The sequence below is a fragment of the Oncorhynchus kisutch genome, linkage group LG13 (assembly GCF_002021735.2).
Source record: "Oncorhynchus kisutch isolate 150728-3 linkage group LG13, Okis_V2, whole genome shotgun sequence".
Taxonomy (NCBI): Eukaryota; Metazoa; Chordata; class Actinopteri; order Salmoniformes; family Salmonidae; genus Oncorhynchus; species Oncorhynchus kisutch.
In genome coordinates this window covers 44,797,154-44,869,242 of record NC_034186.2, presented here as the reverse complement: position 1 = coordinate 44,869,242, position 72,089 = coordinate 44,797,154, and the positions used below count along the sequence as shown (strand labels likewise).

Here is a 72,089-nt window from a genome sequence, read left to right as displayed (position 1 = left end):
GCCATACTGCTCGTACTGTGTGTGATTTCCTGCAAGACAGGATTGTCAGTGTTCTGCCATGGCCAGCGAAGAGCCCGGATCTCAATCACATTGAGCACGTCTGGGACCTGTTAGATCGGAGGGTGAGGGCTTGGGCCATTCCACCCAGAAATGTCCGGGAACTTGCAGGTGCCTTGGTGGAAGAGTGGGGTAACATCTCACAGCAAGAACTGGCAAATCTGGTGCAGTCCATGAGGAGGAGATTTCAGCTGGTGGCCACACCAGATACTGACTGTTACTTTTGAATTTGACTCCCCCCCCAAACACACACTTTGTTCAGGGACACATTATTCCATTTCTGTTAGTCACATGTCTGTGGAACTTGTTCAGTTTATGTCTCAGTTGTTGAATCTTATTTTCATACAAATATTTACACATGTTAAGTTTGCTGAAAAAAAACGCAATTGACAGTGAGAGGACATTTCTTTTTTGCTGAGTTTATGTCATTCTACTGTTTTCTGTCTTTAGTTATACTTATGTATGATGGAAAACATCATTTTTGGCTTTTATTTTTTTTATTTGACCCCCTTTTCTCCCCAATTTTGTGGTATCCAATTGTTAGTAGTTACTATCTTGTCTCATCGCTACAACTCTCATACGGGATCGGGAGAGACGAAGGTCAAAAGCCATGCGTCCTCCGAAACACAACCCAACCAAGCCGTACTGCTTCTTAACACAGCGCACATCCAATCCAGATGCCAGCCGCACCAATGTGTTGGAGGAAACACAGTGCACCTGGCGACCTTGTTAGCACCCAGCCTGCCACAGGAGTCACTAGTGTGTGATGAGACAAGGATATCCCTACCGGCCAAACCCTCCCTAACCCGGACAACGCTAGGCCAATTGTGCGTCGCCCCATGGACCTCCCGGTCGCGGGCTGGCTGCGTCAGAGCCTGGGCTCAAACCCAGAGTCTCTGGTGGCACAGCTAGCACTGCGATGCAGTGCCCTAGACCCCTGCACCACCCGGGAGGCCACTTTTGGCTTTTCAGCGAGCTGTCCGAACACTAATAGTCTATGCAGAAATATAACAATTGTTTTGCAGATACAGAGCCTTCAGAAAGTATTCAACCACTTGGATTTTTTTGTTGTGAAACAGCCTGAATTGAAAATTACATTGATATTTTGTATCACTGGACTACACACAATACCCCATAATGTCAAAGTGGAATCATATTTTTAAATATTTTAACAAATTAATGAAAAATGAAAAAATGAAATGTCAATAGGTATTCAACTCTTTTGTTATGGCAAATGTATTTTTGTTATTGACTACCTCATCTCTGTATGCAACACATACACTTATCTTTAAGGTCCCTCAGTCTAGCAGTAAATGTCAAACACAGATTCAACCAGAAAGACCAGGGAGGATTTCCAATGCCTCACAAATTAGGGCACCTATTTGCAGATTTAAAAAAAAAAACAGACATTGAATACCCCTTTGAGCATGGTGAACTTATTAATTACACATTCGAATGTATCAATACACCCAGTCAATACAAAGATACAGGCGTCCTTCCTAACTAGTTGCCGGAGAGGAAGCAATCAGCTCAAGGATTTCACCATGAGGGAATTGGTGACTTTAAAACAGTTACAAAGTTTAATGGCTGTGGATGGATCAACAATGTTGCAGTTACTCCAAAATACTAACCTAAATCGCAGAGTGAAAAGAAGGAAGCATGTACAGAATAAATATATTCCAAAACATGCTTTCTGTTTGCAATAATCCATTAAAGTAAAACTGCAAAAAATGTGGCAAAGAAGGAACTTTCCAACACAGCACATCACTGAGTACCACTCTTATATCATATTTTCAGGCATGGTGGTGGCTCCATCATGTTATGGTTATGCTTGTCATCAGCAAGGACTAGGGAGTTAAGGATAAGAAGAAACAGAATAGAGCTAAACACAGGCAAAATCCGAGAGGAAAACCTGGTTCAGTCCGCTTTCCAACAGACACTGCGAGTCAAATTCACCTTTCAGCAGGACTATAATCTAAAACACAAGGACAAATATACACTGGGGTGCCTTACCAAGACAATGTTTCATGTTTTTGGGTGACCTAGTTACAGTTTTGACTTAAATCTGCTTAAAAATCTATGGCAAGACTTGAAAATGGCTGTCTAACAATGATCAACAATGAACTTGACAATACTTTTTTAAAGAATAATGTGCAAATATTGCACAATCCAGGTGTGCAAAGCTCTTAGAGACTTATCCAGAAAGACTCACAGCTGTAATCGCTGCCAAAGGTGATTGAACCATCTATTGACTCAGGGGGGTTGAGTACTTATCAATATATACATTGTTTTTTTATTTTTTACAAATGTTAGAATTTTTCTTCCATTTTGACATTACAGGGTATTTCGTCTAGATTGTTGTCAGACAATTTTATTCCCACTTTGTAAAATGTGGAAAAAGTAAAGGGGTGTGAATACTTTCTGAAGGCACTGTAACTGCCACCTCACTCAACATTCATGGCACTGCAACACACATAAAATTTGAGGCCTGGCGTTCATACAGTAGGAAATTCTTACTAAAGATACAGTAAGAAGGCCAGCACCATTCTTGGCCTGGAGAGCACCACCAATATCCTTCTGGGTTTACAGACATGATCTGTGTTTATGAGTAAGAGAATGATACTGTACCTTTGCCATCTACCTCTCCTGGACGTGGGTCCCTTGTTGTATCTGTAAGGACACATTTAGTGAGCATAAATGTAACACCCATCTTATTCTGTGAGCATACATGTCATAAATGATACAGAATGATATCAATAACCTCAACCAATGATGAGCATTCAAAGATATGCCAGACAACCCTAACTGTATGCCGTTTCTTTTGTGCTCAGTGGTCTTCCTCATGATCCAGTCGATAGCCATCAAGAAGTGAAATGGTGACAGTGGATATCCCTGTCTCGCACCAATCAGTACAGCCATAACTAAACTGTTAAAAATTGTTTGAATATGAGTGGTCTACAGAAATATCACACTCCAAGTACTATGACAAACGGCCTGTAGTTAGATAAGGCTGAGACAGTGGGATAGATCCTGCTCCGCTACCACTGGAAACTACATGTTGGGTGACACTATACGTACGTGATACGCTGAAGCCGAAAACTCCCTTGTAGTCCTTCAGCAGCTTCTTCAGCAGAGTGCTCTTCCCTGCCCCTGAGGGGCCACTTATTACAACAGGCCTGGGTCCTGACATAATACTGACGCAAAGGGAGAGAGGGATTGAATACAATGAAAGATTTTGTTATAGGACATGTGTGGCTATGATATGCATAATAACAAAATTCTTCTTCTTACGAATTGCATCTTTCTTTCTTGGTTGACTGAACTTTAGTAATTTCCTGTAGAGACAAACATGTGAGAAAATTGTGTGAGACCACTACCGACTGACTCAAATTTAGAGAATTCTACTTTGTCCCTATTCTAAATGAAGACAGTCATCCTCTCTTCAGACTTACCTCAATAAGAACACTTTGCAACTTCTCATAAGCCTCCTCTAAGTCATCATTGACAATAAGCATGTCAAACACTCCAGGCTCGTTGCCTAAAATAGGAAAGTGATAAGTCATAGCACGGATTATTAGTGGTTCCATCCATATTTTCCAAAGATTTGCAGTACAACTATGTCTATATGGGACAGTAAGGGGGTCCTACTGAGCTCCATGTCAACCCGTGCTGCCTCCAGACGCTTCTGCAGACTCTCCTCTGTCTCCGTATTTCTGTCCCTCAGACGCTTTTCCTGTACACATCAATTGTCCCTAAAGCTATTACAATATCTACATTTCCAGAGTACATTCATACATTTCAAGAGACTCATGTCACTAGCTCAAGGATGACATTTCCAAGGGCTAGCATATGTGATCCGTTTCATGATGTCACACGTCACTACTTTGCAGAAGAGGCATTTCAATGTTGTTGTTTTTTTCCATCAAAAGGCTGAACAGACATACAGAGGCAGAAATACCTTCTTGAACATGTGAACTTTCATGTGCTTTAATAACAAACTTGTATGCCATCTGTAAATACTAATAAACATTTTCAATTACAAGCCTAGTTGGTTTAGCCACTGAAAAAGGAAGGAACCTTCCCACTTGCCATGATTGGTTCAGATAATGGATGGGTTGGACATGCTGAGAGAGGAGTTCGGATTGGTTTGCCATGTAGCCCACTTCTGTCTATAACATGAGCTGCTCAGTATGTGTAGTAGATCATCCTGGCTTTTTTGAAAGACAATGTTAGCCATAGAGAACTGCAAAAGTGTGGCTACTCCTCAACAACATTGTTGCCCCGAATTTAGCAGACGCTATCGACAAAGATCAGTGGGAAAAGGTTGTGAAGGACTGACGTTACTTTCTGCACACAATTGACTGGAGTGACTTTATTTTACCTTTATTTAACTAGGCAAGTCAGTTAAGAACAAATTCTTATTTTCAATGACTGCCTACGAACAGTGGGTTAACTGCCTGTTCAGGGGCAGAATGACAGATTTGTACCTTGTCAGCTCGGGGGTTTGAACTTGCAACCTTCCGGTTACTAGTCCAACGCTCTAACAACTAGGCTACCCTGCCGACTTGACACAATAACGGGCCAAACAAGCTATAGCTAGCTACAAACCAAATGGAAAATACACGCTTCTGTGAAGCATTCATCCATATATACGGGTAAGAGTCTAGCTACATTTTCAGAATTTATACATTTCTACGTTCTTTATACGTTTTTGGTCAGAAAGTCGTTTTCATTGCAAGTTAAAGCGTACTAGCGAATGTTAGCTTGCTGACTCGTGTATGATATGTGTAGTAATATTATTCGTATCTCAGAAATTTATTTGCATTGCTAGTTATAGCCTAATGTTAGCTAGCTAGCTAACATTGAACCTAGTTGGTTAGCCTTAGCTACCTGCAAATTCATACTCAAGCATTTCATGGGTGGTAGCTAGCTATGCCAATTGTTTTACTGTAGCTATGGGTTGGGAATATAGTTCATTTATTAGCTAGCTAGCTAGCTACATGTCTGAACAAAAGACTTCACTTTCGCAAGTGAATGATTACATGACCCATCAAGTTAGCCAGGTGTATCTGGGGGAGATTACAGCCATTGATTATATTTCATGAATATGTGTACATATGTGTAGACAATAATGACCCATCCACTTAGCTAGATGTGGCTGGGGGATGATTATAGCATTTCATTCACATGACCCATCAATTTAGACAAGTTTCTGGGTAAGCATAATCTAATAATACAAAAATATTTATATTATATTTTTATCTGGACACTTTGAAAATCAGATTAGGATATAGGCCAAGGACTAGATAAAGTGTATTTTTACCTGGAGTTTTACCTTATTGTAGGCTACTACTTTCACCACCACCAAATCTTTGGTAATTTTCCTTAAAGAGATGGTTGGGGATAAGGTTTAAGAGGGTGTGAACGATGCTGAATAGGTGTAGACAAAGAAGAGCTCGCCGCTATTGTAGGTGTACCAAATCATTCAAGGGACATTTTCTAAAAAGTGGAGTTGAAAGTTTATCAAATTTCAAAGCAGAATAACGTTCCCATTCTTCCTCATCTGCAGTGTATACCATTTAGCTCTGAGTCTCTACTTTTATCCAAAAATAGCAGTCCAAGCACAGAACATTGAGGAATGCCAAAATAGACAGTAGTACCCGTTGCGTTGTGTGATTGTGGACTTGTTGCAGAGTTTACAGTCGCTCAGCCATGATAGTCTGCGTTCCATTGTGACATTTAAGAGCCTCATTTGATATACTCCATGAGGCTCTTAAATGTTTCATAATGGGCCATGCTGACTATTGCGGCTCTGAACTCTGAATTGGGCATTACCAGGATCTCTATAGAGGGGGGCTGGATAGAGACATAGATAGGGTCCAGGTCAGTTTGCTTGATGTTCCTCACTCCCTGGATGTCCACATCCAGAATGCAGATGAGACCATTGGCCCGCACTTCATCTACAGAAGACTTGCTATGTAGAAAACAGGAAATACAAGTTATGTTCATTCGTTGTTTCACAATTCCATTGAACAGCAGAAACAAGAACATATGCATCTTTCCACCTGGTTTTGCACAGTAGGTTTACAACATGGGGGCTTTTAAACAATAAATATGGACAGCGTAAGAGTGACACCTCACACCAGTGACTATTCCTCACATGCTCCAGTATGACTAGGCTAGAGGATAGATTTCTGGAAAACCTGAGAAGTCACCGGAATTTTGCAACTCATTTTGATGTCAACAGAAAGTTATCAAAATGTACTCTACCTTGTTCCATACAGGTTCCCGGAAAACTCTGCATTCTCAATGTACATCCCATCGTCAATATCCTCCTGCATAGCCTCCCTGTTAGAGAAGTGGTAATCTTCAAATAGAGCGGAGAGGAAATGATGTCGTTAATTGCTGAAGCCAGCATTTAAGTTACAAAATCAGAAGTGAAAACCAGAAGTTACAAAACCAAACTTGATTAAAAGCCTGGAGAGCATCACTGATATCCATCTGGGATTACTAACATGACTGAGATGGGTTCACAGACATGATCTGTGTTTATGAGTGAGAGAATGCTACTGTACCTTTGCCATCTACCTCTCCTGGACGTGGGCTCCTTGTTGTATCTGTAAGGACACATTCAATGAGCATTAATGATCAACATCCGTCATCAACATCCAGTCATACGGAATGCCATCCACAACCTAAACCTCATGTGCATTCAAAGACATGCCAGACAACCCTAACTGTATGCCAGTTCTTTTGTTTTCATTGGTCTTCCTTGCAGCCAGCAAGAAGAGGAATGGAGATAGAGGACATCCCTGTGTCACACAGATCCGCACAACCATAACTAAACTGGACATGGATGGTATACGGGAATATCCCACCCCAAGTCCAATGACAAACAGCCTATGCTTGGATACAAATTGGGATACAATAACCCAGACCAAAGTCCTATGACAAACGTGGCCTAGAGGTAGAGAAGGCTGAGACAGTAAGGACAGATAGGGCCTACTGCTGTCCCACTTCCTCCCAAACAGGATATTGGGATAGGAGTCAAATGGCGGGTGAAGCACAAACGTACGTGAAACGCTGAAGCCAAAGACTCCATCGTAATCCCTCAGCAGCATCTTCATAAGAGTGCTCTTCCCTGCCCCCGAGGGGCCGCTCAGAACAACAGGCCTGGGCCCTTCCATAACACTGGAGAGGGAGAGAGGAAATACAATGAAAGATACAGTGAAAAAACAGTTTGTACTGTAAAATGATGTACATTTAGATTTTTTTTTTTTACAAAACCAATGCATTTGCTACACAAATAATCTTAAACTAATTTAATTGAGCCACACAATCCGTTTTAGACACTTTGGGATAATTTGGGCATGAAATTAAAACATACTAACTTTTGGACAAAAATGCTTCAGTTAGTATTTGGTGGCACCAGCCAGGTAAACCAAAACCAAAGCATGGATTGTTGTCTCTCTTTGTACAAAGACTGCTTATAGGGTAGTCGAAGTCTGTGCACGGTTGTGACAATAGTGAACTTCTATGCAAAGTAGCGATGACTGGCGTAGCCTTTCACTATTCAGCAGCCCACCACTGTCTAGCCTGCCACTACCATGACCAGGAACAGATATACACAAACAATAATGGAATGAAGCACACTCGAGATTTATTCTGTAACCTTCAAAATGATTAAGTCAGGCCCTGACTAACTCCACTCATAGGAGCCAATCTGCATAAAGTGCTTGGAAGCTAACCAGCTAGCGAGCCTATAGCTAAGCAGTTCTTCCTCTGGCCTTCGGCTCAGATGCTAACGTCTAATCCACTGATCCAGTGAATAAGCCACTATGATTTAATGGCTACGCCACAATCAGACATGGGGGGGTGGGGGGGGGGGGGGGAGCCATGTGACTGCACATTAGGACCACACGACGAGTGTCAAGAGGTTTTAAAAGGTTAAACACAAAACCCCACAAAAACCTTAAGAGAAAATTGCATTTTCTACCCCTGAGTGTTTAATCTAGCTAGGTGGTCATAATCACTACTTTCATTTAGATCATAGATGTGCAGCTATTCCAAGTAACACAATTCTTCCACGAAACCAACATTTAGGTTCCACAACAAATTCATCACGTCAACGATAGCCCAACTCAACATTATACAAATTGGGTAGACATGTGATTTGATGGAGCAGGCTGGATGATAGGACCTTGTAAGCGGGATTTGGCCAAGGCCCATATTCCACGGTCCACACCAAAACAGATGCCATGCTCTGAAGGTGCGTTTAAAAAGGCCTTTTCGTTAAGTCAATCCAGGTCAATGAGGAAGATTGCATGGGAACGGGTCCAAATGGAACATCAGGTACAGAGCTGGGTCAACACCCTTACAGTGTATCTGCCAGAAGAAAGGCATATTGGCTTGTCTACTGTGACTCGGACAATAAGGATATTCCCAGATATACACCGTGTTCAAATAGGTGCGTTTCAAGTCAGTCAGTAGTGGTGGCAAAACACTGGAGGTAATGTCAGAAGCTCTTCATCCTATTGGTGAAAGGATGTTCTTGCTGACTTTAGACTCAGTGGCTAATCAGCCCATCTGACCTATTTCGAGTCCTGTTTGACTCCCTATATCAATGAGGTCGTGACCCTTCAAGGATGTTTCCTGGGAAAACACACTCCAGGCTGTCAAACTCTTTACTTATTTAATTGGAGTGTGTACCAGACTTAACTCGAAGAGAGCCGTAGATCATTGAACCATCACAACCCAGATCCCTGTCTGCTGACCTTAGTTGGGCATTTCATGAAAACAACAGACCAGACTGGCCATAATTTAATAAATGAGTTAAGGGTCTATTGCCTAACCCCTTAAGATGACTCAACTTCACAAAGACAACATACCGTAGCTGTTACTGTTATTATATCTAATCATTGTATAACCTTTTCAAATATACATTGTCAATAATTCAGGGGAATCCTACTAACGCGTACAGCTGAGATCTCCAAGCACGGCAACAAAAGAACATTCAAGGACTACACACTTGTGAATGATTTCCAAATGTCGATGTGGAGTCCATAAAAAGCAATTAGTTATACAGTATGTAATTGCCAAGTTACATTGATTACTGAAGACAGACCTCAGTTTCAACTTGATGTACTGTATATTAGCTCTGTCCTACTGTATATTAGCTCTGTCCTACTGTATATTAGCTCTGTCCTACTGTATATTAGCTCTGTCCTACTGTATATTAGCTCTGTCCTACTGTATATTAGCTCTGACTTTCTTACATCTTTAAAGTTGCATGTTTGTCTTACCTTATCTCAGTGGCTGTACTGTGTGGCTGTAGAGAAGATGTCTCAGAGCGATTGAGATGGAGGAGAGAGCTTTACCTGGGTGTGTGTTTGTGAGTTGTTGGTAGGTGTGTGTCAGACTGATTGACATAGACAGCTTGCTGACAGCCTCAATTACCACCTCCTCCCTTCAGCTCATCAGCCAATCGCATGCTGGCATGCTGGCCTTGTTTATCTGAGCCATCCAAACAGGTAGCGCCTTAATTACTTCAAGTCATGTGACAGGACTGGCCCTGTTGGCTTCTCGGCTCCGTTTTTTTTCTGATTTGTCACAATGTATCACTGGTCAATCAGGTTGTCGTCCTCAGCTCTTGGCTAACAAACCCTGTTTTAATGATAAACTTCTTAATGAAGGAGGAAATGTGATTAAGGTGAACAAAAGGCCACACCATCATTCACTTTAGTATACACAGACACAGTCGAGGGAGATAGAGCTTGTTTGATCTAGTAGATTTACACTCTCAGTGTAAGTGAGAGGTGGCTGCCCTGGCATGGTTGGTGTTACATGCAACACTGGTCTCACATAGAGGATGGGTCCAGATTAGGGTTGTGGCGGTCTTGACATTTTGTCAGTCGGGTGATTGTCAAGCAAATAACTGCCGGTACATTTTGAAAAAGTATAATAAATCCATGTAATATAGCCTACACCTTCACAATAAATCCATGTAATATAGCCTACACCTTCACAATACATCCATGTAATATAGCCTACACCTTCACAATAAATCCATTTAATATAGCCTACACCTTCACAATTAATCCATGTAATATAGCCTACACCTTCACAATAAATCCATGTAATATAGCCTACACCTTCACAATAAATCCATGTAATATAGCCTACACCTTCACAATACATCCATGTAATATAGCCTACACCTTCACAATAAATCCATGTAATATAGCCTACACCTTCACAATAAATCCATGTAATATAGCCTACACCTTCACAATAAATCCATGTAATATAGCCTACACCTTCACAATAAATCCATGTAATATAGCCTACACCTTCACAATAAATCCATGTAATATAGCCTACACCTTCACAATAAATCCATGTAATATAGCCTACACCTTCACAATAAATCCATTTAATATAGCCTACACCTTCACAATTAATCCATGTAATATAGCCTACACCTTCACAATAAATCCATGTAATATAGCCTACACCTTCACAATAAATCCATGTAATATAGCCTACACCTTCACAATAAATCCATGTAATATAGCCTACACCTTCACAATAAATCCATGTAATATAGCCTACACCTTCACAATAAATCCATGATAAAGAAACATGACATGAAGAAAATGTAGTCTATTTCAGAAGAACAGAATTGCACACTCTTGGGATGTCTTTATGTTAGCCCTGGTCTGGCTATGCCATATTATCACAGCTCAGGCTAAGACCCAGACGCAGACACAGGAGGCGGATAGTACGAGTCTCAGAGTTTATTACAGTACAAGGCAGGCAATCAGTAGGTCAAGGCAGGCAAAGGGTCGTAATCCAAATCAGAGTTAGGCAGGTACAGGACGGCAGGCAGGGTCAGGACAGGCAGAAAGGTCAGAACAGGGAAGACAAGAAGAAGCAAAAACTAGAGCACAGGAAACACAGGAACACGCTGGTAGGGATGGACGGGACAAGGCGAACTGGCAACAGGCAAGCAGAAAATAAAGGTATAATACACAATGGGAGACACCTGTTGGGGGTTGGAGACAATCACAAGGCAGGTGAAACAGATCAAGAAGTGACTGTACCCCCCTGAGGGCGCAACTTGGCATCTTACCCTGGGACATGGTTGACTGGGGTTTAGACAGCGGAATGTCCGCGATGAGGGCTGGGTCCAGGATATTCCTGACGGGGACCCAACACCTCTCCTCCGGGCCATAACCCTCCCAGTCAACCAGGTACTGGAATCCCCTGCTTCGAGGTAGAACACTCAGGAGGCGCCTCACTGTGCATGCCGGATGGCCGTCGATGAGACGGGGGGAGAGGGGTGGGCCCGGAAACAGGAGACAAAGGGCTGTGAGACAGGGGTTTAATACTAGATACATGGAAAGTGGGATGTATACGAAGGGTGCGGGGCAACAGAAGGCGAACAGCAGAGGGGCGAAGGACCTTAGAAATGGGGAAAGGGCCGATAAAACGGGGGGAAAGGTTGCGGGACTCCACCCGGAGGGACAGATCCAGAGTGGAAAGCCATACCCTCTGCCCAAGACGGTAGCGGGGAGCAGGGGTCCAGTGGCGGTCCACCTGTCGTTGATACCTGGAGATGTTCTTGAGAAGAGCGGCCTGGGCTATCTTCCAGGTACGGCGACGGGACGAACATCTGGGCAGAAGGTATGCTGATCTCTTCCTCTTGCTCCTGGAAGAGTGGGGGCTGATATCACAGGGAACACTCAAAAGGTGAGACCAGTAGCAGAACAGAGAAGGGTGTTGCGGGAATATTCCATCCACATGAGTTGCTGGCTCGAGGCAGTGGGATTGGTGGAGACGAGGCAACAAAGAGTCATTACCAGGTCCGGATTGGCTCGATCTGACTGGCCGTTAGACTGGAGATCAAAACCAGAGGACAGGCTGGCTGACGACCCAATAAGGGCGCAGAATGCCTTCCAGATCCAGGATGTGAACTGAGGGCCGCGATCGGAGACCATGTCATCCAGAAGTCCATGGATCCGGTAGACACACTCCAACATGAGTTGGGCCGTCTCCTTAGCTGAGGGCAAGGTAGGAAGGGGGATCAAATGCGGGGCTTTAGAAAACCTATCCACCAAGGATGGTGGTTTTGCCATCTGACGGAGGGAGACCTGTGACGAAGTCCAAGGATATATGGGACCAGGGGAGGTGAGGAACAGGCTAAGACCCAGATGCAGACACAGGAGGCGGATAGTACGTGTCTCAGAGTTTATTACAAGGGGCAGGCAATAGTTAGGTCAAGGCAGACAAAGAGTCGTAATCCAAATCAGAGTCAGGCAGGTACAGGACGGCAGGCAGGGTCAGGACAGGCAGAAAGGTCAGAACAGGGAAGACTAGAAAAAAGCAAAAACTAGAGCACAGGAAACAAGGGATCACGCTGGTAGGCGAACTGGCAACAGGCAAACAGAAAACGCAGGTATAAGTACATGGGAGACAACTGTTGGGGGTTAGTCACAAGACAGGTGAAACAGTTCAGGGTGTGACACATACAGTATGGCTGTGGGCTACACTACTTCTTTTAGCAGAAAAGATTTGCTTCGAATTCCGTGGCATTATTTTATAGTATGAAGAATACAATTGAACATAGCCCGAATGAAACACAAAGGACATTTTCTCCAAACGAGTCGAGGGAGTGTAAACATGCAACTGTTCAGTGTTGAGCAGCTAACAAAGAAACAGGTCCTCCTATATACTTGATTTAGAGTTATGTCTGCAACTTTAGCTGTGATACAAACGTTGGGCTATATGTTTAGATTTTTAATACATTCTAAGGCTGCATGGATGCGACTCTAATGATCATTTGAAAAAAAAATGTATGAAAGCCTTGAACACTGCTTTGCTTGCACCCACTTCATCAGTCTCTCATTCACAATTTGACAAGCACTTGATCATTCCTAGAATTTCCCGGCGGCATCCCCTTTGTGTGGCTGTAATGCCCGCAAAAAAACAATCCATGCCTTTTCCTGCCGGTGGGTGAATATAATCATTAGAATTCCCTTCTCCCGACTGCATGCTCCTCTCACCTCTCACTCGCATGGCTCTCTCAGATATCTCAATTCCTATTAGCCAATGCCCGTCACGTGATCAGGTTCTTCTCACAGTCTACAAAATGAAGACAAACATTGGGGGAAGCAACTGCAAATTCCGGGGTGCATATTGAAGATGTTGGAAGGTGTTGATGAGGTGTTAGAGCTATTTCGTCACATTACTAACGCAGCAATGTGCACAAGGCAGAAGGCTATCAGTGCGAATGTTCCAAAATGCTATCAACTAGCGGGAGAACACCATTCTCAAAAGGGACCTCAAATGCGGTTATGCATGTAATGCTTTATTATAAAGGTGCATTTTTTTGTGGTGAAAATGATCACCCCCAAACTCACCACCTATGTATGCCAGTTAGGCTCTACACTGGTTGTAAAGCGGATTAATGTGCTTCATTTTAAGATGTTATTTGGTCACTTTAATTGTGATACAAACCTTATTCAAAACATACAGGCCTAGGCTACATGAGATGTGCAACTATGATTTGAAAAAGTCCCTCAAAAAAAGGCATGAGCTGTTTCTTGCCTTACTGCACACAAGCAGGGCATCGTTCCCAAGTGATACTACATCATTCACAAGTGATAGGTTAATATTGTCACCCATCCGACTGATCTTGATTTAATGTTTTCTTTACATATACTAAATAATATATGTGTGAAATTGGTTTTGATTTACAATGGACCATTATCATGCACCGTCTTGAAACGGAGCGGGGGAAAAAATATGTCATCTATGCACTTACACAGCGAATGGAGGACGCTTTTCCCGTGGTTCATTTTTTCATGCCAGCCAGGAAGGCTATACTCCTGTTGTAAATGAGAAGCAATGTGCTTAATATTAGGAAAGTTAAGAAATAAACATGAAGTGTTTGTTTAGATTTTTGATTACATTTGCATTGATGTCGGAGTGATTAGCGGGACAATAGAGTGCTGAGTACCAGGCAGTTAGCAAGTTTGGTAGGCTACTAATGACCATCAGCAGCATCAGAGCTTGGAGAAGCCTAGTTACCGTGAATAAACGGTCACGTGGAATTTGACTGCGCTCGCGAGTCGTGACCGCTGGTAAATGGTCACCGTAACAGTCCCAGTCCAGATGCTCCTTCCCCTCGGGTCCCGCACCCGTCTTAGGTGAGCTGATGGTAATGACATGTGTTATTACATGTGACACTGGCATCTAACTCAATTCCTGGAGGGCAGAGAGTCTGCGGGTTTTGTTTTCGCTCCTCCCTTGTAGTTCATTAATTAATTAAGGAATTGATAAGTTAGGAACTCACCTCACCTGGTTATCTAGGTCTAGGTGATAACAAGTAGACAAATAGCTTTTCCCGGGAATTGAGTTGGACACCCCTGGCATTCAGAGGATGGGTCCTGACGCTACTGATGCGTCATTGTGAAGACTCCCCTTTTACTCTTTGCTCAGCCCATGGAAATAGTCCCCCCTCCCTCTGGCTTCATTCTCTCTCTGTCCATCCCACCCTACTGCCCTACCAGGTCACACTCCTTAGCTCATATCCTTCGTCTTGGCAGGAACAGTGGGCGGTCAGAACCTGAAAAAAAGCTCAAGAATAGTAGGATTGAATGGCTTAGTCTTGACCTGACCTGGCCTGGGCTGGACTAATCCTGAAGTAACCCATTTGTTTCTTAAAGGAGAATTGCATAGACATACAGTATATCAAGGCTCCGGACTGGACAGATCAACATGCAAGGAGCTGCTTGGCTTTTTTATGATGGAACAAATCACACCATAGATAAAAGGGCAACAGGTCAGGACTAATTCGTCGAACTGTGAACATCATTTAGATCAAGAGACTTGGGTAAAACTTTCTAAAAACCTTTCACGAATAAGAATTAAGGAACTATTTATGAACTAAATAAGTATTTCATTTTTGTTGTTGTTGTAAAAGTACAATTCATAAGCGTAACAATAATAATTTACAAAGCATTTAAGCATGTAATAAGCATTTATAATTGTTTACCGGTATTTCATGACAGTTATTATAAAGTGTAAGCAAGATTACGGTTTTGATCTATAATGTTGTACACACATTGACTCTAAGGCCGGGATTCAATCCGATCGTGGGTTATAGGCATCGCAGCTTTGAAAAGTCCATTTCCAATTTGAGCCGACACATGCAGCCTTACCGTGAATGGGATCTATGTGAACACGTTGCCTTTAAACGTCACAGTGCCTATAACCCTCGATCAGATTCAATCTGGGCCTAAATCAAAAATCATTTTCAATGATATCGTTGTAGTGTAGATATTTATTTATGCAATAACCATCTTTTTTAAAGACACATTGTTTTTTTTGTAACATTGATTAATTATACTTTGTACTCCTGTACAAAGAAACACAACCTAAACGACAAAAACACAAAATAATGAATCTCAAAATATGACAATTGTTATGTTCACACTTTCCTCCCACCCGAACTAACCAAAAAACATGACTTTATAGGAACAGGACCGTTAACACAACATAACACAATTGAAAACATACACAAAACTATTTGCATGTGCTTTATCTTGATAAAAACAGACAATTATTATTTCTAAAAAGAGTATACAGTATATAATAATAGTCCAGAGTGATCTACATCCACCTGAAAGCTTTCTTTCAGTGCCTGAGCGCTGAGAATACTTCCGTTCTTGTCATTTATTTCATCTATATACCTTACGGGGGATTAACGGATTGAGCACAGAGTCCTCCTCTTAGAACTGTCCTGGCTCACTAAAGGTGGAGGCGAGCAGGGTACAAACGAACACCATCCAGCTGGGCGAACCAAAGGTGAAATGTCAAACCTAAAACGTCAAAAGGACATGAGGACTGATCGTTGTGCAATACCCAGTCATGGGTACGATCTATTCATGAGGTGCGCCCCTACTCAGTTCGGAAGGTGTGTGTGTGTGTGTGTGGGTGGGGGGGGTTAAGGTGCAAAGACAAGGGTGATCTCTGACAGGCCAGCTGCCCTTTATGTCCCCCTCAAAGGTCTGTGCTTCCCCGGCCCCGCCGGGCTACAGATACACCCGTCTCAGGTCCCCGGGTGAAGTTATGGTGTTACACTGTGGACAAAGCTTCTTAGCCCCCTAGAAGACAAAACACAGCCATGCGTGACTGCTTGACAGAAATACCATTTGTTGTAGGTAATATCTCTTATATCATGCTCCTTAGCTTTAGTGTTATCTGACAGGATTTCTTCCCGTTTTTCTTTACTCTTACCAGTGTGCGGAGCCAGCACTCCTCACAGTGGACGTGCCAGCACTGGATGGAGGTGAGGGGCGTAGAATATGTGTCCTATAGGGACAGACAGACAGACAGACAGACAGACAGACAGACAGACAGACAGACAGACAGACAGACAGACAGACAGACAGACAGACAGACAGACAGACAGACAGACAGACAGACAGACAGACAGACAGACAGACAGACAGACAGACAGACAGACAGACAGACAGACAGACAGACAGACAGACAGACAGACAGACAGACAGACAGACAGACAGACAGTCAGTCAGTATTGGATTACAGTGCTACACATTCCACATTCTGTCCTGTTCCCGCTCTGATTAAATGGGAGACAGCTGTCACTAGATGGCGCTAAGTGTCTGTATCTGCTGTATTAGTGCTGCTTGAGAGGATGGATGAGTGGATGGATGAGTTAAGTGGCTAGGATGGATGAAACAGCTACCCCTTGACTTTTTGCACATATTGTTACGTTACAGCCTTATTCTAAAATGAAAATGAATTAAATCGTTTTCCCTCCCGTCATCAATCTACACACAATACCTCATAACGACAAAGCAAAAACTGGGTTTTAGATTTGTTTAAAATGTATAAAAAATGAAACACTGAAATATCACATTATCACAACATCACATATTCAGACCTTTACTCAATACTTTGTTGAAGTGCATTTGGCAGCGATTACAGCCTCAAGTGTTCTTGGGTATGACGCTACAACCTTGGCACGCCTGTATTTGGGGAGTTTCTCCCATTCTCTGCAGATCCTCTCAATCTCTGTCAGATTGGATGGGGGATCGTTGCTACACAGCTACTTTCAGGTCTCTCCAGAGATGTTCGATCGCGTTCAAGTGCAGGCTCTGGCTGGGCTACTCAAAGACATTCAGAGACTTGTCCAGAGCCAGTCCTGCGTTTTCTTGGCTGTGTGCTTAGGTTTGTTGTCCTGTTGGAAGGTGAACCTTCGCCCCAGTCTGAGGTCCTGAGCACTGTAGAGTAAGGTTTTCATCAAGGATCTCTCTGTACTTTGCTCCATTCATCTTTCCCTAGATCCCGACTAGTCTCCCAGTCCCTGATGCTGAAAAACATCCCTACAGCATGATGCTGCCACCACCATGCTTCACAGTAGGGATGATGCCAAGTCTTCTCCAGACGTGACACTTGGCATTCAGGACAAAGAGTTCAATCTTGGTTTCATCAGACCAGAGAATCTTGTTTCTCATGGTCTGAGAGTCCTTTAGGTGCATTTTGTCAAACTCCAAGTAGGCTGTCATGTGCCTTTTACTGAGGAGTGGCTTCCATCTGGTCACTCTACTATAAAGGCCTGATAGGTGGAGAGCTGCAGAGATGGTTGTCCTTCTCGATGGTTCTCCCATCTCCACAGAAGAACTCTGGAGCTCTGTCAGAGTGACCACCGGGTTCTTGGTCACCTACCTGATCAAGGCCCATCTCCCCCGATTGCTCAGGTTGGCCGGGCGGCCAGTTCTAGGAAGAGTCTTGGTGGTTCCAAACTTCTTCCATTTAAGAATGATGGAGGCCACTGTGTTCTTGGGAACCTTCAATGCTGAAGAACATTTTCACAACCCTTCCCCAGACCTGTGCCTCGACACAATCCTGTGTTGGAGCTCTACGGACAATTCCTTTGACCTCATGGCTTGGCTTTTGCTCTGACATGCACTGTCAACTGTGGGACCTTATATAGACAGGTGTGTGCCATTCCAATCAATTGAATTTACCACAGGTGGACTCCAATCAATTTGTAGAAACATCTCAAGGATGATCAATGGAAACAGGATGCACCGGAGCTCAATTTCGAGTCGCATAGCAAAGGGTCTGAATACTTACGTATATAAGGTAAGAAAAAAATATATATATTTGCAAAAATATCAAATAACCTGTTTTCGCTTCATCATTATGGGGTATTGTGTATAGATTGGTGAATCCATTTTAGAATAAATCTGTAATGTAACAAAATGTAGAGTCAGGGGTCTGAATACTTATGCACTGTAGCTGTGATATATTCCTCAAAAGTCCGGATTAAATCAATTGTTCAATTGGAATGTGCTTACTTTGGGTCTCATAGTGTGTTTAATTAGTTCAACGGAAGGTTATCAGGATACAAGTCAGTGCTTCTGTTGAACTAGATTCCTCCCAGTGCTGCTATCCTAAACTAGCCTGGTCCCAGACGCCTTTGTGCTCTTATCCAACTCAATTGTTCATTGTCAAGATAAACAATGATAATGAGTAACAAGGAGTTGGCATGACAGCACAAACAGGCTGGGATTCAGGCCATACACTCACCATACAGATGAGACATTTGTATCTGTCTCCTCTGGACATCTGCTTCTCTAGGTCTCGTATCCGGGTTTTTAGTGCATCGAGCGTCGTGAGTGCCGAATCCTCAGAGACCCTGAACACACACACACACACACACACACACACACACACACACACACACACACACACACACACACACACACACACACACACACACACACACACACATATTAAGTGAGAGAGAGGAAGGGAGAGAGAGGAAGGGAGTGAGGGGGACAGGAGAAGAAGAGGCCAGAGTCATTTATAAATCGAAGACGGATGAAATGATTAGCTGGTATACATGTACACAGAGCATGAATTTTAGGAGCAGTCACATTGCCAGCATTCACTGTCTCATTTATCATGGGAAGAGAAAACAGTGCTGAGAGAGGGGGAGGGCAAGTACCACACACACAGGCACACTCACTTTCATACACACTCAGTCACCACCAGTCTTTCTCTATGAGTTGAGCTTGATTTATAGATGAGCTTAGGGAAAAGACAGAGTTTAGGTTGGGACTTTTGGGACGGTTTACAGCACCACGTAGTTAATGGTAATGTGGAACATTTTCACAATTACATTTTCAGAACTTACATCTCTATGTCACAGTTTTTACAGGTCCTGTGTACGGAGGTAATGATGTTGTCCAGTTTGTTGCGTTCTCCGTTGCTGGTGGATGGACATCCTGTAGCAAAAGAGGACTATCATTTTAAATTGGGACATCGCCAATCATTACAGTTTTTCTCAATCACGTACAAGCATATTTTTTGGAACAACGCTGTTGATATTCAAAACAGAGTCCACAAAGACACAGAACTCTGTGGCCTTTTGCAAAACAGTAAATGCGTTTTCTAAATGTGGTTGCCTTCTCAAAACAGAAACACATTGATCAAAACGAAATTCTACCATCAACATTGCAAGCGCATTCATCAAAAGAACACGACTGCATGCTAAAAAAAAAAGATTACCGCATCCATAGCTACTTTAACTCTCGAGTCCAAGCAGAGGAAACAGAAAGTTAGTCTGTGTTTTAGAAATCCCAGTAGATCAACACATTTCCTGGGCAGTCAGCAAATCCTCATAGACAGAAGTAAAACTATCCAAAGGTGCATGATTATGGGCAATTACACTCCTTTATATGCAGGAATCAACCCGCCATTTCCTGGTTGCTAAAATTCTAATAGTTCGCCTAATTTCTGGTTATGTGACAAAACAAGCAGTCATTGTACAGAGTATAATCGTCCCATCTAAGAAATATTGTATTTTTAGCTATTTGAAAGTCAAAAAATGTGAACTAAAGAACGGGACGCATAGAAATAGCGAACATTGAACATACCTACCGCTTATTAAACTTGCTTTCAATGACAATGAGAGGTCTATAACTCTCGCTTCTATGTGAAATTGGTCGGACCGCCCCAAAAACGTACACATTGTAGCTCTAACGGCGAATTTTGCATTCACTGCTGACATTTTGTATTTAATGGTTTGCAAAAGGTGGTCTAAGATATGCAAGTCGGGGAACCAAGGCAAGAAAATGATCAAAAGTTGTGTAAATGTATTTGAGCATTTGATCATTGCTGTTCTGCTTTAGATACATTTCAACACAGATCCAAAAATTGCTTGTACACTACTGAGAAAAAAGTGTATTATCCAACTAATGAAGTACTACACATGAGCTCATTCGAAACACCAGCTGTTCTCACCCTCATTTGTCCATTTTGAATGGTCCAGAGTTCCAACACTGAGAAACAAAAGTCGGATCGTATTTAGAACTAACAAGACAGTTAATGCAGATAATAATAATAACAACCCCCCAAAAAAACGAGGCATTGTTGTGTGACGATGGGAACATAGAAACAGGCCATGGAAGTACCGCCCGTGGCGGTGCGTACTTTAAAACAGCCCCCCTCGGTGCTTTCCTCTCCTCCACCTCCCCGGGCTCCCGTTGTGAACAGGGGATGATGTCTGCCTCTGTATATCTGGATCACCGGGCTAAGGAAACATAAACATGCAATGGGAACAACAGAAATAGACATGGTCGAATGGATGTTCCGACTGAGGGGAATATGAACTCTTTATGTGGTGTCCTGCATTTCTCACCGTAGGTTCATTTCTTCTTTCTATGTCTGACTGTTCTGCTGCATTCAACAAAGGCACATTTGTTCCCCTTGTTGAATTGTTTGTTCTGTGTGCAACAATGTTAACTTCTTCAATGCTGCCACACTCTCGTCGATCGTGTGGGATTTCGGGGGATTGGTCAATTAGAAGGATACTGTGCTCTTCCGTAATCCACGGTGTCGTCTCCATCAACGTCCAGGTCAGCATCACTGTCACCACGGCCCTCATTAGATGTGCTGCTGCTCACAAATACCGACCCTGAGGAGAGCCTCATTATTATCTCCATCCCAAATGGCACTCTATTCCCTATATGGCGCACTACTTTTGCACTGTAAAGGGAACCGGGTGCCATTTGGGACATACCCTCTCTGGCATCCTCACTTTCACCTAGCACATTCTCACACGGTAGACAGTGTCATGTTGACTATTGAGTGCTAAGAGCAGATGTTCAGGGCCAATGAGAGGTGAGACGTTTTTGCCTGTCTAAGGCCATTGAAAGGTGACACTTGAAAACCCCATTTTCAGTAGTAAATTATGAAAACTTCAAAATGGGTGGAGTGTTTCATAACATTTCTCCATGTCACCTACAGTATCTCCCCTTTTCTGCAACAAGGGTCAAAGAATTCCGGGAACGTTCCCAAAATTCCATGGTTTTCCAGACATCCTGGTTGGAAGAGTCCTGGAATTAGGAGGGGAATATGATTTCTGGAATACCTGGAAATGTTGGAACCCTATCTGCAACCCATATGCTCAGGGTAGAGCTCTCGTAGAAAAGGGAGCGCAAATTCAGCCTTATAGATATGGCAGCATAATCTGGACGGAAAGGTCCAGTGTCTTTCTCACCGCCACCCAGTCACATGATCCACCCCACTGCACCAGACCCAACACCCAGTCAGAGGGTCACCCAGTTACCTTTAAACCCCCCCAGCATGGAGGTCATCTGTAACCTCCTCCGCTCCCTCCACTGCTCCCCCTCTCCTCCCAGGTCCACCAAAATGTCCTGGAAAGACACACACACACACACACACACGGGACATGTATGCATTGATGAAGCCACGCAGCGAGACACATACACACAAACTCACAGACACACACACACACCGTTTTTGTTTTTGCCTAACGCAAATGCATATCTCACAGCCCTTGGTTGTCACTGATGTATCTCCTAGGGGTAACCTAAGGTACAGCAGAAACATGGCCACGCCGAGCCTAATGGGCAGTAAACAATATCAGGGGTTTAAGCACAGATGGGCACAACGCTCTTTTAACCTGTTTCAGGACCAATTCACCTGCCCTATCCGTCACCAATCTTTCTAAGACATCCAGTACGGTATACAATATGAAGGCTGCCAAGGAATAGCTAGGCTTGCTGTCGCGTAGGTTAGCATTTTTATCATGAATCTTGTTCTGGAGGCAGCTCTGCAGTGGTCACTAGCTGGCACAGTCACAAAGTCATCAAATCGGATTTAAAACCTGTCACAGATCCCCCCGGAACATTCATTACGCACACCTGGACCCTATTCCCACTGATTGTATTTGTATACAAACTGCGTTTACTTTCAGCAAACGTAACATGTGTAAATATTTGTATGAACATAACAAGATTCAACAACTGAGACATAAACTGAACAAGTTCCACAGACATGTGACTAACAGAAATGGAATAATGTGTCCATGAACAAATGGGTTGTCAAAACCAAAAGTAACAGTCAGTATCTGGTGTGGCCACCAGCTGCATTAAGTACTGCAGTGCATCTCCTCATGGACTGCACCAGATTCGCCAGTTCTTGCTGTGAGATGTTACCCCACTCTTCCACCAAGACACCTGCAAGTTCCCGGACATTTCTGGGGGGAATGGCACTAGCCCTCACCCTCCAATCCAACAGGCCCCAGACGTGCTCAATGGGATTGAGATCTGGGCTCTTCACTGGCCATGGCGGAACACTGACATTCCTGTCTTGCAGGAAATCACTCACAGAAGAAGCAGTATGGCTGAAGGCATTGTCATCCTGGAGGGTCATGTCAGGATGAGCCTGCAGGGAGGGTACCACATGAGGGAGGAGGATGTCTTCTCTGTAACGCACAGCATTGAGATTGCCTGCAATTACAAAAAGCTCAGTCCGATGATGCTGTGACACACCACCCCAGACCATGATGGACCCTCCCCCTCCAAATCGATCCCGCTCCAGAGTACAGGCCTCGGTGTAACGCTCATTCATTCGACGATAAACGCGAATCCGACCATCACCCCTGGTGAGACAAAACCGTGACTCATCAGTGAACAGCACTTTTTGCCAGTCCTGTCTGGTCCAATCGCTGGATTTGTGCCGATAGGCGACGTTGTTGCCGGTGATGTCTGGTGAGGACCTGCCTTACAACAGGCCTACAAGCCCTCAATCCAGCCTCTCTCAGCCTATTGCGGACAGTCTGAGCACTGATGGAGGGATAGTTCGTTCCTGGTGTAACTCGGGCATTTGTTGTTGCCATCCTGTACCTGTCCCGCTGATGTGATGTTCAGATGTACCGATCCTGTGCAGGTGTTGTTACACGTGGTCTTCCACTGTGAGGATGATCAGCTGTCCGTCCTGTCTCCCTGTAGCGCTGTCTTAGGCATCTTGAAAAGGACGTTTCTTGTGCCCTTTGGTTTCCATTGGGCTGTCGATTATTGTTACAATGTCCGTTGGTGCGTGTGAGTACCTGTGCTGTGTGTTTTGGGCTTTGGTGCCCTTGTGAATTGTGCAGATGATTACGGTCTCATCCCGTGTGTTAGTCATTGTGCGCGTGTGTTATTTGTTCATGGTACACCTCGCTCTTTTGTTTGGGTTTCAACCCTGTCTTTTTGTTACGTGTTTGCCTGGTATTCGTCCCCGTGCTTTGGCACGCCATAATTTTGGGTATATTTTTTTTTTTATATTACGCATTCCTACGCCTGTCTCCCGAGTCATTCATGCCAACCTTACAAAACCAAACCCTAACCTTAACCACACTGCTAACCCTAATGGCTAACCCTAACAAAAGGCACAAAAAAACATGCATTTTTACAATATAGCTAATTTTGACTTTGCAGCTGGCCTATCTAAGGGGAAATTGCTCAGTTTTGCATCCAGGACAACACTCACGACAATATATTTCTACTTGCTACTGTCGCCTACAATACAATGCCAGTTACTATTTAAGAATATACCTGAACTTCGTCAGCTTTCCTCCTCTTCAGCTTGCCGATCCTGACTGAAAGAGCACCCACACAGACAGACACGCAGAAAGGGTTAACTAGAATATGTCCGTAGAGCTGAGTATTAGAAATTGGCTGCACAACTCCTTATTTGGAGTGAATGAGCAACACATGGTACAGTAAACACCCAAATGAAGGAGGCAAAGTAGAGAGGTATTGCTTCTGCTTTCTAACAATGGGGGTAAACATGAAAAGATGCTCCTAATAATAAATATAGACTGGAATACAGAAAAATACATGCACAAGCACGCAACACACAGTCTTGTATAACTAACCTTGTGGGGACACACAATGCAGCCCCATTCAAAATCCCATTTTCCCTATCCCCTAATCCTAAACCTAATCCTAATTCTAACCCTAACACTAATTCTAACCTTAACTCTAAACCCCCTAGAAATAGAATTTGACATATTGGGGACTAACAAAATGTCCCCAGTTGGTCAACATTTTTGTTTGTTTATATAGTTAAATACGTCCACCGGCCCACCCACACACCACACACACACCCACACGCACGCACACACACACACCCTATCCCACCCCCACACACTCAATGACACACACAATAAGAAACATAACACAGTAGAACAACAACTGTGGACTCCCTTTTTTTAAATTGTTTTCTTAACTGCAGATTGCCTATGGGGACATTAACCTTTAGTAGAGTGTAATTTCAGTAGGATGACAGTAGCCACCAGGGACAGAGAGCCACTAACCATGACCCACCCGGATAATGAGGGTTAAGGAGATGGTAATAGATGAGGGCCTTGGATGTGTCCCAAATGGCAAACTATTCCCTTTATGGTGCACTACTTTGGACCAGGGCCAATGAGGATCTGGTCAAAAGTAGCACACTATATAGGGAATAGGGTGCCATTTGGGGGCGCAGCTCTTGTCAAACGGACAAAAAAAAGACAGGCTGATTAACTAACAGCTAGAAGAGGCCAATCTTCTCCCTAACGTCTCTTTAGAAACTCATTATACTGTACTGTATAATCTGTCATTAAAGCTAGTAGACCTCAACAAAGCCAACTGAGACCTATTCACCCTGGAGATAGAGGAAGAGGAAAGGTAGGTTTCTCTACTGGATACTGGACAAACCATGGTTTTAGAAGTAACTACTTATACACGTGTACTGCACAGCGAAGATATGGCGAACAATCAGCAGACTACATGCTACAATGTGGAAATAATTTGCTCTCGTCTAAAAAATGTTATGTGTTTATGGTTGAAAAATCGAAAGTCTGTTTCCCAAAATGTCTCATTTATTTAAAAAAAAGTCTGTGAGTCTAGTCTGTGAGAATAGTTCTCAATATAATTATTAGGATATAAAGTTGACAATATTGTGGCTCGTGCCTCTTACCAGTTTGTGTGCTGTCTGGGGTTAGGGGAGTTTCGTTGTGGAGATTAAATGGGGTGGGTTTGGCGTAGCACCTGCACCGGCGGAGGTAATCGACTGTTAACATATCATGAGGTGAAAGGTCAAGGGGTTAACAGATCCTCTGCTCGTGTTGGTGCTAGGTCAAAAAGTTACAGTTCTCTCAGTGACAGTTGTAGGGACAGTCAGACTGGTTGCTCTGTTGCCCCCAGTTCAATGCCTCTTCTAACAATCTCCATAAATATATCCTACCCGATGTTTGGCCTTTTGAGTATAATTTTGCAGCAAAATACCCCGTTGCAAAAGCAGTAACCCAACTGCCCCACCCATCTGAACCTGTTGGCTCTTATTTGAAATCATAATTATTTCTGACCACATACCATTCAGTCTTGTATGTCTGTTGGTCCTCACACGAAGAAACGTCTGTGGAATAAGAAGAGAAGATAAATCTACTCACAAAAGAACTGTCAAGTGTGTGTGTGTGTGTGTGTGTAGGGAAGTACCTACCTGGTATCTGTCTGAGTGGGGGTCTTCAGGTGGGCAGGGGGGAGAGGTGGGAGATCCCCCCTCACGTTTAATGTGCAGAGATAGTGAGAGGGACTGAGGACAAAGCGCAGAGTCAAAGAAAGGTGTGTGTGTGTGTGTGTGTGTGTGTGTGTGTATGTGTGTGTGTGTGTGTGTGTGTGTGTGTGTGTGTGTGTGTGTGTGTGTGTGTGTGTGTGTGTGTGTGTGTGTGTGTGTGTGTGTGTATGTGTGTGTGTGTGTGTGTGTGTGTGTGTGTGTGTGTGTGTGTGTGTATGTGTGTATGTGTGTGTGTGTGTGTGTGTGTGTGTGCGTGCGTGCGTGTGCATGTCAGTGCAAGTTTTTTGCTAATTTTGTTATATTACAGCCTTATTCTAAAATAGACTACATCATTTTTTCCCCTCATCAATCTACACACAATGCCCCATGATGCCAAAGCGAAAACGGGTTTTTAGACTTTTTTTTGCAAATGTATAACATGTTTTTTAACTGAAATACTGAAATACGTATTCAAACCCTTTGCTATGAGACTTCGAAATTGAGCTCATGTGCATCCTTGATCGGAGTCCACCTGTGGTAAATTCAATTAAATTGGACATGATTTGGAAAGGCACACACCTGCCTATGTAAGGTTCCACAGTTGACAGTGCATGTCAGAGCAAAAATCAACCCAGGAATTGTCTGTAGAGCTCCGACACAGGATTGTTTCGAGGCACAGATCTGGGGTACCAAAACAATTCTGCAGCAATGAAGATCCCCAAGAACACAGTAGCCTCCATCATTCTTAAATGGAAGAAGTTTGGAACCACCAAGACATCCTAGAGCTGGCCGCCTGGCCAAACTGAGCAATCTGGGGAGAAGGGCCTTGGTGAGGGAGGAGACCAAGAACCCGATGGTCACTCTGACAGAGCTCTAGAGTTCTTCTGTGGAGATGGGAGAAACTTCCAGAAGGACAACCATCTCTGCAGAACTCCGCCAATCAGGCTGTAATCGTAGAGTGACCACATGGAAGCCACTCCTCAGTAAAAGGCACATAACAGCCCACTTGGAGTTTGCCAAAAGGCACCAAAAGACTCTCAGACCATGAGAAACAAGATTCTCTGGTCTGATGAAACCAAGATTGCACTCTTTGGCCTGAATGCCAAACGTCACGTCTGGAGGAAACCTGGCACCAACTCCACGGTAAAGCATGGTGGTGGAAGCATCATGCTGTGGGGATATTTTTCAGCATCAGGGACTGGGATGATCAAGGGATAGATAAACGGAGAAAAGTACAGTGAGATCCTTGATGAAAACCTGCTCCACATCGCTCAGGACCTCAGACTGGGGGCGAAGGTTCACCTTACCAACAGGAAAATTACCCAAAGCACACAGCCAAGACAACGCAGGAGTGGCTTCGGGACAAGTCTCTGAATGTCCTTAAGTGGCACAGCCAGAACCCGCACTTGAACCCAATCTATCATCTCTGGAGAGACCTGAAAATAGCTGTGCAGCGACGCTCCCCATCCAACCTGACAGAGCTTGAGAGGATCTGCAGAGAAGAATGGGAGAAACTGCCCAAATACAGCTTGCAGCGTCATACCCAAGAAGACTTGAGGACTTGAGGCTGTAATCGCTGCCAACGATACTTCAACAAAGTACTGAGTAAAGTGTCTGAATACTTTTGTAAATGTGATTTAAAAAAAAATGAAACCTGTTTTTCCTTTGTCGTTATGGGGTATTATGTGTGAGGAAAAAAGACTGTAACGTAACAAAATGTGCAAGAAGTCAAGGGGTGACCATAAGTGCATGTATTTACCTTTGAAGCCCCTAATGGATTGTCCCTCTGCACTGAATTAATACTGTCAAAAGGAAGATAGAAAGAACATTTAAAGGGTGCCCAGGCAGGAAACAAATGCTACAATATTGAACATTGACACTGTTTATTGTTGCTTATTTTCCATGCCAGTGGTACCGATAGCCTATCTAATGTCCAAGGTTCACATCCATGCGCACACAACACACAACACACGCACACACACCTAGTACCCAAGGGCCATGTTTAATTTGAAGCCATTATTGTCCTCAGCACGGTTGTTAAGCAGATTTGGCAAGTAATGTCTTTATTGGACAAATCGTTCTTGTGGCCTAAGCAAGTAGTGTGTGTGTGTGTGTGTGTGTGTGTGTGTGTGTGTGTGTGTGTGTGTGTGTGTGTGTGTGTGTGTGTGTGTGTGTGTGTGTGTGTGTGTGTGTGTGTGCGTGTGTGTGCGTGTGTGCGCATGTTAGCTGATTATGGGCATTGAGAGCAGGCATTATAGAGGCATTATATTGGCCTAGCTGTAGGAAGTGTCGCCTGGGGCAGGAGGGCCGTTATGAAATATGCTGAGAAAAATGAGGCACCTTGTAAACATTACACGCCAGTGACAAAGGAGACAGGAAATATGATGGAGGGGCCCTCCAGCTATCTGTAAATATTAATAATCACAACCACATCTGGAAGCACTAAACGAGAGAGAGAGAGAGAGAGAGAGAGAGAGAGCGAGAGAGAGGGAGAGACAGGGAGAGACAGGGAGAGAGAGAGAGCGAGAGAGAGGGAGAGACAGGGAGAGACAGGGAGAGACAGGGAGAGAGAGAGAGAGAGAGAGAGAGAGAGAGAGAGAGAGAGAGAGAGAGAGAGAGAGAGAGAGAGAGAGAGAGAGAGAGAGAGAGAGAGAGAGAGAGAGAGAGAGAGAGAGAGAGAGAGAGAGAGAGAGAGAGAGAGAGAGAGAGAGAGAGAGAGAGAGAGAGAGAGAGAGAGAGAGAGAGAGAGAGAGAGAGAGAGGATAAAGAATAAAGAATGAAAGAAAGACACCAAGAAAGAAAGACGGGAGGTGAAAAGAAAGAAAACGATCAACTACAGTATGTAGTAAAGACCAATCGAGTACACGTATGTGCAGTCTTCTGTATGCCTACCTGATTTGTAACTGTGTCAGTCTGCCCATCTCCTGCTCCATGTGCTCCTGTAGCTCACCTGGTCGTAACACAGCATGGCACACAGGACACACTGGGGCCTGGGAGTCATACAGGATGTTCCCCTTACCTACTGACACAGAGAGGGGAGGAAAGGCGGAGGGAGGAGGCAAGAGTACGTCATTCGAATATTCGGTGTCAAATCACATTCAGGTTTAACACACACACGTGCTCGAAAACGCTAGTGCTCACACACACACACACACACACACACACACACACACACACACACACACACACACACACACACACACACACACACACACACACACCACCACCACCACCACCACCACCCTGTCAGTGAGCCTACATCATAGGCTGTCAATGGGAACATTAGCCCGGCCCACCCGGCCCATTGGGTTTCACTGATGGTATATGGCCATAAGCAGCCAGCTGGGAAGGGAGTTATACTATATCAACATTTTACCAGGTAAATGAGGTGTTTTACTCCTGAGAGCCATTAATCACATGTAGAAAGGCATGGCCATCTCTCTGCATCGTATTTCCCTCTACACCTCAACACAACCAGACTGGAAGGCCATAACATAGCCATTACAGAGGGAATATACAGCACGGTCAATAGCAATGGCATGAATAAAAACAAAGGTCTCATACAGGAGGCCGACTTATCACCATTTCACATTTACATAATTCAGCAGAGGTTCTTATCCAGAGCAAATTACAGTGGTGAGGGTTAAACCTTTTCATACTGGTCCCCCATGGGAATTGAACTCACAAACCCTGGCAATGCAAGTGCCATGCTCCACCAAGTGAGCCACACAGATGTTCAACCCGAGAGCCTATTAGGGGCCTGCAGCATGTATAGTCACCTATCTGCTTCCCTCAGGAACCTATTACACAACACATCAGCCACACTCATAAGGACAAAATACATGACATGTGGCATGCTGGGAGCAGGTTGGCGTCCCCTCTGACATCAGCTGAGCTACGAGTGCCTAATGAGGACCCAAATAGGGAAAAAATGGTTGCTGAATAAAACATGGCCGCAAATAGCAACAAAAAAAACACTCAGTGTCCTTGGGAAAGTGACAGGTCATTCTGTGTTCCTCGCGCCTTTTTTGCATCCCTCGCGGAGGCCTAAATGAGTTTTCCCGACACGCATCGAGCGTTGCCGGGCTTTCAGCGCTCCCCGGCCCGGAACACGCAGGCATTAGTAAACAATGAAATCTCGGGGCTGAAATTGAATTTATAACCACATTACCTGGTGAGATAAGCGTCTCTGAATGGCGCCATGATAAGAGGAATGGGATTTGATTTTCAGGTGGTTTATTGTCCCCGTTTTTGTAGACTCTCCCTCCCCATCCTCCCTCCACCATATCCTGTCGACTCTTGTCTGCACCAGGCAACCTCCATGTTAGGGATGGTTTCCCAGCCCTGATTGAAGCTATATCTGTCCTAAAAAGCACTTTAATGACCAAGACTTAATTATGGCGCGTGTGTGTGTGTGTGTGTACCTGCATGCGTGCACATTCGTGGCATCAACATCACAACCACCCTGTACACATGCTTCCTCCCCCTCCTTTCCCACATCTCTCCCTCCCATAGCTGCGGGAAGTAGCTAAAACAAATATATGACAAAATATATATATATATATATATATATATATATATATTTGGTCTAGTCCTGTATTACTGGACCGATATAGTCATCTGTAGCGCTGGCAAAAATGTAATTGTGCACCATCATTGGTGAAAAAAAATCTTAGGACCCCCAACCCCAAACATCTTCCTGCGGCTACACCCCCTCCCATTCCACCTTCCCCCTCCCAGAAAAATGTGTCAGCATCAGTCAGCCTCACTGCTGAGCCTGGGAGGGGGGGGGGGGGTCTCAGACACATAACAAGGGGGCAGTAAACTAGCCTATGTGGCTAGCTAGCTATCTCCCCATTGAACAGGAGCTGATGGATTCCCTCTCTGTCTGGAAAGCTGTCCCCCCCCCAAGCTGCCAAAGATGTGTAGCACTCTCATTTGTTCTGCTCTTTGTTCAGCGGTGGTCCCATCCCTCACTAGAGAGGCTGGTGGTTAAGGCCAGTGGTTAGGCTACACTGTCTCTGTTTCTGAGGACAAACACATGCATGGTGGCATCATGGTTAACCTACCTCCTAGGTTACATCCTGAAGCCTTTGACTCTACAATGATATCCATACAGTTGTAGAGGTACTGTACCGCTAACTTGCGGTACGTTGTGGCCTGTCAGAGGAAATGGTTTGTTGCAACAACAAAAAACAGAGAATGTCAGAAGGAACAACAGTTCACAACAAGTCACTTCCTAACACTACTGTAATATAATATCATGCCATTTAGCAGACGCTTTAATCGAAACCGATTTATAGACATGCGTGCATTCTTTTTTTTAACGTACGGATGGTACCGGGAATCGAAACCGCTATCCTAGCGTTGCGAGTTTCATGCTCTCCCGGCTCCTATGGTAACATCTTTTGTATCTATAGTAGTAATCCCATTTTCAAATCTCAAAATCAATCAAGTTTCAGGAAATAGTCTTTCTGTTATGGTTTGTTGTTGTCAGGAGGAAATCATATGGACGACAGAGCAGTATACTGCATGTCAGCACAAAATAAATACAATCTATATCTTATCTTCCAAGGCCTTTCACAGGAGTCACCTGTGAGAGGAATGTTCTGTAGAAATACTGCATTGAGTTTTTGTCTAATCCCCTCACAATTAAATTACAATGAATAGGAACCCTCATATGGTCCGTGAAGTACAATGTATTTCAATACACTAATGCTCTATTTAAGGGAAATCATATTTGATGTCAGACAGAACTGTTGTTATTGCAGGTTATAGGATCCTGGAAACACAGGAAGTGCTTAAAGTCATAGGCCTGCTGTATGTATAGAACATCACTTCTATCTCGTATAGCCACACCACCAACACAGAGAGATCAGACAGCCACACACACATACGCACGCACGCACGTACGTACGCACGCACACACGCACGCACGCACGCACGCACGCACGCACGCACGCACGCACGCACACACACACACACACACACACACACACACACACACACACACACACACACACACACACACACACACATCCCTAAAAAGACCATAGTCACCCTGTGGGCTGTGGTAATCGCTGATGCCAGCGCCCATATGACGGGTGCCACTACCGTAGAGACACACGTAGCTGAGATGGCTGACGTGACCTTTACAGAATGCCACATGTCATCAGGGCTTGATGTCACCCTGTGACATTAGGCCAGGGCATGAACAAGGCTATTTGGACATGTTGTAAAGAATAACCCGCAGTGACAAAATCTGGAGGTGTGGTATAACTATGATTGACAGACATGGGCAATGGTTAAGATTGGATCGTTTTGAATGGCTGGGATATGGTACAGGCAAGCCTCCAGAAAGAACAAAAAAAAGAGGATGATTTGTGTGCCTGCGTCTTGCTGTATGCCAGTCTCAAGATGTCGTGCTCGTTCATCACTCAGCTCAGAAAGGAAGGCTGGAAATCAAGGCTAGCTGTATGCCTATCTGGTATGATAAAACATTGACACCGCGCCCTAACTACCATCATCAGACCCAAAAACAATTAGTTTCCCTTTCCACTTTAACGTCATAATAAGCACAGGCTCTATTATGTGTAATCAGTGGGTAGATTGCAGAGGCTTGTGGGGGCTGTAGTTGGCAAGCGTTCAGAGGAGACCTGAGTCATAAAAGTAATTGGCTCCCACCACACCTGTGCCCCGCCCCTTCCTGTCTCCCACGACAACCTGCTTCCTATTAAAAACATCACATCAAAAATATTACAGGATATTACTCAGCGCTTTTCTTCCTACCTGGAACACACTTCCTACCTACGTCCCAAATGGCACCCTATTCCCTATGTAGTGCCTATGGGTCCCTATGGATCATGGCCAAACGTAGTACACTATATAGGGAATAGGGTGCCATTTGGGACGCCGCAAGGCTCTCTGAAGTAAATGGCGGAGGGAAATGGGCTGCCATTTGTTTTTATTGGGGAAATAATGGCCTATTGAGAGGTAGGCTATTTAACGAGTGACATAATAGGCCATGTACTGTAGCTGCTAACACATATGCTGAGAGCCATTTCCCATTTCCCGTGGTTTTCAAAAGGTTGGTAGGTTTTCTTTCCATAATTTGTATTCATCCCAGAATTCCCCGGGTATACAATAAAAAATAAAAGCAAAAGTGATGTTGAGAAATACTCTTGTCTAACTGTTTTTACTGGTCAATTACCGTAATTCACACATCCTCTGGTTCCCAAATGGCACACTATTCCCTATTAAGTGCAATACTTTTGACCAGAGCCCTATGGGCCATGGTTCCCAGTTTCACCTCACGCCACCCAATCCATTGTGTATAATGTCTTCAAGATACCGCACCACCACCACCATCCTTACCGCCACTCCCTCATTGCCTTTAATCAATGTCTCATTAGGACTGTAATGATTAGTCATTGACTAATAAGGGCTGTATTAACTCATTGTTGATGGGTCTTATGTCTACATTGTACATTAGAAGTACAGATGGAGGACAGCACTGTAATTCCCAGTAGGGCAGGGGTTCTCAAACTTTTTGGGGCCGGGGGAACCCTTTTGTAATAGGAAATTCATCAGGGACCCCCCTCATAATCAGAAAACAACTTGAGTGAGATATAAATAGGATACAATAAGTTTGACTTTGACTGTGCTTGGCCGAACGAACAGAGTCTTGAGACCTGCGAAGGAGCATTTAGTCGTTTTCAAGCTAATTTCCTGCAATTCTACACATTTTGTCACGGGGAAGAGAGTTTTTGTTGGTGCAGCTTTAATGCAAAAATACTGCTATTGTACACAATTTGTCATGAGGCAGGGAGGGAAAAAAATGGAGTTTTAAAGCTTGAATTACAGTGCATTTATGTTACATTTTAAATGGAATTTCAGAAGCATTGAGTTGACAAATGTATAATTGGTGGAGCATAGCCGCGGGAAGTAGGGGTTCTGAGGGTGCTGCACCCTCTGAAAAATATGAATTTAAAAAATATATTAATTACAAAAATAGCAGTCAAAAGATTGGATGCACCTCTTCTTAATTTTTACTATTTTCTACATTGTAGAATAATAGTGAAGAAATCAAAACTATGAAATAACCAAAAAAGTGTTGACTTCTTAGGGATAGCCCGCTTTTTTTCAATTTTCGCCAAAATGAAATGACCCAAAACTAACTGCCTGTAGCTCAGGACCTGAAGCAAGGATATGCATATTTATTTATTTTTTATTTCACCTTTATTTAACCAGGTAGGCCAGTTGAGAACAAGTTCTCATTTACAATTGCTACCTGGCCAAGATAAAGCAAAGCAGTTTGATAAAAAACAACAACACAGAGTTACACATGGGATAAACAAACGTACAGTCAATAACAGTGAATAACAAACGTACAGTCCAACAGTGATAGATATGCAGATGATGATGTGCAAGTAGAAATACTGGTGTGCAAAAGAGCAAAACAAGTAAATGTAGGTAGTTGGATGGGCTATTTACAGATGCGCTGTTTACAGCTGCAGCGACGGTAAGCAGCTCAGATAACTGATGCTAAAAGTTAATGAGGGAGATATAAGTCTCCAGCTTCAGCGATTTTTACAATTGGTTCCAGTCATTGTCAGCAGAGAACTGGAAGGAAAGGCGGCCAAAAGAGGTGTTGGCTTTGGGGATAACCAGTGAGATATACCTGCTGGAGCGTGTGCTATGGGTGGGTGTTGCTATGGTGACCAGTGAGCTGAGATAAGGTGGAGCTTTACCTAGCAAAGACTTATAGATGACCTGGAGCCAGTGGGTCTGGCGGCGAATATGTAGTGAGTGCCAGCCGACAAGAGCATACAGGTCACAGTGGTGGTATACGGGGCTTTGGTGACAAAACGGATGGCACTGTGATAGACTGCATCCAATTTGCTGAGTAGAGTGTTGGAGGCTATTTTGTAAATGACAAATCGAGGATCGGTAGGATAGTCAGTTTTACAAGGATATGTTTGGCAGTGTGAGTGAAGGAGGCTTTGTTGCGAATTAGGAAGCCAATTCTAGATTTAATTTTGGATTGGAGATGCTTAATATGAGTCTGGAAGGAGAGTTTACAGTCTAGCCAGACACCTAGGGATTTGTAGTTGTCCACATATTCTAAGTCAGAACCGTCCACAGTAGTGATGATGGTTGGGCGGGTGGGCGGGCGAGTGGGGGTGGGGAGCGATTTGTTGAAGAGCATGCATTTAGTTTTACTAGCATTTAAGAGCAGTTGGAGATCCCACAGAAGGAGTGTTGTATGGCATTGAAGCTCGTTTGGAGGTTTGTTAACACAGTGTCCAAAGAAGGGCCAGATGTATAAAGAATGGTGTCGTCTGCGTAGAAGTAGATCAAGGATTCACCCGCAGCAAGAGCGACATCATTGATATATACAGAGAAAAGAGTCGGCCCGAGAATTAAACCCTGTGGTACCCCCATAGAGACTGCCAGAGTTCCAGACAACAAGCCCTCCGATTTGACACACTGAACTGACACCGAAGCCATGGCCAGGTCGAAGAAGACGGCTGCACAGTACTGTCTTTTATCGATGGCGGTTATGATATCGTTTAGTACCTTGAGCGTGGCTGAGGTGCACCAGTGACCAGCTAGGAAACCAGATGGCACAGCAGAGAAGGTACGGTGGGATTCGAAATGGTCAGTGATCTGTTTGTTAACTTGGCTTTTGAAGACTTTAGAAAGGCAGGCAGGATGGATATAGGTCTGTAACAGTTTGGGCCTAGAGTGTCACCCCCTTTGAAGAGGGGGATGACCGCGACAGCGTTCTAATCTTCCAATCTTTCCAATATTCTTGGTACCATTTGAAAGGAAACACTTCGTGGAAATATGAATTGAATGTCGGAGAATATAACACACTAGATCTGGTAGAAGAAAATACAAAGAATAAAAACAACCAGTGTTTTTTTACCACCATCTTTGAAATGCAAGAGAAAGGTCACAGTTATAGCTATCACTCTGGTTGTAATTCCAATAGTGTCCAGAAGATGGCAGCAGTGAATGTGCAAATTTTCAGAAGGATAACTTGAAGTATAAGTGAACCTTTTAGTGTGAAATCCCCGGGTACATTTGGGCAAATCGTGAAGGAGACATTCGCATTCATATTCCATTTTTCTGCAAGAATATCGTCAAATCTGTATACGTGGACTTTAAATTCAAGGCACACTTAACCAGCATGGCAACCACAGCATTCTGCAGTGATATGCCATCCCATTTTGCTCGCTCGGATGCTTTCTACGGTGAGATACAATTTGTGAATGGAAGGAAATGATGAAAACAAAGGCGAACGATACAGTATTTTATGTTTCTTTCTTGGTCCTTTTTTGAGGGAAGCCTGGCTTCTCTTGGCATCCATGAATACACGCCACTGCCTTAAGCAGGTGCGTAGCGGGCTTTGCAAGCTTGGTTCCCACGCACGCACTGAATACATTTAATTCAATTGCTGAGAACCCTCCCACTTGCTGGCCAACAGATGCTCTCGTGGCATTTTTATTCAAATCTAATCAAGTTTTATTTGTCACATGCACCGAATACAACAGGTGTGGACTTTACTGTGAAACGCTTACGAGCCCTAAATCAACAGCACAGAGTTTAAAAAGTACGAGAGAAAAAAATGGTAAAACAACAATAACAAGCACTGGAACCAGGTCAATGTGCAGGGGCGCGAGGTAGTTGAGATAGTTGAGGTAATATGCACATGTAGGTAGGGGTTAAAGTGACGAGGCAATCAGATAATAATGGATAATAAATAGAGTAGCAGCAGCTCGTGTGAAGAGTGTGAAAGTGTGTGAAAGTCATGTGCAGAGATAGTGAGAGGGACTGTGGACAAAGCACAAAGGACAGGGACAGAGTCAAAGAAAGGGTGTGTGTGTGTGTGTGTGTGTGTGTGTGTGTGTGTGTGTGTGTGTGTGTGTGTGTGTGTGTGTGTGTGTGTGTGTGTGTGTGTGTGTGTGTGTGTGTGTGTGTGAGAGCATATGTAGTGTGTGTGTGTTTGTGTATGTGTGTGTTGGAGTGCCAGTGTAGTATTTGTGAGATCAGTGCAAAAAAAGACTTGGCGCTCCGGTACTGCTTGCTGTGCGGTAGCAGAGAGAACAGTCTATGACTTGGGTGGCTGGAGTATTTGACAATTTTTAGGGCCTCCTACAGACATCGCCTGGTATAGAGATTCTGTATGCGCGGGAGTTCAGCCCCAGTGATGTACTGGGCCGTACGCACTACCCTCTGTAGCGCCTTATGGTCGGATGCCAGGCCGTTGCCATAACAAACGGTGATGCAGCCAGTCAAGAACTATCAACAGTGCAGCTGTAGAACATTTTTGAGGATCTGAGGGCCCCTGCTAACTCTTTTCAGCCTCCTGAGGGGGAAGAGGCATTGTCGTGTCACCGAAAAAACTTGAAGCTCTAGACCCGCTCCACTACAGCCGCGTTGATGTGAATGGGGGTGTGCACGGCCTTCCATTTCCTGTAGTCCACGATCAGCTCCCTTTGTCAACAGGGTTTTCTCTACATTTATCTAAAGCCAACCCTTTAAAATTGGTGTACCTTTAATTATAATTTTCTCGACAGACTCAGTAGAATATATGGAGAGAACAGTTCAGAATATTATGGATTGATGAAAGAAAGCGATGTAAACACACTCATAGGTATATTCGTCTCCTTTTCAACACCTATTGGGAGATTCACTCTGATCTTGTATATTTTTCTAGGCTTAGGAAAATATTTATGATTTTTTTTTTTAAACAGTATATCAGAGTAAATCTCCCAATTGATGCAGAAAAGGAGGCAAATATTGAGTTGAGCAGCTGTCCTCCATCTTTCAACTCCTAGTGGAATTCAACCTCAAATTGACTCATTGTGAACCACCTCAGCCCCACAGCCCTTCTCTGATGACCCACCGATCAATGACAAGGCCCTTTGACCACAGGTCAATCAGAACAAAGACCTCCAACCAATATTGCAAACCTCCCTTTCTTTTCTCTGTCTCTCTTTTTCTCTCTGTCTCTGTCTCTCTCTCTCTCTCTCTCTCTCCTCTCCTCTCCTCTCCTCTCCTCTCCTCTCCTCTCCTCTCCTCTCCTCTCCTCTCCTCTCCTCTCCTCTCCTCTCCTCTCCTCTCCTCTCCTCTCCTCTCCTCTCCTCTCCTCTCCTCTCCTCTCCTCTCCTCTCCTCTCCCCTCCCCTCCCCTCTCCTCTCCTCTCCTCTCCTCTCCTCTCCTCTCCTCTCCTCTCCTCTCCTCTCCTCTCCTCTCCTCTCCTCTCCTCTCCTCTCCTCTCCTCTCCTCTCCCCTCCCCTCCTCTCCTCTCCTCTCCTCCATTACAGGTCACCATAGTTCCGACAGCTGTGGCCATGGCCGTGCATGTCCTCGGCCAATCATCTCTTTCTATCCGCAAATAAGAAAGAGAGTGGACTCGGCAGCCATGTCTCAACTACCAGGTTCTCCTCTTAGACCATGTTCACCCCGAAGGCAAACTCTGCCTCTAGTCTTTTCAGACTGTAATCAATCCCGCCTCTTTGAAATGCATGGCTCAATGATCTTTGCTACTGATCTACAGGTCTGAAAGAAGAAGAAAAAGGTGAAAGGAGAGAGTGTGAGTTGCGGTGAAGTTAAGGTTGCCCTTGGGGCTGGTCATTATACAGATAGGACTATATCTAAACCTCTAGAACTACAAACACAATATTTATGGGGTAAGATTTCTCTGTCCAACACCTGTAGAGGAACAGTGCCCCTCCGCTTCAGTTTCCCATAGTGTCATATGGATGCCTCTGGCTTTGACGTTACTATAACACATTATGAAGGCTCACACATACTTATAACAAGCGTTATACCTGCAGTAGTGACGGGATGATATAAGCTGGGTTCACAAATCAAAATCAAATCCGGTCAAAGTTTATTCGTCTGAGAGGTCACAGCTGTCACAGGCTAAGTGATGGTTAGGTGACATCAGCTGAACACTGGTAATCAAGTGGGAGATAACATTTACTTTTAGCGGCTGAGCATGGGCCCTACAGTGACAGTTGGATCCCGCTGTCATGATGACACTATCATCCGGCTATACATCTTGGTGGACTGCTCTAGTTCTCTTATCTGAATTGTCTGGACTCTGAGTACGCCAGTCCATCCACCTGAAAGAGAGACAGTTCTCTCTTGTCAATAAAGCGTGTGTGTATGTGTGTGTGTGTGTGTGTGGCCTGAGTGGGTCTGAATGAGCCATTAAGGGGCTAATAGAGTAATCATAGCCCCTCGTTAAAGGTCTAATTAGATTGGCCCTTAAAATACAGATTGCTATTAGTCGACCCACTGATTAACACACACTGCTGGCCTGGGCTTTTCTTTCTCTCTTTCTCCCTCTCTCTGTCTCGCGCTCTGTTTTTTTCATGCTCTCTCTCCCTCTCTCCCTCTCTCCCTTTATCCTCTGTCTCTCACTCTCTTTTTTTCATGCTCGCTCCCTCTCTCCCTTTCCCTGTCTTTCACTCTCTTATTTCGTGCTCGCTCCCTCTCCCTCTCCCGCTCTCCCTTTCCTTCTCTCCCGTTCCCTTCTCTCCCGTTCCCCCTCTCTTGCTCTCTTTTTTTTGTTCTCCCTCTCTCCCCATCTCGCTCCCTTTTTCGTTCTCCCCCTCTCCCTCTCCCTCCCTCTGTCAACAGCCTGTCAATTAGTGCTTAATGCGGGAAAATGAAAGGCTCATTCTCCGAAGCTGATTGCATCAAGCACTTTGACCCTGAACACTCACAGTCAATGGGACTTCTAGATAGCAGGGGACCTCGAGTCACGGATGCACGAATGCATGAACGCACGCAGACACACAAACACACGCAAGCACGCACACATACTGTATGTTCGCACACACGCACACCCAGACACAGAGACACATACACACTCACACCTGTCCCCCATACGCAAAAGGTGTGAGAGGTTGGAAACAGGAAAACAGTACTAATAGCGACCAGCACCACATCACACATAGCCCTCAAAGTGATCCGGCTTCTGTCTCTCCACATACAGATAATATCAGATGCTGTCTCACAGTCACATACCACTGCTGCTGGGATGAGAGACATAGCAGAGAAAGCTAGCATTCCTAAAGTGCCGATCTAGGATCAGCTGGAACTGTTGGATCATAATGACCAGGATCACATGGACAGGTCCTAGATCAGCACTCTTACTCTGAGGTGCTTTGTGAATATGGGCCCTGGTGCACTGATCAACCAGTGTTTGTGTTTCCCCACACAGCCTGGCACATCAACTAACTGTCTGTCTGTGTGTCTGTCTGCCTGTCCGATTAAACGTCAGCTTCTGTATCTGAGAGACGGATCCTTTCATTACGGAATACATACAACCCACTGGGCACAAACGTCAAATCAATGTTTCAACGTCATTTCATTGAAATGACGTGGAAACAACGTTGATTCAACCAGTGTGTGTGCCCAGTGGGAAGACACATGCCTAAACACACACAGAGTCATGCAAAAATCGCTGGTAGGTCTGGACGTCTGACCCCCCCCCCCCAGAGTAGCTGGTTCTCATTTAGTGTGCCAGTGTGGTTGACCAGGGCAGCGGTTGACTTATTCAGGGAAAGACAGTCAGTCAGACAAGACACACAGACACCGACCCGGCACTATCACTGGGATAAGGGCAGCCAAATAAAGGGAGCCTTCACACCACAGTGGAGAAACACAGTGGCCGATGTTTTGTGCCAGCGTGTGTGCATGTGTGTGTGTGTGAATGTGCATTTGCCTGTGTGTTTGTGTGTACACGTACAGTTCCAGTCAAAAGGTTTGGACACACCTACTCATTCAAGGGTTTTTCTTTATTTTTTAAACTATTTTCTACATTGTAGAATAAGAGTGAAGACATAAACACTGTGAAATAACACATATGGAATCATGTCGCAACCAAAAAAAGTGTTATATAAATCCAAATATATTTGATATTTGATGTTCTTCAAAGTAGCCACCCTTTGCCTTGATGGCAGCTTTGAAACCCTCTTGGCATTCTCTCACCCAGCTTCACCTGGAATGCTTTTCCAACAGTCTTGAAGGAGTTCCCACATATGCTGAGCACTTGTTGAGTGCTTTTCCTTCACTCTGTGGTCCAACTCATCCCAAACCATCTCAATTGGGTTGAGGTCAGGTGATTGTGGAGGCCAGGTCATCTAATGTAGCACTCCATCACGCTCCTTCTTGGTCAAATAGCCCCTTATACAGCCTGGAGGTGTGTTTTGGGTGATTTTCTTAACCAGCAAAGCACCCACACACTATCACTCCTCCTCCTCCATGCTGCACGGTGGGAACCACACATGCAGAGATCATCCGTTCACCTATTCTGCGTCTCACAAAGACACCAAAAAATCTCAGATGTGGACGCATAATGATGGACTGTCATTTCTCTTTGCTTATTTGAACTGTTCCTACCATTATATGGACTTGGTATTTTACCAAATAGGGTTATCTTCTCTGTACCACCCCTACCTTGTCACGACACAACTGATTGGCTCAAACACATTAAGAAGGTTGGTTACTACATGATTCCAATGTAGAAAATAGTAAAAAATAAAGAAAAACAATTGAATGAGTAAGTGTGTCCAAAATGTTGACTGGCACTGTACATGTGTGCGTGCGTGGGCCTGCGTACATGCGCGCGCGCGTGCATTCACGCAAATGCACGCGTTTGACCGCATACGTGTCTGTAGCCCTGGTGAGCTCGCTCCTCGCTCATCAATACGCCCCCAGCGATACTCCCTCCCCGTCTGCTAACACAGAAGAACAAAGACCATTGGCAACGCCGGCCCAGTTATATAGATCCTCGCTTCTCTGTTCTTGTTCAATCCAAGTAATGCCCGCGGTGCTGTAGCCAGGCCACTTTCAGCTGAAAGTTCAATCTCCTCTCTCCTCCACTGAACAGAGCTTCAAAAGAGTGGCTTGAGCTAATGAGCCTGGACCTTCGCCAGTTAGAATCTGGCCTCGGTTCTAGCCCACCCAGACCCAGTGGTATGATACTGCTATAACACTGACTGTCCTGGGATTTTGTATACTCAATACTGTATCATTCTGTATAACATTCTCTGCATTACAATGTGCGTGGTTGGCACAGAATATAATTAATCAGATCCGGGACCCCCACCCTATTTGAGAGTTTTAGAAAAAAATTATTAGAGAGACAGACGCACAGCTTAACCGAGGAGTAAGCTTACACTACGGCAAGCGGGATATGGGACATTTCACACCGTCGCAAATTCCTACAATTATTTGGATTATTTGATGAAATCGGGTACTCATTCAATTATGGACTGACCTCTTCTTTTGCCTGCCTTTAACCAGGTTTATACTGTCCAGCACTGCTTGTGTGGTCCACGAGGACAATTAGCATCATCCACCATCAACCCTCCTCAAGCACTCTGCCAAATCACCCCTGACACAGACACACACAGACACACACACACTCAGACTCTTTACCACCATAATAAATAGCTGAGACAACACATAAAAGGTTATATACTGCTGGACCTCTGTTTTCCTACCAATTACCAGATCAGTGATTTAAGGTCACAGGGGACTGGTATTCTCAGTGGTGCACAGAGAGGTGTTTAGTTTACACCCCTCATACAGAGGCTGGGAGTGTAAGGAGGGGGTGAGGGGTCACTCTCTGTACACTTTTACCTGGACGTTCATGGTTACTTCAACTGTATTGAGGGAACAGAACCCCGTCCCAAATTGTACTCTATTCTCCATATAGTGTTCTACTTTTGACCAGACCCCGGTATTCAAGGGTTAAAAAAAGGCTTCTAAAGTTTATAATTTACACTTTAAAAATGTAAGACTTTATTTGCCTTAATGAAAAATGGATCCACCCCTAAAAAAATGATCAGGATAATAATTAACAGTTCCTGTCGGTGCAGGATTATTTTAGTTGCTGCGAAAAATCGGGTCGAATTAAAATAGCACACCTGTATAGGGAATAGGGTATCATTTGGGATGCATAGAGTTTTGTGAGAAAACATGGGTGTTGTTGCTGTGGATCAGAGGTCACAGGTCATATGAGTGAGCACTGTCTAGGTCTGTGGGTCCCTCTGCTTTCATAGATCTGCTTCACAGCTTGGCGAGAGGTACGCAGTAGGAGGTCTGAGTCTAATGCTGTATATTGAGGTCTGTGGCAACACACACATGCATGGATCTACGCACGCACGCGCACACACACAAACACAAGCGCACAGAGTACACACACACGCACGCTGGCACGCACACAAGCACGCAGGTAGGTACGCAAACACACACACGAACACCCTCCCTCCCTCGCTTCCACCTGCCCACACACACACAAGCAAACACACACACACACACACACACAGAGTTAGACTGTCATCTTGTGTGTGCTGATTTTCAGTAAGTGTCTGTTTAACCTGTGTGTTTGCCCTTCCTGCCCTTTCTATCTGCCTGAGTGATTTGTTAGACTCCGGGGACAGAACAGGGGATGTGGTCTTTTCTGACTGAGCCAGTGATCGACAACCGCGGCCCCATTCCCATTCGCCCTAGGCGCCGTCCAAAATGGCAACCTATTCCCTATACAGTGCACTACTTTTGACCAGAGCCCACAGGGCAGAGGTTGGCAACATTCGGGAATTTTTTGGGGCCCCTCAAAGTAAAAAAAAAAAATGTCTCAATGTGTCTCAATGTAATCAAGGTATGAAATGAACTCTTTTTGGGCTTAGTTGAGGTCAATTTGTAGTGTACAATTATAATTATGTTTCAGTCACCCGACCATCCGCTCGAAAAGAAATCGGCCCCCGCCTGAATCTAGATGCTTACTCCCACATCACACACCCTTTCATTTGGGACGCGGCCATACACGCTTAGGAAAAAAAGGGTTCTTTGCCAAGGGATAGTATTTTACCAAGAACCATTTTCATCTGAAGAAACCATTTTGGAAAACATGGAAGATGAGGGTTTATGGAAGATGAGGGTTCTTTGTCAGGCAAAGAGTTCTACCTAGAACCTTTAACACCCTAAGAACGTTTTTTTCTTTGTGAGGCAAGATGGATTCCTTGGAAGACAAAAGGGATTGGACATACAGTAGAATCCTTCTGGATCTGAATACGCTTTTTTTATTGTGAGTTTTGTTTTCTTCTTTTAAATAGTGCCTGAGCATTAGTGTTTACCTCAGTGTTTACACTTTAACATCAGGAGTTTGAGTAATCTGATACTGCTACATTTAAAAAGAGAACGTGAGAATGTTTCAAACTTTACCTGTTTGGGAATATGTGTGCATGCTATTCCCCTTAATCATTTGACATAATATCTCAAATGATTCATTGCTGACCTAGTTGATATCTTTGCTAAGATTTCTGTCTTTCAAATGAGTCTTTTCTGTGATTTTACTGAGCAGAGAGTAGGAGAAAAACGAAGGGAACATGAGTGAACCAGCAGTTTATTCGCCAGCAGCATACCACCCTGCATACCACTGCTGGCTTGCTTCTGAAGCTAAACAGGGTTGGTCCTGGTCAGTTTGTGGATGGGGGACCAGATGCTGCTGGAAGTGGTGTTGGAGGGCCAGTAGGAGGCACTCTTTCCTCTGGTCTAAAAAAAAAATGTCTCAATGCCGCTGCCCTGTGTAGGGTGCTGTCTTTCGGATGGGATGTTAAACGGGTGTCCTGACTCTCTGAGGTCTTTAAAATTCCCATGGCACTTATCGTAAGAGTATGGGTTTTAACCCCAGTGTCCTGGCTAAATTCCCAATCTGGCCCTCGGACCATCATGGTCACCTAATAATCCCCAGTTTACAATTGGCTCATTCGTCCCCCTCCTCTCCCCTGTAACTATTCCCCAGGTCGTTGCTGCAAATGAGAACGTGTTCTCAGTCAACTTACCTGGTAAAATAACAGATAAATAAAGTGTATTGTATGCTATACAGCAAATTGGCCAATTTTACCTACTGTTAAATTAACTCAACACTCAGTGGTGTAAAAAAAAAATCTGGTTTTGGCGTTAACCAGAGTAACCTGAGGTTAGTGCGATTGTGTACTTTCTTCTCTGTGTAGAGTAAAACACTCAAAACCACGCCCATCGTTATGATATTTCCCAGCATGCTCTACTGTAGGTTGATTTTTGAGAATTGTTTGTTTCAATATGTGTATTTTTTGCATGTGCATTGATTGGTTGATCGACCTTATGCTATACACAAGATAAATAACAGACATTTTTCAAAACGAATCCAACCTGTCAGTAGTTATTATAGTTATTATAGTACATAGCATATAGTATATAGTAGTCATACTTATTGCACCGGTTGTTCCAGTTTAGACGATGTATGTGATTAAAAGTTACAATTGAAGGATATCCTCACTCTGGCTGGATTCCAATAGGAATTACACATCACTTTGAAAGCCCTCAAAGAAAGGCCTTGTGATACACGTATTGTTAACAATAGTTACATTTTAAAGGCTAATAAGGCTGGTGTAACCATTCATAGAGGGTTTCTAGGAAGAACCTTTAGACGATAAAATAGTTATTTGTAGAAGAATTTATAAAGGGCTCTAGGTAGAACCATTAACAGGGGGTTCTATGAATAACCATCTGCAAAGGGTTCTACCTAGCCCCAAAAACGGGTTCCCCTGTGGGGACCAACCGAAGAACCCTATATGGTTCTACTTAGCACCTTTTTTTTCTAAGAGTGTAGCCTTCTCTATAGCCACCCACCCAAAGCCCCCTCCACCCTTCATCTCCTCCTCCCCACTGGGTTTCCCCCTCTCCCACTACCTCTTCCTCCACGGGTCTTTGAAGTGAGATCAGAGAGAGAAGCGTTCGGAATCACATGATGCAGCAAGTCGATCAGGTGCAGGGAGACGGAAGCTCTGTTAAAGCAGACTGTTGATTTAACGACCCCTGGTCCGCTCTCATAATGAGACCCGCTTTCTCTCCTCTCTCTCTCTCTCTCTCTCTCTCTCTCTCTCTCTCTCACTCTCTCTCTCTCTCTCTCGTTCTAGCTCTCTTTTATTTATTTATTTAGCTGTCTCTCTTTCGCTCTCTCTCTCTCTCGCTCTCTCTCTCCTCCCGCATCCTGTTCGACTGCCGAGTTTGTGACAATGTGAGGGGAATGCAGAAAGATAAAGGAAGACAAACATTTCCAGACAAATGGTAGTTAATACAGCTGTAAAAAAGATGGTTCACTGAGCAGCCAAACAGGTGTCGCCAGTCATCACCAATGACCAAAGTGATAGGGACGCCCTCCAGCATCATACAGTGTTACCCTGGACGAGTCCCAAAAGGCGCCCTCTTCCCTACATAGTGCACTATATTGGGAATATGGTGCCATTTGGGACACAGATTTACCCTCTCTCTCTCTCCCCATTGCTACTGTAGAAATCCACTGCCAGGCCTATAACTCCAGTCTTGCCCCATGCCATGGGGCTGTGGGGACGCTGGGCTGACTGACACATTGTAACATATGGATTCCATGTCACTGGCAGACAACCCCCCCGTGTCGCTATACACTGAACGGGTGTGTACGGTGAGTGGATGAAAATAAGTGCACTATACACTGAATGTACAAAACATTAAGAACACCTGCTCTTTCGATTACATAGACTGACCAGGTGAATCCAACGGAAAGCTATGGTCCCTTATTGATGTCACCTGTTAAATCCACTTCAATCAGTGTAAGATGAAGGGGAGAAGACAGGATAAAGAAGGATCTTTAAGCCTTGAGACAATGCAGACATGGATTGTGTATGTGTCCCATTCAGAGGGTGAATGGGCAAGACAAAAGCTTTAAGTGCCTTTGAACGGGGTATGGTGGGAGGTGCCAGGCGCACCGATCTGTTTTTCACGCTCAACACTTTCCGTGTGGATCAAGAATGGCACGTCACCCAAAGGACATTCAGCCAACTTGACACAATTGTGGGAAGCATCGGAGTCCCAAAAGAAAGGGCCAGCATCCCTGTGGAACGAGTCCATGTCCCAATGAATTGAGTCTGTTCTGATGGCAAAAGGGTGCAACTTAACATTAGGAAGGTGTTCCTAATGTTTTGTACACTCAGTATAGATGACAGTACAGTGAAGGGGACTGGGACTATAGAGATTGGTTGGACTGGAGTGGGTGTCGTTGGGCATACGTTGGGTTGGAATAGGTCTATATCATCACTATATGTCTAATAAATCACTGTGTGTGTGTTCATTTCATAGAAATACATTTAAATATATATGTTTTGTCATTTATTTCCCCGAGCCTCCTTTTGCCATGGTCATATAGAAAGTCTGATCGTGTGGGCGTGTTGATACAAATGTAAAGATATTTACCAACACAGCCCTGATTGGCGGATAGGATCTGGTATCGACTCTAGAGCAGGGGTCTCCAACCTTTTCTAGCATGAGAGATATTTTATTTAAAAAATGAAATGTCGAGAGCTACAAAAGTTTTTCTCTGACATTAAATCGGCCCATTCTTCTCTTCTCCTATGAAACTCTTCCCCACAACTCTTTTCAAGTTCCTTAATGTTAGTGTGCAAGAGAAAGTAGGGCACTATGTTCTGCCAATATAACTGGTAAAATAATGTTTAATAAACAACTCTAAACGGGCACCCCCCTTTCTATTTTCCAAAATGATGTTCTCAGTTAAATTATTCCTGGCTTTAGATTTTTGGGGGGGTTTTCACTCTCAAAGTTACAATTTTCCGTAGAAAAACAATGAAGTTGGATGTTCTGAGTCCATTTTAATGCTTAAATCACATCACACAACCATTTTTATCTAGGTCTGGAAGAAAACGAACACTTTAATTTCACTTCTAGCGAGTGAGGAATGTGTCATCTAATGTGCCAGTCTAGTGATGGCTCTGTACTGCTGCTGTTCATTTCATGGCAAAGTTTGCAAATGATAGATACAAATGATATGCTTACTCGTGAAATACTGTACCAGTCAAAAGTTTGGACAAACCTACTCATTCAAGAGTTTTACTTTATCTTTGACTATTTTCTACATTGTAGAATAATAGTGAAGACATCAAAACTATGAAATAACACATATGGAATCACATAGTAACCAACCTTTTTAATGAGTTTGAGCCAATCAGTTGTGTTGTGACAAAGCCCTACACAGAAGAAAGCCCTATTTGGTAAAATACCAAGTCCATATAATGGCAAGAGCAGCTCAAATAAGCAAAGAGAAATGACACTCCATCATCACTTTAAGACATGAAGGTCAGTCATTTCTGAACATTTCAAGAACTTTGAAAGTTTCTTCAAGTGCAGTCGCAAAAACCATCAAGCGCTATGATGAAACTGGCTCTCATGAGGACCGCCACAGGAAAGGAATACCCAGAGTTACCTCTACTGCAGAGGGTAAGTTCATTAGAGTTAACTGCATCTCAGATTGCAGCCCAAATAAATGTGTCACAGAGTTCAAGTAACAGACACATCTCAATATCAACTGTTCAGAGGAGACTGTGTGAATCAGGCCTTCATGGTCAAATTGCTGCAAAGAAACCACCAATAAGAAGAAGAGACTTGCTTGGGCCAAGAAACAAGAGCAATGGACATTATACTGGTGGAAATCTGGCCTTTGGTCTGATGAGTCCAAATTTGAGATTTTTTGTTCCAACTGCTGTGTCTTTGTGAGACACAGACTAGGTGAACGAATGATCTCCGCAAGTGTGGTTCCCACCGTGAAGCATGGAGGAGGAGGTGTGATGCTGTTCATTGACTACAGCTCAGAGTTCAACACCATGAAAGCTTATCACCAAGCGAGGGATCCTGGAGCTAAACACCTCCGTCTGCAACTGGATCCTGGACTTCCTGACAGTCCGCCCCCAGGTGGTGAGGGTAGGTAGCAACACATCTGCCACGCTGATCCTCAACACTGGAGCTCCCCAGGGGTGTGTGCTCAGTCCCCTCCTGTACTCCCTGTTCACCCACGACTGCATGGCCAGGCACGACTCCAACACCATCATTAAGTTTGCTGACGACACAACAGTGGTAGGCCTGATCACCGACAATGACGAGACAGCCTATAGGGAAGAGGTCAGAGACCTGGCCGGGTGGTGCCAGAATAACAACCTATCCATCAATGTAACCAAGACTAAGGAGATGATTGTGGACTACAGGAAAAGGAGCACCGAGCACGTCCCCATTCTCATCAATTGGGGCTGTAGTGGAGCAGGTTGAGAGATTCAAATTCCTTGGTGTCAACATCAACAACAAACTAGATTGGTTCAAACACACCAAGATAGTCGTGAAGAGGGCACGACAAAGCCTATTCCCCTTAGGAAACTAAAAAGATTTGGCATGGGTCCTGAGATCCTCAGAAGGTTCTACAGCTGCAACATCGAGAGCATCACTGCCTGGTAATTGCTCGGCCTCCGACCGCAAGGAACTTCAGAGGGTAGTGCGTACGGCCCAGTACATCACTGGTGCAAAGCTGCCTGCCATCCAGGACCTCTACACCAGGCAGTGTCAGAGGAAGGCCCTAAAAATTGTCAAAGACCCCAGCCACCCCAGTCATAGACAATTCTCTCTACTACTGCATGGCAAGCGGTACCGGAGTGCCAAGTCTAGGACAAAAAGGCTTCTCAACAGTTTTTACCCCCAAGCCATAAGACTCCTGAACAGGTAACCAAATGGTTACCCGGACTATTTGCATTGTGTGCCCCCCCAACCACTCTTTTACGCTGCTGCTACTTTCTGTTTATCTTATATGCATAGTCACTTTAACTATACATTCATGTACATACTACCTAAATTGGCCCGACCAACCAGTGCTCCCGCACATTGGCTAACCGGGTTATCTGCATTGTGTCCCACCACCCGCCAACCCCTCTTTTTACGCTTCTGCTACTCTCTGTTCATCATATATGCATAGTCACTTTAACGATACCTACATGTACATACTACCTCAATAAGCCTGACTGATAGGTGTCTGTATATAGCCTTGCTACTCTTTTTTCAAATGTCTTTTTACTGTTGTTTTATTTCTTTACCCACACACACACACACACCTTTTTTTCTGCACCATTGGTTAGAGCCTGTAAGTAAGCATTTCACTGTTGTATTCTGCGCAAGGGACAAATAAACTTTGATTTGATTTGATGTTATGGGGGTGCTTTTCTGGTGACACTGTCAGTGTTTTATTTAGAATTCAAGGCACACGTAACCAGCATGGCCACCAAAGCATTCTGCAGCGATACACCATCCCATCTGGTTTGTGCTTACTATCACTTGTTTTTCAACAGGACAATGACCCAAAACACACCTCCAGGCTGTGTAAGTGTCACGCTCTTCGTCCTCCTCCTCTGACAAGGAGGAGTAGTAAGGATCGGAGGACCAAAGCGCAGCGTGATGTGAATACATTATTTTAATGTAAGACGAAATAAGTACACTGAACAAACGTGGCCGCTATCACCACAGAGTGCAAACATGCAAAATCCATAGACATAGATAATCACCAACGAAATACTCAAGGAATATGGCTGCCTAAATATGGTTCCCAATCAGAGACAACAATAAACAGCTGCCTCTAATTGAGAACCAATCTAGGCAACCATAGACATACAAACCCCTAGACTGGTAACAACCCCATAGACATACAAAAGCCCTAGAAAGGACAAAAACATATAATCACCCATGTCACACCCTGACCTAACCAACATAATAAAGAAAACAAAGAATACTAAGGTCAGGACGTGACAGTAAGGGCTATTTGAACAAGGAGAGTGATGGAGTGCTGCATCATATGACCTGGCCTCCACAATCACCTGACCTCAACCCATTTGAGATGGTTTGGGATCAGTTGGAGCGCAGAGTGAAGGAAAAGCACTGAACAAGTGCTCAGCATATGACGGTTGGGAAAGAATTCCAGGTGAAGCTGGTTGAGAGAATGCCAAGAGTGTGCAAAGCTGTCATCAAGGCAAAGGGTGGCTACTTTGAAGAATTTAAAGTATAAATACATTTGAATTTGATTAACACTTTTTTGGTTAATTCCATATGTCTTATTTCACATGTTTGATGTCTTCACTATTATTCTACTATGTAGGAAATAGTAAAAATAAAGAAAACCCATTGAATGAGTAGGTGTGTCCAAACCTTTGACTGGTACTGTAATTCTGTCAGGTAAGCCTACTTTGCAGTTCATATTTATTTGAGAAGTTTTGGGGGAAAGTATTTCACACCAATTGGTTACACACGTTGTGATAGACAAACACGCAGGGGAAATATTGCTGGAAATTAATTGGCATATAGTTTTAGGTTTGGCTTTTTAAGCCAATAGTGGCTAACCAGGGGTGGGATAATATCAATGTTGCATTGATTAGATAGTAGCTAGGAGTTTGCAGTGTCTAATACTTTTGAGATTTGTTTATGACAGTTTGCAGTTGAACACGTGAAAATTGAATGTACTTTCAGAATTGTTTGGCGAGCTATAAAGGTTGGGCTGCGACCCCTGCTCTAGAGCCTACCCCTTTTAAATTTGCAGGATACATATGCAAATAAAAGATGACTGGTTATTGTTCACAATAATCAGATCAGATTGTGATGTCGTGATCTGGGCCATGACATCACAAAACTCCATCCCACCTGAACAGGTTTAAATTCCAGGTATTTAAAAAAAAAACAGCTCTAACACAATAGAGCATTGTCAAAATGCATGTCAAAATGTTCACATTATCTGTGTAACTTTTTTGACTGCACTGCCCCTTTAAGGATCGTTTGGGATGGGGGTTTATCCTCTTGTGATATACAGTGCATTCGGACAGTATTCAGGCCCCTTGACTTTTTCCACATTTTGTTAAGTTACAGCCTTATTCTAAAATCAATTTACACACAATACCACATAAATGACAAAGAAAAAGCAGGTTGTTACAAATTTCTGCTAATTTATAAAAAATAAAGAATGGAAATATCACATTTACATAAGTATTCAGACTCAGTACTTTGTTGAAGCACCTTTGGCAGAGATTACAGCCTTGAGTCTTCAAACATGACACTTGTCACACCTTTATTTGGGAAGTTTCTCCCATTCTTCTCTGCAGATCCTCTCATGCTCTGTCAGGTTGGATGGGGAGCGTTGCTGCACAGCTGTTTTCAGGTCTCTCCAAAGATGTTCAATCAGGTTCAAGTATGGGCTCTGGCTGGACCACTCAAGGACATTCAGAGACTTGTCCCGAAGCCACTCCTGCTAAGTACTATGTACTTAGGGTCGTTGTCCAGTTGAAAGGTGAACCTTCGCCCCAGTCTGAGGTCCTGAGCGCTCTGGAGCAGGTTTTACTAGTCTTTACTAGACTAGTCTCCCAGTCCCTGCAGCTGAAAAACATCCCCACAGCATGATGCTGCCACCACCATGCTTCACCGTAGGGATGGTGCCAGGTTTCCTCCAGATGTGACGCTTGGCATTCAGGAAAAAATTTTCAATCTTGGTTTCAGCAGACCAATGTATCTTGTTTCTCATGGTCTGAGAGTCTTTAAGTGGCTTTTGGCAAACTCCAAGCAAGCTATCATGTGCCTTTTACTGAGGAGTGGCTTCCGTCGGGCCACTCTACCATAAAGGCACGATTAGTAGAGCGCTGCAGAGATGGTTATCCTTCTGGAAGGTTCTTCCATCTCCACAGAGGAACTCTAGAGCTCTGTCAAAGTGACTATTGACTTCTTGGTCACCTCCCTGACCAAGGCCCTCTCCCCCGATTGCTCAGTCTGGCGGCCAGCTCTAAGAAGAGTCTTCGTGGTTCCGAACTTCTTCCATTTAAGAATGATGGAGGTCACTGTGTTCTTGGGGATCTTCAATGCTGCTGACATGTTTTGGTACCCTTCCCCAGATCTGTGCCTCAACACAATCCTGTCTCTGAGCTCTACGGACAATTCCTTCAACCTCATGGGTTGTTTTTTTGCTCTGACATGCACTGTCAACTGTGGGACCTCATAAAGACAGGTGTGTGCCTTTCCAAATCATGTCCATTCATTTGAATTTACCACAGGTGGACACCAATCAAGTTGTTGAAACATCTCAAGGATAATCAATGGAGACAGGATGCACCTGAGCTCAATTACGAGTCTCATAGCAAAGGGTCTGAATACTTATGTAAATAAGGTATTTATGTTTTTTACTTTTAATAGATTGGCAAACATTTCTAAAAATCAAATTTTGCTTTTGTCATTTTAGAATAAAGCTGTAACGTAACAAAAGTCCAAGGGTCTGAGTAGTTTCCGAAGGCACTGTATCAATGTGCTGTGTGTGGGTGCTGTGGATGGATAACATCCACAGACTGCCTCTCCTGTCCAGAAAAGACCAAGGTAAATAAAAATAGAATAGCAGAGGTCCCCATCCCCTGCTAAGATGAAAGCTCCTCAACTTAAGAGTACATTAGAGGAACCAACTACTGCCACAACAGGAGGGCAACAGTCAAACATAGTCAACCACGGCCCTCGAACATCAAACACAGTCGTCATTACATTCAAATATTTATTCTCTTATGCGTCTGAAATCAGCCCACACGGTCAACACAGAGCAGCAGTGAAGCACCGGGCTCAGACATTCTCTTCATCTATGGTAACACAGCTGTCAAATGGATCGTACCATTAGAACCTTTAGATTTGGGGATTTTTGGATGGGTTATTCTCTCTCTCCCTTATCTTAATGACCCCCCCCCCCCCCCTCGCTGTGTGTGGCAAGGAGAGGGAAGATCACTGTAGCAGATGTACAGTACGACCACAAACTCAAACCGTGACTCGGGAACTCAGCAGCTTGACGGAATCTCGGATTAATGCGCCCTGCTCCCAGTTTCTTGAATTCGACACAGATATGGTGGGAAGCCTTCCTTATCAGGATGGGTGGTGGAATCTGCTGTTGAGGGAATGAGTTATTATTTTATGGGATAACTGGAATAACTGGATAGAGAGCTGCTAAATCCTCCACTGATGGGGAAGCGAGGCCCAAGGAAGTTAACGGAATGGGAGTGGGCAAACATTTGAGCGTTGCACTCCAGGGCTGGGTTCACCAGATGTGTTCAGTGTTCAAGAGTCCTTTACGGTATGTTATACAAGCCTGTGACGGGACTCAAGGTAACACCAACATGCCTGTACAGAATCAATATCACATAGGTTAATCGTAGACTACTTCCTAAATGACACCCTATTCTCATAGGCCTCCCAGAGTAATGCACTTTGTAGGGAATAAGGCTTTTGGGGCACAGATTTCGACTTGGCACAGGGATTACTTCTCATGTGATGCTTTATGGGTTTAGTTGGTTCCAGACACAGTTTCCATATGTCGTGTGTGTGTGTGTGTGTGTGTGTGTGTGTGTGTGTGTGTGTGTGTGTGTGTGTGTGTGTGTGTGTGTGTGTGTGTGTGTGTGTGTGTGTGTTCACACAGTATGTGTGGTGCGGGTGCAAGGTAGACTGCCTCTTATCAAAGCTGTGTGTCCTCATTCAATAACTGGGAGGCATGTTATCCAGTGCAGCTGTCCAGCTGAGGGTGTATTGAGTGAAGCCTCAGATAAGACACAGTTTACACCTAGCTGACAACCCAGGGGAGGAGATCAACAGGAACCGCTCGATGCTCATGCATACACATCTATCTGCTCTGCTCTCTATTCCCAAGATGTAGCCTCTCACACACGCACCCATACACACGCATAGACGCACACACAAACACACTCAGACACAGACAGACACACACACACACAGACACACACACACACACCTGCTCCTTTCTCTGATGGCATAATTATTCTACCAACCTGTTTTCTCACATGCTTATGTTGACTATTCATATAGCTAGACGCTCCAGCTCAGTCTAGCTATCCGAACTCTCCCTTACAGTAACTGAAGCTCGCCACCACACTGTGCGATAACGACGCAGGGAATCACGGGAAGATCAACACTGTCTGTCTGGGTCTTGAACGCTGTGGTAGGACGTGGTGTTTTGTCATTCTCTTCCTCTGTTCCCACTTCTGTTCTTGTACCCCTTTAGTTACAGCTCAAGTTTGAAACATCTCCCTGAGGAAAATAAGCATGATTCGCCTCGCTGGAGACATCTGCCCTTTGAAAGAGAGAGGCTGTTTGAACAGCTGTCACATCCCACTGCTCGTCTGAACATCTTCAGATGAAACAGAGAACGTCTGGGGCCGTATGTATCTCTGTTTCTGATCTTGGATCAGGTCCCCCCCCCTCCCCGTCCATGCAGTCATCCGTTGTTATCTAAAAAAGTGATCCTAAATTATACTCTGAGACGGTTGATACATATGGCCCCTAGGGTAATGTTGTGGTTTGGATACTAGAGGAGATGTCAACAAGCAACACAACGATACAGAAGACAGCAGGCAAACCCAGCAAGGATTACCACATCAAGCCTGTCTGGCCAAAGCAGGTAGAACCGTTTTAAATTGATACACTCACACAAAATATCCCCATTCACGGTGAGATACTGTAGGTAGACATCCACTGGAGAGGGTACGCGAATGGATGACTCTCTTAAGCGCATAGAAGATGATAGAACAGAGAGAGATACCTGTATATAAAGAATGCCTGTGAACAAATGTGCTGCTTTCTTTGTGTGTGTTCTCTGTTCATTGTGATGCATGGGTCATGCATTTACATATGTAGGCTACGTTATGTACATGTACTGTATTGTGTCATGTATTGTCATGTATGGGCCAGGTTGTCTACATAGCAACCAAAGAGTTCCATCCCCGAAGATTTGAAGCTTAACACTGAAGACTTTGGTCCTGAAGTGGCTGCCTGTTATTCAGTGAAGAGGAACGAAACATCAGCCTTTCGAAAAGTCCCGGGAGTTCAATTGCATTAAAGCCCTTAGTTTGCCTGAGCTTCGATAAAATTGGATAAAGCAGGAAAAGCTGCTTCCATCACTCAGAATTCATTTCCCCCAAACTGATTTGAGCTGCATAGTACCCACTATGGGTTGGGAAACCCTATTCTGCCCCTGTCCATCTCTGTACTTTAATCAAATTATCCTCTATGTTTGGAGGTAATATAAACTAGGTTTGTCATGATACCAGTATCGCGATTCTAGGAAGTAAGGAAGGAAGGGAAACAAAACATGAAGTAGACTTACTATCTTTAGTATCTTACTATCTTACTATCTTTGTCCTAATGTTGGAAAAATCTGCTTTATGTTGTCGCCAATGTTCCCTATAAGCTGTGCATGGGCGCAGTTCCCCCGGGACTGCCGCACAGAAGAAATATCAGCCCGCACAAAGAAGCATGAGATTGAACTTCACTCAACTTTCTAGTTTCCCCTATAGTTAACAGTATCAACGGTTCCCTTTACTGTGCGAATTGTGAATGAATCAACGCAATACTAGCCACTTTCAATGCAACATACCGAAACAAAACAAACTATACCATACATTTTCTTGTAGGCAGAACACATTGGAGTAGGATTCTATTGCATTAACAGGCACGACCCATACTCTACACAGACCTGTGCACCATAACCACTTAGAGCTGCAGTGTGCAAATAGACCATTGCCATACATGGATCTGTGCCATTCACTTTGAACTGGACTGTGTTTACAGCATGAGCAGTCATGAGTTGATGCGCTTGTTTTGAGATCAAAGCGAGAGCTGCACGTAGCCAGGTGTGTACACTTGTTCATGTTCTTTGCTAGTTAGTGAGCCCAGGTATAGCTAATTTCTAGTCCGCAATGAGGGAGTGGTTGCTTCCTACAAGAACACAAAACATGTGCATTTCTAGCCATCTTTGAAAAACAATTCAGGGAAAGATATTTTTTTCTGTATTAAAGGGGCAGTGTTGTATTTTGAGACAGGCTTGAATAAGCTAAGTAGCCAATAGGCAGAGGCTGGCATCATTTGTCTGACTCTCTGTAATAATGGGTTGGGAATAATAATAAATAGTTTTTTGTAAAGTGGTTTCTTGCATCATACAACACAATATTTTCAGTCACTTCCTTGTCTGAAGGACAAGTGGATAAACTGGTTAATGTCAACCCCTGCATGTTTTTTTTCCCAATGTCTCATGGAACGCAGGCCTACATTGAACACCATACATTGGCTGCTAATGTAGGCTGAATGATAGAAGACTTATTTCCATGTTAAAACGTTATGGGATGCATTTTCTCCATAGTTTTTCTATAGTGGGCCACTCTGCTAGGCCTACGTTATGATCAAATAGCCACAGTAGCCTACTTGGCCATTGTTATAACTGTAAATGAAAGCAGGTACAGCCTCAGTGTTCACAGTACACTCTCAACAGATGTTGCACAGAATTTTCACAACGTTCAAGTTTGCGATCGGCAGACCTGGAATTTGCTCAGTGCCTAAAAGAATTAGAGGGAACATTGGTTGTCACCGAGAGTCACGTTTGTTTATTTTGCAAGCTATAGCACACAATTGTTACAACACTAATTTAAGAACACACACGAGTGCAAGCGTACACACACGCACGCACACACACACACAGCCACGCATGTGCGCGCACACACTTGTTTGGCATCTTTCCTATCCTGTCCTTATTTGGGGCTTCATTATTGGGATTCCTGCCACTCTGTCTCCCAGGCAGCATCCACCCTGTCCCTGTTATTCAACCAGCAGCATGTTGTCAAAACCAATAAGTTTTCTCAAAGTCACACACAAACACACACACACACACAAACTTTTCTCAAGACAACTCATCCAAGCACCAGGCCTTGATGTGTGGGATGAAACGTTTCTTTAAGGTGATACGGGGGGATATCACCCCTCTTCCCCGTTCCATCATCCCTCCATCCTTCCCCCATCTCTCCCTCTCCCTCTCTCTCTCTCTCCTCACTCATTGTCATTATTTTCAACATGGCCCTCCTCTGATCTACTAAGGATTGTGGGTCCTCTCTCTACGGGGGATTTCAATGTCAGGCGCCACCTTGACGGCCGTGAGGGGGGTTTGATTTCCCATCATGCTTTGTGGTGGCGTGTCTACCTTCCTTCCCGCTCTTTGGAGGTGGAGGCGAGGGGAGGCGAACGCTGTGGTGCCCCCGCATCGTCGGGCAATTATCCTCTAGCATAATAAGGAGTGGCTCTCGCCCTGCCGCTCTGATTGACACCTCTCCTCCTTATTTGTCAACAAATCAGATGGCTCATAATGGCGTGGGTGGCCATATTGAGCTAAGGGTGTCGTTTGTGGAGCTGAGCATCGCATCGTCTCTCGCTCCCCTTCTCTCGCTCTCTGTCACCTCGTTATCTCTGACAGGGTGTCGCTTGCTCAAACTTCCCCTCCTTTGTCATCTCTACATACTTGTGTCTGTGTTCAACCAGAATGACAAAAACTATATTCAGTGTAGGTACTAATGTTCATTTTGTGACCAATGACCAGAAACATGGACTGGTGGCTGTTTTCCACCAAGTGTCACATACTTTGCACAACCAGGAAAAAACTTTGGTTAAGATTGTCAAAGAGTGAAAAGGGCACACTCCAAAAAGACACACATACACTGACAAGATGCAGGCCATAACTGTCATTCGATCGACTGTATTGAAACCATGGATTTTTAAAAGAGTGCAATGCGCACAATTCTTATATGACAACATATAAATGTGCTATGATGAGCAGCACACGTCACAATAGGGTGATACTCACAGCCATCCTTACGGTCCTCAGGACTAGACAAGGCCTCACTGTCTGACAGCAGGCCAGACACCGCAAACAACTTCCTCCCAGAATCCTCAGCGGCTTTGAGTGACCACGGCGAACCAGACAGAATACGCCCTCCTCCAAACTCATACTGCTTCCTTTCCGAGTCGGTATAGCAGCCCTTGAGCCTCTTAGCAGGGGTGAAGGCTGACTGATAACCCCTGACCTCTCTCTCCTCAGGCAGGGAGGAGAAGGGTCTGAAGGCGCCCACCCCGCTGTGGTTGAGCATCTCTAGAGATGAGCAGTCCAGGTTGGGGGGGTGGAACTGGGGGTGGAGGTGGAGCAGGGAGGCAGGAAAGTCTCTGGCGGGGAAGGTGCCATGGCTGGAGACGGGCCCCTGGCGGTGGTACATGGAGGCAAATGTGTAGGAGCCGGAGGGGAAGGGGAGGTGGAGGTCCTTCTCGGAGATGGGAACACCGAAAGGCCGTGGGGCCTGGCAGGGGATGGAGGAATCGTGGCCAGCCTCGGCTGTGGAGGCCAGCACCATCAGGGCTGGGGAGGCCAGGGGACTGGGCAGGTAGGAGGAGCTGTCCATCTTAAAAGAGGGACGGTGGAGGTCCATCCAATCCACACCTCCCTTAGTCCTATAGAGGGAGGGACTGGTCAGGGGGAGGGGCTGAGAGTGTTGGTGTGATTTGAAGATGATGTAGAATAACTTCACTGTGAGTCCATTCTCATAGGGCTATATAAAGAGAGAAGAGCATTGATTATCCAAATACAATTGTCAAGAACGAGAGGTATTTAAGAAAGAGATACGGAAGACACATAGAGAACGATGACTCTCACAATGAAATAATGCAAATGCTGAATAATAACGTTAAAATAAAACATGTTCAAAATGATATTTTTTTACAAATCTGGACAATTCTGTTAAGAAATACTTTGATAGCACTGGAAAAAACGTTATTTGTAACTGAGAATATATTTATTTGTAACTGAGAATATATTTAATTAAATGAAGAGTTAAGCTAAAAAAAACATGAAATATAGCAGAACATATTGTAATAATTAATATCATTTAAATAAAATCTGGAAATGATGGTGTAGTTTACGGGGTATTTGTTTATGACTCATTAATAGCCTATCAGTCCATATATGTCTGCAATCTGCCCAATATCAAAAAAAGATTATGATGATCATCACAGTAAATAGGAAAATGTGGCTCTCAATTGAATACTTATTTTCCTTTTGTTCTATGATATTTATATGTGAAACAGCATTTATTGTAAAAATGTATATTCTATGACAAGTTAATGAAATAAGAATCCAATAGAAAACATTTTAATACTCTTACATTTCCATGTGATTGACACTACAATTTATCGGTTGATCTTGGGATTAAATATGTTTTCGGTGTGGCCCGCATAAAACGTTATAAAATAATCCCAATATTGGTGTCTAACAAAAGATCATTCTAAAATCTAATTGTACAGATGTCCAAGAGGATTGTGAAACGAATAATTCATGTTGTTCGATGTTACAGTTTCTGAAATTAACTCATTTGTAGGCTAAAGAATAATATCTGAACAGCAGTTTTATTTAATTGAAAACGATCTTTAGTCATGAAAGAGATAGTTTTGTTAGTGATAATCTCCCCTTTTATTGAACAGTAGCTGGGTTTCTATCCAATTGGCGACAGATTTTCATGCGAATATTCTAAAATCCGCATAAAAACAAGATGCGCATTATCCCACCAGAGATGTGTTTCCATCTAATTGACTTGTTGCAGATAAAGGACTGTGTGTGATCACATAGTGCACATAAAAAACTTTTGCGGTTAAACTCCCATATGCAGAATCAAAAATACAAGTGTAATTAGTTTCCTTCTAATGTTGTATTATACTGATGGTTTTCTCACCCCCCCAAAAAATGTGTGTTATATAGCGAGTGTGCCAGATCTTGTACTGGCATGTGCGCTCTAGCCAACAGCGCGCAGATACCGCTTTTGGCTAGAGCGCACATACATCGCTCAAACTCAACTCTGGACCTCGAAGCCAGTGCAACTGCGTTTTTTCATTGTACCCTTCTAATCAGGGACTGTTTTAGATCTGAGTGCAATTCATTATCAGACAGAACAGAAAACCAGCAGACCCCGGACCTCCTAGGGTAAGAGTTGAAACACCCCTGGCCTTACATGATTCGATTTTTTACGGACAAAATAGCAAGATTCATGTTATTTGTCAAACAGCATCCAAGCATCGAGGATCATGTCACCAGCATAAGACCCTCCATATTTGGAAAAGAGCATCAAGCTCATCATCTAGGCACTTTCACCACCCTGCGAAGTTCATCATCCTTTGTTGAATCTGTAGCCTAATAAACGGCATGCTTTCACGACGACATCGCGTGACTCCAAGTTTACTTCGTTTATGATAGGCACGTTTTGACTGTATGGATGTGCAAAATTCTAAACTTTTGTTAACCTGAAAAGCAATTCCAATCACATGAAGTACCCCGCGTGTCAACTGCATTCGTGACTTGTGCTCCCGGTGAATTTTGAACCCCTAGCATACTCATGCCAACATGTGCGTGTTATAACATCCCTCAGACCCCTTTCAAGAAATTATTTCATTTTTCGTTTATTTTATGTATTATATATTTCGACTTAAACACGCCAGGGTAAATTGGAAATATTTCAAGCAAAAAACCTCCTCAGGGACAACCAGCAGTTCCATGTATTTGATCTGTTCAGAGCTAGCTCACCTGATTAAACTTGTCAACTAAGCAGCAAGACCCTGAGGCGAATCCGAGCTAGTTCAGGGCTACAACAAAGTTGTGAAACGGCCCGGTGTCCCCGAGGAAGAGATTTGAGAACCGCGCACGATGTTGGACAACTGAATGCCCAACAAACATCTTGAAAAGTAGGCTATTCAAATTAAATGCAAACCCCAATTTGCGTAAAACACGACTGCAGTCTTCAAGGGCAAATCTCTGATCTTGTCAAACATTTAGCCAGATAGGCCCTAATGATAAATTATACTAATTAATAGGATATTGCAAGAAGCCAACAAAATGTAATCTAACCCAATAGCCCTACCATAACACTTGTACAGGAAAAGTTGCATATTGCCTACTTACCTAGTTAAACGCTGTCTTGGAGTTGTTTCAGCCGTCAGCGACGGTCGAGACTTTATTCCGTCCGAGCAGAAGAGAAACACGCGCTTGCAAAAGGTCGAGATTATTTCCAAGTATATCTGCAGTGAAATGTAAGCTTGGCTACAGTATTTCTTTTCACATTGACAGACCAGTAAGAATTGTAAGATAAGAAGTGGCACAACGTGAGGACGAGGCGAAGCTCACCGGGCTGCGGCTGCTGCTGCTCAGAGGCTTTCCGCGCTTCGAATGACGATTCCCTCTTCCTCTCCCACCCTAGCCTATCTCTCTCCTCCGAATCACTCTCCCGAGAGGGTCTGCGACCTGCCTTCAGAATGTGCAATGTTACCCTCAGTAGGTTACTAGCCTCTATCCTCCACATGCAATTGGAAAATGTTCTGAAATGTGATTAAACCGTTATCAAACTGTCTTAAAAATAATTCCCGCTTTCTGGCAGAGCCAACAAATAAGTCACATGCAAGACCATTCAAATCCTTAGAACAAGATGCTTTAGTCCTGATTTTAAATGTGCGGTATATTTTAGATCCAAAACACACATACATGTTCAGGTACAGATATTGTCTCACTGTATGAATAGTTAGTTGCAGGATAGGACCATGCATAACCTTTGAGATTTTACATTTGTCATTTTTTTCCATGCACCCAAATGACACATTTGGTCAATTTCAGTATAATGACCTACTAGGCTACTTAAGTGTAACCGTGACAGTATAGACTGGGGACTGAGGAAAGTCATTAACCTTAAAAATGACCAACACTGGACAGTCCTAGGTCCAGGCTTACTAAGATGCATAAAAGGTCTGTCTCACATGTTAAGGAAAACGTTTGGACATTTCTACAAAACTGTGAAGGGGAGAGGATAGAGTTGTCTCCTTTCCTTTATTCAGTACAGGCCTGCTTAGTTTGATTGCCATGTCCTGTGTTTTTGATTTGGCAAAACATCCTTAAGGGGATTACAATGAAAAAAAAAATGTAATACTGTATTTATTGGGTGTTTGATTTTTATTGACTGAGGGCATAGGCCATGTAGCCTAACTCCATCAGCTTAAAACTCTTCAGGATTAACCACTTTTTTTTTCAATTTACACCTAAAATGACATACCCAAATCTAACTGCCTGTAGCTCAGGCCCTGAAGCAAGAATATGCATATTCGTGGTACCATTTGAAAGGAAACACTTTGACATTTATGGAAATGTGAAAGGAATGTAGTAGAATTTAACACAATAGATCTGGCAAAAGATAATACAAAGAAAAAAACAACCTTTCTTTTGTATTTTTTTGTACAGAAAGGCCATAATGTATTATTCCAGCCCAGGTGCAATTTAGATTTTGGCCACTAGATGGAATCAGTGTATGTGCAAAGTTTTAGACTGATCCAATGAACCATTGTATTTCTGTTAAAAATGTTGTATTATGACTGCCCAAAAGTGCCTAATTTGTTTATTAATAACTTTTCATGTTCCAAATTGTGCTCTCTCCTCGAACAATAGCATGGTATTCTTTCACTGTAATAGCTACTGTAAATTGGTCAGTGCAGTTAGATTAACAAGACATTCAGTTTCCTGCCAATATCAGATATGTCCATGTCCTGGGAAATTTTCTTACAACCTCACTTACAACCTCATGCTAGTTGCATTAGCCTACATTAGCTCAACCGTCCCATGGAAGGGACACCGAATAAATATACTTGAGCGTGCCATTATAGAAGAAACCCAGTATCCTCTTTATTCACACATATGATTTAACACTGTTGGATGGCATAACTCGAGAAAATCACAAATCACTCTTAATGTGTTTTTATCAGTATTGGTATCGCTTAAAGACTTTTTGGGAATAATGTAATTGAAATAATTCCGTCTTCCCCTGAGCCAATCCAGAGGTTCCGTTGGGCTAATCTAATGTGACATGCAATTTTGTGTCTCTGACGGTCCGACTATTGCTTCCCCTCAGGTCTCAGTCTGCAATGAACAGCCATTTGAGCGCCAGCGAGCCCCTGTGGAGAGACCTCTGAGACTGGGAATGGGAGGGTTGGGAATATTTTGGAATGTCACAATCAAGGAGAAGATGGGGGTTAAGTTACTTTTGGCGGAAATTTGGAATGGTAGGTCCAATGTGGCATTACTTGGCATGTGACAGAAAATCTAAGAATGCATTGCCTTGCCACATGCTGGCTTTAAAAACTGTCCCCGAAACTGGTAGCTTTTCCATTATAATTTTATACAGAAATTCAATCCCCACTGTACCCTATGCTGTCTACTATCATAAAGTTGAACTCTTCACTCACCTCTTCCAGTCCACAAACCCTTCACTGCCCACCCCAGTTTCTGAGGGGAAATAGAGAGGCAGACAGCAGACTGACTTTTACGGGAATATAAAGAGGGGACATCAGTCTGACTGGCTGCTCCTCTGTCTCACCTCCAGACCTACAGTATGTGACATGCCTTGATGTGGGGTCTGACTCGGGATGTTCGTTACTTCAGTAAGGGAATTGGTCTGTGACATTTTTTTAAGGGTTAGACTCACCGACCATACTGCACCGGATAAATAGGGTTTACCGATATATAAATGGCCATTCCAGCACTAACCACCTTTGGAAGTCTGGAAAACATAGAGACAGTTTAACATTAGACTCACAGTTCTACGTGATTGAATGAACCATTTAATTTACAAGGCACTGCCAAATTCCAATTTTGTCCTTGGCTGGAAATGACTGGTTAGTGAACGTCCAAACAGACACACACCATCCTGTTAACAGCTGGCTTATACCCCTCCGTCCTATTATCCCCTTCCACAGGGACGGACTGGGACCCGAAATCGTCCTGGGTATTTGTAACACCCGGCCCCTATTTTTCCTCCAGGCGCCCGCACCGGCCAATTTGTTTTCCTCGAGGCCCCCATTATTAGACAAATAATGATTATTCTGAGAAAGCAACGACAATCTAGACAGGACCCACTGGGCTAAATATGGACCAGCCCATCTGCCATTTGCCTGAACTGCCCTATGGCGAGTCTGTTTCTGCCCTTCCGTCCTTCACAGACCACTTGTGGCTCTGGGTGGTGGTGATCCTTGCCTTGTGTGTCCTGCAGGCCCACTCAAGTGTAATGATGTCCCTGCCTTTGCCAGGTTATGGCACAGTGGCGCTAGGGCCTGTCCTGTATTGGCCGGGGGTGTACTGCACTGACTGGCGCCAAGAATAAATTGTCACCCCCAGCCACAGAATCTCACTGGTCAGTCAGCAGCAGTCAATTAAAGGGCTGCCCGGGCAGCAGAGAATGATGTGATGTGATGTTGATTGGATGTCTTCATTTGTGGCAGGTTGTGAGTCATTTGGCTGTCTCATGTTCACCCCTTCTGGAGGCAGTCATTTTAATCCGTTTGACCACATACTTGTTTACAATACGTGCATCGTCAATTTAGATAAGCCTACATTTTGAATGGCTCTTATAGTTTGCATGATGTAAATATTCCTAGCAACTGCTGTAGTATTAATTGATATTTATATGAATTAAAATGAGCTTGTACGCTAAACTCAGCTCATAGAGTAACAGCATTGTCATGACTTTACTTTCATTAATCTGAAGACTGTTAATTATCTAGTCAACTAACTATGTTCAATTGTTACCCATTTAAATGAATCATGTAACAATTAACTCATTAGGATTTGGGGCACCACGAGAGCGGTGCTTTAAAGAGTTACCATATCCTGAATTAAACTCTAAAGGTCTATCACATCCATAAACAGTCAACTTATTTAACATAACCTTGTATCATATTGTTATTCTGAACAATCGAAACCTCCTGCATCTGCAAACCTCCTGGACTGACACAATATGGCTGCTTGTTACAAAAGACATGGAGAGGGTGAGAGAGATAGAGAGAGAGGGACAGACATAATACTTTGGTACATTTAGAAAATACTCTCACAGTAATCATATACTTTGAACACAAACCGCCGCCCTTTGAGTAAGAAATCATGAATGTATTTACGTGAAATGTAATTTCTTTGTGTATTTCTGTCGGAACAAGGCCGCCTTGGAAAGGGAATTGGGCCTTTTTGCTGCACGCTTGTAAGGCTCTGATTATACAAAAGGGGTCCCCACCCTTCTTCTACTGTTGTTCTCCTCTGCAATTGTCCTGTATCCAGTGACCTTTTTAGTCCTGAACAGAACTAGAGTTTATTCTACTTCCATTCACTCTGGAAGATGCTTCTTTGAAGATAGGATAGCCAGCCGTGTCGTTGGTTCCCAGTGGGGTGATGAGAGTAGCGTACTATGGTGGTTTGAGAAGAGTAATAGAATGGTCCCACTTAAGTTTACTTCTCTAGAGACTTTACTTAGGACGGCTATTCAGCCATACCAGTGATTGTCCGGGAGGTGACTTTATCGTCTCAACCTCGTGTTGAGATTCAGAGTTCAAACCACTTTGGACGTGAGCTGCAGCTCCACGTCTCTCTGGTCTGATATTTTTTATTCTTAACCCATCATTTTATACAGTTTGTTCAAAAGGGGTGGTTCCGTCAGGCTGATACCCTGTCTGACCTCACTTAAGGGGGTAGTGACTACTTACTTGTACAAAGCTCTAAAAACTATTTCCTCTTATAGTTTCTAAAATCACATCCCATCTCTTAACAAAAACACTTTCATAATTTTTTATATTTCATGCACAACGTAGAGGATGGAAACTTCGTACATGTAGTGTGTATACTTTTCAAGTTACAGTATTTCCTTTATAACATGTGTAATGGCATCACCAAATAACAATCAAACCAACATCAGTGTTATTTTAGGTCGTATCTGACCCCCGTTCTATGTTAGAAATATTGTTCTAGTATTCGCTTTAGAACGTGTTAGTTTCGGCGGGAAAATGTCTGTGAAACAAAAGCACATTCCTGTGGTGAACATTGGAGAGGGAGATGCTGAATGTTCTGTCCTTAAGTTATTTTTAAATCCATGTATTCATTTTTTTTGTTGTCTTCCTCTCATTTGGTTCATTCTAATTTCAAACGTTTTCTCTTTAACCAGATTTATACATTCATCTTTCTCATAAAAGCAATCATAGAATAACTGAAGTAAATTAAATTAGCGTTTTATATGAGATTTCTACTTCCTTATTATGATGCCAGAGAAGATGATTAACCCTATAACTTAATTAAGTAAGTCTTTTAACTTTCTTACTTCCTAATTGGATAGCTGGAGTACAACAGAGAGTAAATACTGAGAGTTAATCACTAATTCTGCATCCCAAATGACACCCTATTCCCTATATAGTGCACTACTGTTTGGGCCCTGGTCAAAGGTAGTTCACTATATAAGGCATAGGGTGCCATTTGGGACTTAGCCTATTCCTCCTACCTGTTCAGGGCCAATAGTAAACCTCGTTACAGCAGTCATCTCCACATACTCATTAGAGGTAGTTAAGATTTAAGGCTGATTTTGAGTTCTCCAGGAGTCCAGGAGGTCTATAGCAATACAATTATTTAGCACAACACCTCTAACCTTGAAGGTGACCATATTTAGCGTTGCCTCTATGTTTTCGCAGAGCAGTCCTGACAGTAAAAAAGGCTAACCTTAATATCGAAACAGATGGAGAAGTAGTGGTTGCATTTGGACAGAGAGAACCAGAGGCTGGCAGTGTAGTACAGGGACTCCAAAACGCACACTAGCCAGAGCTCAGTATGTTAGAGACAGCTGGGTAGTGGGTAGTTGTACGACTGAGTCCTACGGTGCTCAGTATATTAACATAGAGACAGTCAGCTAGTACTGCCATGGAGAGAGAGGTTAGCCACTATATTAACATAGAGAGAGACAGAGCTGGAGCAGTCTGCCAAAGAGTGAGCAGAGAGAGAGAGAGAGAGAGAGAGAGAGAGATGAGCTGTCTTCACGGCGACTGTGTCCATACGTGTGTGTGACAGCTCCCAAAGCAGCCGGCGAGCGCGAATGTGAGGAGGAATACAGAGAGGTGCATTATGGTCCCAATCATTGATCGCTTCCTCCCAGGGGGCTGATGTCAGACCCCCCCAAACATATGAAGGGTTAACCCCTGACACGCCCCAGCATCCTCTGTTTTCAAAGCACTCTCACTCTCTAACTCCGGTCATCTGGCAGTTGAGTTGCACATCTGATAGTAAACCTTGCTTCGGTGCTGGGAAACGTGAACATATTGTGTTGAGTATATATTTAAGGTAGGGTGTAAATGGGAAATACTAAATCTGAATCGGTCTGTATCTAAAAGGTATCGAAAACAAGACATTGTTTCTGCAGGTAAATTGTCACATTCAACGGACGAGAAGAAATAGGATCTCGGAGAGATAATGCTGTCCATTCATTCTGTATCCACCAGTCTTTTGCTTTCAGTGTTGGGCAGTCAAGTGGCTAACAGTGTGGAGCGGTGACAGGCTGTGTCCTCACCTCCCCCCTCCTACCCATCACACTCTCCACACCCACCCCACCTCCACCACACCCCATCCGCCAAACCCTTTCCCCCCTCGCAGCCAAGAGGCTGACGCTAATGTGACACCCTTCAAATAATTAGCAACAAACGCACTGCTGACTGCAAACAGCTCGCGCCCCTCAGTGGACTGTCACTAGTCATTAGTCTGGACCCACAGAGGGGACAGGCCCACGAGACGAAGGGTAGGGGGAAGGGGGGAGGGGGCAAATGACCCTACCCTTATTACCGAGGAGGGAGGGGAAGGGAAGCAACAGATCTTGAAGATATAGCAGAATATGCACAGAGCTGTAGGTTTTGTCCCTTTTTCTCTCTGCCTCTGTTTCTCTCTCTCGCCTTTTCTCTAAGGGGTAACCCTGCAGTTTGGATCTAGGCCCGTATTTATAAAGTGTTTCAGGTTACAAGTGCCGATCTACAATCAGGTAAATGTAATTTTTTTCATTGTGATATAGAAGGCAGAACTGATCCAAAATCATCACTCCTAGAGACGGACATGTCAGGTGTGCCTTTTGTTATCATTGTCCCCCTCTGGTGGTCTCTTCTTACAATATCTAACACAGGCACACCTGACCTTAGACAGCCTTTCTTCAATACCATTATTCAATCCCTAACACACAAACCCCTAGCCTGGTCCCAGATCTTTTATTGCGGCCTGTATAGTCTGATTGGTACCTTAACCTCTGACTGCCATCTAAAAAACAGGCCGCTTCGCAAATGGCACCCTATTCCCTATGTAGTGCACTACTTTGGCCAGGACCCGTGTACTACATACAGAATAGGGTACCAATTTGGGATGCAGACAATATTATAAGTTTTCACTGCTCAATAACCACATAATGCAAAAGTTTAATCTGAGCGAGAATCTATTTCTGTCAAACTGGTGAACGTAACTCTTTAGTCACGAGAAAGGGGGTTGCATTATTTGACACCTATTCTTCACACACGGACCTGGCCACAATAACACATGCTCTAGTCGGCCTACCACAAATACCCCATTCCATAAGCATTAATGTAAGGTGGCAATATTAGGACATCCTCAGACTCGGCAGCCTCAACCTTACCAAAGATAGCTTGGTAGGCTCAGGACCATGTCACAGGCACATATGGAGAACCCATCCCTTAATTTATAGTTAGAGTACCTGAAACCGGAGCAGTATTACCACAGGTTGTCATAGACCACTGGTAACTGTACTAATTGGGCTCAGGCCAGCAGTGGGAGAGCGAGAAAGAGCTACGCTGTGGCTTTATTCAGTCTTATCCTGAACCATGAAACCACAGTGCATGACACCCCTCCACGCTCAGAATAGATATGCCTATTCACTCTCATCGCAGAGATTTGACAAGCCAGACTGCTCCCACTGTGCAACAAAACCTCCTCTCTCTCTCTCTAATGTCTCTCTCTCTCTCTTTCAATCACCCACCCTCATTTCCCCTCTCCCCATCTTTTCACTCTGCCTTTCTCTCACAATCTTGAAGCTATGCTTGTTCAAATTGGAAAGTTCAACCAGCCACAAAGGACCTAAACGAGAGCGAGGGGACCTTGTATTGTTTAAAGACTCCAATCAAGTTCCAAAGCGATAAAGCTGAATTAAAGTCAGTGCAGGTGAGAGAGTTTAAATGGATAAGCTCAAGCCTTGGAATATGGCACTGTCACTAATACATGCTTAACATTCATATTTGATGTTAAGGAATAAAGGGGGCCACTCAATGAATGGTTGAATGAGGCTCTGGTGTGGTTCTCACTCTTCAGATGCACACACACACACACACACAAACACACACACACACACACACACACACACACACACACACACACACACACACACACACACACACACACACACACACACACACACACACACACACACACACACACACACACACACACACACACACACACAGTCAGGTAAAGGTCTCCCAGTGGTGATCTGTGAGAGGCCCTCAGTTCAAACAGATCAATATGACACTGGCACGTCCCTCCGCCAACCAGGAGAAAACAATTAGAAGCCATCGATTCTGTGCCAGTCCCATCCATGAATATGCATGTGTCCTTGACCTTCCGTTGGAGAGAAGAGAGAGAGAGAGACCAGAGAGACCAGAGAGAGAGAGAGAGAGAGTGACAGGTGATTTTTTTCTTCTTCCATCTAGGTAATTCTCTAAATCTTTAAATGTAGCTAACAACCATAATTGTTACATCTGGAAAGTGTTGTGTGTACACTTAGAGTTAGGGGTAACTTAAAGAACCCTGGAGAATCTCGAGGAACCATTGCAGTCAATGGGTTCATATTTGCACTTTTGTCTAGTTGAGGGGTTCTCGGAGGAACCTTTAATGTCAATATAACAAAGGGTTCCTGGAGGAACCTTTTTGCTGGCGTATGCAGAGCACTTTGAATTTATTTCGCAGTTGGATTGTTGTGCCAAACTCAGAAGAAGGTAAAAAATATATGTGGTTTTCGGTGATGGCTTTAGGGGATGGCTAGCAATTTGTAAATAATTATCCATTCCTTTATGAGTACTATTTTAAGGTTGATCACTGACAGTTTTGTAGCTTCATTAAGGCTTATAGAGGTGTATGAGTTCCTCAAGAGCCTATGCAAATCCCAATGTTGGAATAGTTAACACTTTATTGCTATATGTAATCAACAATGTTAATATTATGAATATTATATTACAATGTGTAATATGCATACATATTTAAGGACTTTTTTTTTGCCGTGTAGAGTACAAACTTAACATGATGAACAGGAAATACATTTATTCTCATGGGTGGCCAAAAATAACTATCTGAAAGACGCGCATTCCAAAAAGCCTCGCCTCCAATCTTCTGATAGGCTGCCGCCGCTACAATATCTCATTAAAAAGGTTAAGATTGAACCCCTCCCGTCACAAAAAGGTTACTGTTTGAACCAACCCCCTGGGCACAGACGTCAAAAAAAATTATATTCCACATTGGTTTGTCTATTCCACATTGAAATGACGTGGAAAGAACGTCGATTCAACCAGTGTGTGACCAGTGGGTATCTTTTTAACCTGAGAAGGTTCCCCCACAGTGGCACTCTTTTGAACCCCAAAAGCTTATTCTAGGCTCCTTTACATTTAAGTGTATTGAACAAGTTGCTCACTGCATGAAATTCACAAAATATTTTAAGCGTTTGTGAAACACATTGCTATTTCAACGCCTCTAAAATATGTTTTTTAAGACCGCTGCTCTTTTAAAGCCTGTTGTAGAGATCCCCAGATCCTTCATTGGGAGCAGCCGTCCCCTTGAGCTGCCTCTCCTTCTGCTTAGTGATGGCACAGACAGGGACATCTGCATTTTAGCACAGCCAATCTGCTTTTCCACACATACACACACACACACACACACACAGAGAGAAAGACACACGCACATACAGCCCCTCTCTGCACTGACCTGACATTACTACATCCTGTGGCCAATGCCAAAGGGCGTGACAGGACAACCCTGGCCTGTGTCTTGTCAACACGTCACTTAGCGTTAGCATGGTACGGCTAATGCAGAGGGGTCACGATGACAACTGTCAACAGCCTGGTTTAATTAGCCACCCCATAACATATGGGCAGGAGTTCATTCAGAGCCGTTATGGCGATGGATGTGTATACGGTTTACACAGTGTATTTGATAAAAGAACCTCTGTCCAAGTACACACTTGGGGAAATGTGTTTTAAGTGGAGGTGTGTGTGGTGGTACATGTGTATGTGTGCTCGCACGTGCATGCGTGTGTGTTTGCGTGTGTGTGGTGCATGTGTGCGTGTGTGTGTGATGTTGTGTGTATGGGCAAAATCTGAGAGATGTCAGTGTATAATGGACGTGTGTGTGTGAATCAGTGGAGGCTTATCATAGGAGGAAGGGGAGGACCATCCTCCTCAGTGAATAAAAAAAGCTAGTGAAA

At 43.9% G+C, this 72,089-nt stretch overlaps 2 protein-coding genes across 5 annotated transcripts in view; both read right to left on the bottom strand.

Moving 5' to 3' along the window:
- The window catches only part of LOC109902937 (guanylate kinase-like), a 21,531-nt gene extending 12,061 nt beyond the window's left edge, over positions 1-9,470 (bottom strand). For all 4 annotated transcript variants that reach the window (XM_031786363.1, XM_031786365.1, XM_031786362.1 and 1 more), the window contains exons 1-10: positions 9,360-9,470; positions 7,133-7,248; positions 6,633-6,674; positions 6,328-6,424; positions 5,893-6,031; positions 3,706-3,790; positions 3,510-3,595; positions 3,349-3,392; positions 3,136-3,251; positions 2,686-2,727 (exon numbers count right to left, since the gene is read on the bottom strand). In XM_031786363.1, the coding sequence (XP_031642223.1) occupies positions 2,686-2,727; positions 3,136-3,251; positions 3,349-3,392; positions 3,510-3,595; positions 3,706-3,790; positions 5,893-6,031; positions 6,328-6,424; positions 6,633-6,674; positions 7,133-7,244 (763 nt within the window). In that variant the 5' untranslated portion in view covers positions 7,245-7,248; positions 9,360-9,470. The remainder of the gene's footprint in view (positions 1-2,685; positions 2,728-3,135; positions 3,252-3,348; positions 3,393-3,509; positions 3,596-3,705; positions 3,791-5,892; positions 6,032-6,327; positions 6,425-6,632; positions 6,675-7,132; positions 7,249-9,359) is intronic.
- Positions 9,471-15,296: 5,826 nt separating this feature from the next.
- Positions 15,297-61,945, bottom strand: LOC109902938 (E3 ubiquitin-protein ligase RNF220-like). The gene is made up of 15 exons (XM_031786361.1): positions 61,694-61,945; positions 58,562-59,297; positions 28,879-29,005; positions 27,746-27,788; positions 25,933-26,025; positions 25,806-25,848; positions 24,000-24,043; positions 21,728-21,815; positions 20,971-21,073; positions 20,590-20,676; positions 20,401-20,438; positions 19,292-19,382; positions 18,682-18,790; positions 16,360-16,434; positions 15,297-16,226 (listed from the first exon to the last, which is right to left on the bottom strand). Exons 2-15 carry the CDS (start codon positions 59,175-59,177, stop codon positions 16,155-16,157), a joined length of 1,629 nt encoding a protein of 542 aa, XP_031642221.1. The 5' UTR covers positions 59,178-59,297; positions 61,694-61,945; the 3' UTR covers positions 15,297-16,154.
- Between the last annotated feature and the right edge of the window lie 10,144 nt (positions 61,946-72,089).

Bases quoted from the DNA above. Each gene is read 5' to 3' on its own strand.
- LOC109902938 (XM_031786361.1), bottom strand. From the start codon at position 59,177: ATGGACCTCCACCGTCCCTCTTTTAAGATGGACAGCTCCTCCTACCTG. The intron at 25,849-25,932 runs GTAGGTACTTCC...CTTATTCCACAG, and splicing joins CCCACTCAGACAGATACCAG to ACGTTTCTTCGTGTGAGGAC. The intron at 21,816-23,999 runs GTATATTCTTAA...GTGTCTTTCCAG, and splicing joins GGAAAGCTGACGAAGTTCAG to GACATTTTGGTGGACCTGGG.